Below are 72,089 nucleotides of genomic sequence, written 5' to 3' on the forward strand. Positions count from 1 at the left end.
GTTGCCTCTTACTCTAACAAAAAAAAAATTATTTATTTGCAAAAAAATAAAATAAAAAGTTTTACGCAGAATTTTGATTCAGATTAACATTGATTTTAATTGTACTTCCTAAAATTTATTTATTATTATTAATTTTGTTTTTCTTCCTAGCACTTATATTGTTTTTGGAGTTCGAAAATACAAAATGACCACTGAATAGTTACCGGTTGAATAACGACCGCTACATTACTCAAAGTTGTGCAAGGAACATTATCAACCACAACACTTCCAAGATAAAACAACTCAGTTTACAATTGCGTTGCAGAAATAGAAAACCATTGAAGAATTACACCCTCAAGTCGAGGGTAGAAGAGAAGAAAAAGTATAGATCAATCAGATTTTTATTTTTTGTTGTATCGAATGAACTGGGGAATCTCTATTTATAGATAGATTTTGCAACTAATTTGTGAGAAACTTGAGGAACACAAACTTGTGGAGCCAGTAGAATGTGCGTGGATATGATCACAAGGAAATGGAAAATTAGCTGAAAAAGTTGGAGCAGATAAACACGGGAAAAAAAATGCGTGCATTAAGAAACACGTTTTCACATAATGTTAAAATGAATTATTCAATTTAACATTTTGGGTATTAAATATATTTTCTCCATAACAAACTACAAACAAAAGTGACCAATTTTTGAATCAAATACATCAATTTTGTTTGACCTACTTTTGCTTATATTTTGACAAAGAGGAACTAGCATAGGTAACTTGGAGAAAGTGAGTGACATAGAAGAGCCTTTGTATCCGGGATGCACAAACTTCTCACGGTTGGCTGTGGTGTTGAGATCCTTCAACTTGAAGGCAAGAGGTATTCGAATTTATGTATTTTTATATTGTAAAAGCATATTATTGTTGATCTTGTCCCTATCGTTGGATTTCATTTGAAGTTTGAGCCTAATATGCAATACCATCTATATCTTAAAATATGTTTTGTTGATTCCTTATTTTCATGTTAGATTGCTTTCTCTTCATAACAATGAACATGCTCATTTTTTTTTTTTGGTAGATTACGTGCTCATTTATTTAATCTAGATCATATGAAAGGGGTGATGTTAAATGCCAACATGTTTAATAGTCATGCCCCATTCTTTCATATAATGCTAAATTTATAAAATGAAAATATAAGTAGAGTCTAAAACATGTTTTCTTAATTGTACAGGTTCAAGTAATGATTACTGCAATTGATTCAGTTGATGCTTTGGGCCATAGTGAGGTTATTGGCAAGGAGGAAAAATAGAAGGCCGGTGATAAGACTTTGCAAACTCTAGGTTCTAAAGCTAGTGAATTGATTTCTTCTAGTAAGCTTGTCCATGTCATGTTAATAGCTTATTTTGTTAGATGAACAATATTTCTCTTATTTTTTATGTTTACATAACGAGACATTGTGGTCCAGAATTATTTTGTAATTTGACATGTACTAGTAAGCACACATTAAGTTTTAGTAAATTAATATTATTGTTTTATACCTTCATTGATCATATGATATTTCATATTATATCCAGTACCATAACCGTGTATAAAAAAAATTAAAATATAGAGAGAATTTAAATGGGGTGAACCGATTTAAATTCAAAGATTTTTGACTCTTGTTAGCCTTTTTTAAATGGTATCAACCGATTTAAATTAAAAGATTTTAGATGGGTTCAACCGATTTAAATTAAACGATTTTAAATCGGGTAAAGGGGGCAGACTTAAAATCAAATACACTTTTTAAATCGGCCACCTATAAATCGGATGTTCACCCGATTTAAAAAGTCATATTCACCTGATTTAGAAAGTGTTTTCTACACTAGTGTCTTCAAAAATGCAAAAAATGGAGGAAAAATATTTGATCTACTGTATGAGTTATGCATGTTTAAAATGTCATAAAAAGTTTTTTCAGTAAAAAAGAATTAAAAACTAGATTTCTAGATCTATATTTTTGTTATTTATTTTATTTTTGGTACAAAATATTTTGCTACTTATATCTTGAGTTGTGTTTAAAAAATTCATATTTAATTTATCCTATGTTAAAAAAAATCTAAATATTTGTGGAGGAACATTTTACATTTTTTATAATGCATTTTACAATGTTTTAAACAAACTTCCAAAATTATTCAAAAATTGAAAAATAGGAGGATATTTTTTTATAATGCATTTTACAATGTTTTAAACAAACTTCCAAAATTATTCAAAAATTGAAAAATAGGAGGATATTTTATATGTTAATTAAGGCAACACTTTTTCCTTATAAACCATGGAAGTAAAAATAAGTTATCAATTTAGACATTGTTATGAATATTATAAGTGGATGTCCATATAGCAATTGGGTTATTGGGTCATACTGTTTACTTATTGGGCTATATTCTACTTGCCCACCAAGTCATTGTATTTCTCTATAAATAGAGCTCATATGTAACCTAATTGTACACCACAAGAGAATAATAGAATCATCTCTCTTCTCTTTCTTTCTCCTTCTCTATTTCTCTTTACTTTATTCTTGTTCCTATTTCTTTAGTTTCATAACACGTTATCAGCACGAGACTCTAACCAGCTGAGGTATGTAATTCTTTTTAATCTATTTATATGAAAATAAGTTTTAATTTTTGTATCGATAATTATAGACTATATTATTACAATTTCATCAATTGGAATCAGTTTCTTATAGATACATTAAACCACTATTATGTGAATTGTATTATATTACTGTGTTTATTTATTCCATATGCATTCCTGAAGTATTGCATAAGGATTGATCTCATATTATAAAATTAAAGAGATCTATTATGTAGTTCCTGAAGAACTCAATATTATTCTATATGAATTCCTGAAGAATTCAAAAGTGTAGTTCCTGAAGAACTCAATATTTTTGTGAATTCTGGATGAATTCATCAAAAGAGTTACATCTCTACAGGATGATTTAGAAAATTAATCTTATTTTTTAAATTTGTTGTATAGTTCCTGAAGAACTTAAACAACTCGATTTTTTCTCAATGAATTCCTGAAGAATTCAGTAGTGATACATCCACGAAGTATCATACAAATAACAGATTAAATCTGTTATATAGTTCTTGAAAAACTTAAAAATCAACTAATTTTATTCTCCATGAATTCCTGAAGAATTCAACAGTGATGCATCAGATTTGATGGTGTGTAATTTTTTTCTCCAGATTTCCATGTTTTATTGATTTATGATTCAGTTGAAATTATCCCTTGATTTAATTATTATTTTATCTTTTGGTTTAATTTTAAAACAAATCTCTATTAGATTGAGTTTGTTTCCTTTAATTGTGGATTGTTTCCAAAAATTTTGCTAAAACCAGTTTTGTTGGGTTTAAAATAAACCAACTTGTTTTTATTTGGATCTAAGTTAAAAAAAAAATATATTATTAAAATTGATTTGAAACATATCTTTACGTTTGAGTTTGTTTCAAATATAATATTAAATTAAAAATCTAATTTCTCTTCCTAAATTTAAGGATTCAAATTGTATCAATTATTTTTTTTGAAGATTTGATCCAAAATTATTTTCATAAAATTATTGTTACATTGGGAAATAAATTACTGAAGGCTCCGGAAGAGCTAATTTATTGTTACATGGAGGAATAAAGTTACACATTGAGACTGCATTCTCATAAAATTTTAATGTTAAATATCTCTATATTACGAGATATACTCTCGAGAAAACATGTGTAGTGAAAAAAAAATTATTTTTATCTTTGATTTATACTACACTTATCTTAGTGCGATGGAAGCATATATTATTGTAAACCTGAAGTTTACATATTATATTATTTGTGCAATGGAAGCACATAATATCGTAAACCAGAAGTTTACATATTATATTCAATTTATTGTTGGCAAGACCGGTTGGGTTATCCCGGATCTATTATGATGCATAAACTAGTTGAAAAAAAATAAAATTATTATGGATATATATTGAAGAGCCAGAAGATTCTTCAATTTGAGTGATTTTTGTGTTACTAGTTCCTAAGGGAAGCTGACAATTTAAAGGAATGATGTCTCACTTATATAAGGTGTTATTTAAATTAATACACTGATCATGAGAATCACTTGGATATTATATGATTTGAATCGATGCATCAACTAAATGATCACATGTATATTCACAACCAGAAGTTTGTGAGATTATTATGACAACAAATTTGACTAAGAGTTTATTTTCTGAAATTTTTCAGAAATCATTTGATAAGTATCATTTTTCAATTGAAATTGATATTAAACAAGCATATGCTAATCAAATGGACAGGAAGATCCATTCTTTAGACGTCTAAAGTTAATTGTATGATTGATACTTATCAGACCATATCTTATAAACTCTATTTTGGTTATGAGATCATGCCTTATAAACTCAATTTTGGGAATCAATAATCCTGTATATTGAGATATTGATATGCATCAAGCCAACACATTACTATATGTAAGTTCTCCCCTTAATTTATCATTGGTTTAAGGTTAACAACCTGATATTTCTCATCTAAGAGAATTTTTGGATGTGTTGTGTATGTCACAATTGCTCCAATATAATGCATTATGATAAATATTGAAAGAATATTGGGAAAATATATTTGATATAAATCTCCATCTATTATAAATTATATTGAGCCAACTTATTTACAGCCTAGTAGGCTGATTATCAATTGATGGATTAGTTTTCCCAATATTAGGGGGAGGTAATAAGCAGCTGCAAATGTGAACCTGAAGTTCAAATAAATTATTTGAAAGGAAATATTATTGTCTCGTCTTAATCCTCAAGATATAACTCATTTGCAAAGGTAAACAAATCTAATATCAGCTGCTAATGCTCCAAACGAAATAGATGTCCATATCGGATAATTTAATATTGCAAATGAGTTTCAATCGTGCCTGAAGCATGATAGATCAATCGGTTCCAAATATAAAAAGCCTTGAATAAGAAAAGGAGCTTAAAGGAAAGATAACCCAAACAAGGATATAGAAACTCTAAAAAGAGTTTTATGACATAATTGATTTTATCAGTTCCAGAAGAACTGAGCAGGTACCTGAAACTTATGAAATATTAATAAATTATGTCATGAATAAAAGATCTCAGTGGAATGAGATGAAACCGAAATGAAGTCAACGTTGACGTGTTTTTGCATATAATATAGCGCTATATGTGATTAGTAATAATGAGGATCATATGTTAAAGTCGACTAAAGATTATAGATAAAGAAAATATCTACAGAAAGGAAAGAGACAATTCCAGTGAAATCAAACTTGCTTCGTAAAGCATAATTTTTTTTGGACTTGTTATCCACACACTTGAAGGTGTGAAGATAAATGGATATATATGATTTTTCGCTCGAAAAGGAAATTAGAACGGTAAAATACTTATACATAGAGTTTGATGTGTTCACTGGAAGTGAATCAATAAATGTCTACCATTTAATTTTAAAAGACATATTCACCTGAAGTGAATTCAAGAACTTTTTCATACTTGATCAAGTTCAGTAGCACATGAAAGGCTCAAATTATATGAAAGATGTGCTACAATATATTTGTATGGCTCACTTGATAGTGGTGATTATATGAAACTCCCTGAAGGATTTCATCTGCGTAAGACACACAATCAAAACTATTGATGAGGTGACATCATTTGTCCATTTTAAGGATTTATAAATGAATTTGTTATAATCGATTTTATGATAATGGTATAAATATTATTAGAACTCCTGAAGAGATTCTAAAATTTGTTATATAAATGTTGATATGGACAAATTTAATTAATTATATACTTGAATGATTGAGATGTCACTTGCGTAAGTAAACACCATGTCCTCAACAAAATTATGAACAACTTGAATTGGTCAAGTGAGGACACTAATGTATTTCACTTATTATATATATCGTGGTATTTTGTTTTTGTGAATATTAGTAAATGCAGATAATCAAGGAAGTGGAGAATGTTCTTTATTAAGGATTATGATTTTACACATACAAGAAACTTGCGGTTTTCTAATTTTTAAAGGAGGTTCTTTCAACAACTCAATATGAAGATATCTCAAGAGCTGCTAATTTAGAGAAGAATATGGAGATAAATCAGATCTTTCTACAAAGTCATCATCAAGTAAAGCTTTTGAGTAACAAGCATAAAAGATTATTTGTCTTTCTTCGTCTCAAATATAATTTTCTTTATGAGGGGGAGAGATAAATGTGTTCTGCACTCTTTTTCCCTTAACTATGATTTTATCCCACTGGGTTTTCCTGGTAAGGTTTTTAACGAGGCAGATTATCACACAAAAGGATGTTGTACTCTTTTTCCTTCACTAGAATTTTTTCCCACCGGGTTTTTCTCTAGTAAGGTTTTAATGAGGCATATCCTGGATGTACATCCAAGGGGGAGTGTTATGAATATTATAAGTGGATGTCCATATAGCAATTGGGTTATTGGGTCATACTGTTTACTTATTGGGTTATATTCTACTTGCCCACCAAGTCATTGTATTTCTCTATAAATAGAGCTCATATGTAACCTAATTGTACACCACAAGAGAATAATAGAATCATCTCTTTGATAACTTAATTAAAATAAAATATTGATAACTTAATTAAAATAAAATAAAAAGTTAAACTAAACTATTGACAACAAAGATGAAAGATGATGTTATCAATGTTCAGCATTAACTCAAAGAGTGTAAGACACTCTGAAGTTTTTAAATAATATCATACTATACCTTCCCGTCGATGTGGGACTATAGAGTCTTTTCTTGCTCTTTAAGATTTGTATGTATGTATGTATGTATTAGAGGAGGGGTATAGTATTTTGCTAGCTTGGCAAAAGAAATTGCAGCCTTTTGATGTCAAGTGCTGGTAATACAACTTCCACTTCTTAAAACCATAACCAATCGTCTTCCTTGTTCGGATGTCCTTAAAAACACAAGAGTTTGGCAAAAAAATAACAACATATGATAATGATGTTGTGATTTCAGAAATAGATAAAAGGTTATGATTTAAAGATGTGACAACTAGAACAGAGTCAAAATTTAAAGTTTCAGTGAGAGATAGAGACTCTTCACCACAAACTGAGGCATCACTACTGATGGTCGAAATTAGGGAAGTGTACCAAATCGTTTACCAAAAAATAAAGAGAAAGTAGAATATCGTATCCATGGGGATTGTCATTCCAATTAAGCAATTCACGTTACTTATTTGGGAATAATTAAACTAAATAAAAGATAATTAAGGGTTTAGAATTTTGCAATTTAATCTATTTGCAGCAGAGCAAAGTTTACCTGTTTTTATTACAGAATATTAGCGACGGTTAGGATTCTTCGAATCCCCTCTATTTATTTGTTGGAATTAAGTAACAGTCAAGTCTTATTCAGATTTTAAAGTTTTCTATTCAAGTGATGAGTTCATGGGGTTTTACTACCTATCAGATGTTGAGTTGCACCTGTTGATCACACGGGTAGGTACGTGTGAGGTTTTACTCTCTCAAAGATATGTGTTCATTCCCCTTCAACTGTTAGTTGCAACCATTACATCGGAGTTCCCACAGGTTTCAATGTTTAGGGCTGTCAATCCTATAGAGAGATACACTTACGCTCGGAGGTTTACACGTAGGCTCTTACTTTCTCTAAGGTATTTGCAACAATGATGAATAATATGGTTCTTAAATTCAAAGTATCCTAAAGGTTCCATCACCTATTGAATCTTAGATAAACATAACACTTTCTCTCGGTAATTCTACAAACGGACAGGCCTATCAACATTTACCTTACCAAGGTGCGAGGAGAATGAAGTTACTATTTTGTCATTGGTAAATTATATTCTTAGAATCACGAAAGAAATGGACTTTAGAAGCTTGATAGCTTGGAAATGAGAGAACAAATTTTGAAAGACCAAATTGAAAAAATATGTAAGAAGTTTACAAAGTGCTCTCTATATATTATATAAAACTCATTGAAAGTTAACCAACTAATTAACTATCAACAAACTCTAACTACCAAACTGAATGATTACTCTTAAGCATGCAAAATGAGTTGCTACTACAAAATATGCTTGCTTACGAAAGGGGTAGCAGAATTGTACCTCAAGGATGAAACATTATAATTATTTCAAATGAGAGAGAAAGGTTTAGAATTTTGTATTGAAGATAATAGAAAGATGATGATACTATTGCGATATATATAATAATTATTTCAAATTTTCAGAATAGAAAGAACATTCTAGCAAATTTAAAGTCCTGGCTTATGGCTGGTTATGAAATTGTGTGATTGAGTCATTGTTATGAATTGGACTGAAGAAACTTCTTTGGCCCGTATTCACATTATCTTATTATTCAACATTTTTTTTATTTAGTTAATCAAATTTTTTTATGTCTAAATTGGTGCCTTTTGATTTGTATTTTCACAGTTTATAAGAAGGCAAGATTGTTTTCTTAATATTATTATATTAGAGAGAATTGCAATCAAACATGGTTTATGAAACCTCCAATGTGTACTGAATTCGGATTCCCTACACCAAGAAATTTTTGGATTCACACATTCATGATATCAATGGATTCACGGTTAAGATCATTCGGTCTAAAACATGCAGATTTTAATATTTTTGTAATTCAAAACATCATGCTTAAATCTAGACAGTTTGATCTTGATAAAACGATCGCCGATGTCTTTATTTTTTTTAAATACAGTTGCAGATGTCTTGAATGAAGAGAATCCCCAATTGTAAGGAATCTGAGTTTGTTGCATAGATATTAAAAATTTCGATTCCATGGTCCATATTGTTCATGGGCTTTTCCTAAACTCTGGTTAAAATAGATCTTGGTTGGTTAAGTTATCTTTTATCCAATGTGGAACTTTAGAATTTGTGTTGGACTTTACAAAAGCGGCTTACGAGATGAGAGTTCCCCCCACTTATAAACACATGGTCATAACATCTTTTATCCAATGTCTGACTCTTTAACAATCACTTCAGCATGTACATAATTTTAGTTCACATAATTGCGATACCTTGAACAAAAATGTTGCAGTGATAAAAGATTGATAATATACATTGCAAAGACAAAAATATGAACATGTTGTAAACAAGATGGACATTGCAGGATAGAAAATTCACCCAAGTGATATTGCATATCTGAATATTATTTGAGTACATGATTTCAATCAGGCAAGGCCTTATATAACTTTTTTTTGAACAAGCATAAGGCCTTATATAACTGACTTGGGCCCTTATGGAACTTTTGACAACGCACTTGACCGTGTCCCTCTAATATACCATTGTCCTATAGAAATATAGTTGAATTCAATAATTAAAAGAAGCGAATTTTAGTTATACTAGATTTGTATTTTAATCCCTAAAGCATAACTGGACTAATTTTTATAGAACACGTACTATTAATATAGCTATGCTTTAAGGATAATGAGCTGCTGCTGAATTATTATTTTATGATTCTTTTTCTTAAGCTTAAAGAATCAAGAAAAGGCACACTAAACAAAGTCCCACATCGACAGAAGAAAGTAGTATGATAGGGTTTATAAACATCAGAGTGCCAATATAGCTCACCATCATTCAAAGAGTGACAACATAGCTCACCATCATTCAAAATTGAAGTCTTTGGTAATTTACTTCAGGATTTTCAATATGGATTTTCAATATTCAAAAAACAAACAGATCCATATTCAAAAAACAAACACAAACAGATCCATCAAAAAACAAACAGATCCAGCAATTAATCGCTTTTTACGGTTATCATGTTTTACCATTTTGCTCACCATCATTCAAAATTGAAGTCTTTGGTAATTTACTTCAGGATTTTCAATATCCAAAAAATGTTTTGGATATTGATTGATGGTCAAGTGTGGTATAAAAATCAGAAAATTAATAAAAGAAGCTATGTGAAAAATTTGACAGTTTCTATTTTGTTCACGTAGCGAGCTAGTATCGCCCAACCAAATGGGTGAAGTGATTCTTGCCCAGCAACTTGAGGTTTCTTCAAGGGGAGGAAATACGTTGGTGTTCAAATAGTCGCTAAATCGCTTTACTTCGTTGGGCGAAATGTAGCCTACCCAACGAGCATAATTTTCTCCCTGAAAATCTTTGGAAATGCTTGCCTTCACATTGCCTAGCAAAGGTTCTTTCCTAGATATTATTGAAGCTCTTTGACTTGGCTCGCTTGAGCTCGCCTAGCAAACGTACTTGTGTCAAGAGTCTTTGTTCCACTTTAATCATGTCTCAAACCTACAAAATATGAATGGAAACTAGATAGTATTAGCATTTTGGCATATAACTATAATTATTTGTATATTTACAATAAATTAGGGGTTTTCATATAGATTACTTGTGAAACAAGTTAATTAGTACTCATGAAAATAACTTGATTTTGACACTTATCGGATTTTAATGGAACTTCGCTTTTAAAAGGAAAAAAAAAATAGATTTTCTTTGCATTTTATCATTTTTCTTTTGTAGTGATGGCTACTCTTAATTACTGGTTTCGTTAATATAAAACCTGACATGAATGATTATAATCTTGGTCTTAATTGCTATGTGACATTATTTGTTAACTATATGTTGGTGTTATTCTCTTTGTTTTTTCCTCTTTTAAAGCATTTTTTATTTCATAACTTAGTGATTGTATTTGTTTCAAATTAGATTATAGGGAAAAAATTACATCCACCTCCCTCAAGGTTTATTAAAACGACATTGACACCCCCTCTAGTTTCAAAACTAACATTAATCTCCCTTAAGTTTTAAACAAATAGACAAACACCCCCTTCTCTATTAACACCGTTAATTCTTCCATTAACTTTTTCTTAAAGAATCTCCTATTAACATTGCAGGGATAAACTTTCATTGTTGAATCGAGTCAATCCACTAATATCATCAACCAAACATTCAAGAAACCTTACATGATTAGAATAGTAATGGGTTTGTAACATTTTGGCATTCTCTCTCAAAACTGAAACATAAGTGTATTCCTAAGTCTTAACTCATTTTTGCTCCGTCACACGTCGTTGCTCTCTTCATTCCCATGGATGTTTATGTTGGAACAAAATATGTTTAACAATGAACCTTAAAGAGTTTTGATGATAACAAGGTATTAAAAATTGTAAATTGGACTAGCTAATATTTGTTCAAGTGTACAGGACCACAGTTAAAAAGTTACATCATTAATTGGTTCTGAATGAGCAAATAAAGAGCAAAAGAAAATGAAGCTTAGGTGATTCTGAAGGCAATACGCTCCTGAAGTCAAGCTGCTCCTGAAGAAATAGCGCTTCTGAAGAATAGTGCTCCTGAAGACAAGAGGTCCGAAGCCACATTATCAGAAGCTGCATCATCAGAAGCTGAAGAAGCTGCACCATCAGAAGCTGCAGTAGTTGCTTCATCAGAAGCTGCATCATCAGAAGCTGCCTCATCAGAAGTCATTTCACCAGAAGCTGAAGATCAACTAGATTTGCAAAAGATTCAAAGATTGAAGAATCTACATTGCAAAAGCTGTCTATTGGATTCGAAAACACAACAGAAAATTAGTGGAACATTGCAACGGTCATTTCAAAGGTGTTTGAAGGCATGTGCTTGCAATTTGGACGAAAGCGTTGACATTGTACTTTGTACGAATTGTACAACCACGTTCTCCACTACTCTGTTTTGTGTCCACGCTACAAGACAAGAAAACAGCCCCAGAATACGGCTTCGCCTGCATAGATGTTCCTTTGGATAAGGAATGGATTTCAAATTTGTTCTTCATAGGACAACAACCAAATCAGGCAAAATATCATTGGTGAAAGATCAAGCTTCAACAACGACTCTTTGGTGCGCTGGCAATTTCACAACGTCTCTTTCACACCTCTATATAAAGGAGTGAAGACTTAGAGTTTTGGTAATGCAAGAACGCTGAACGAAAGACTCACAACATTTTTACAAGTGCCAAACCTCTGCTGAAATTGTTCTGCATTCACTTAGAATTTCTGTGTCTTAAAGTCATATCTTAGAAATTCTTAAGTCCATTGAGTCTGTATCTGATTTGTATTGTGAGCACCTCTGATTGTATATCAAGTGTTCAACCTTAAACAATTTTCTGTGTAATTTTGTTTAGTTAGGAAGTCTCTTGCAATTGTGCTTGAGCAAGAAGTCTCTTGATTGTGTTCTTGAGCAAAGGAATTCTCTAGCTTGTGTGCTTGAGCAAAGGAAGTCTCTTGCTTGTGTGCTTGAGCAATTGTAATCAGATATTACTCTTAGTGAAATCTCCTTGGAAGTGCAAGGGGGACTGGACTACTTCCGGATTGTGGAAGGAACCAGTATAATTGCTTTGTGTCGTTCTTCTTCTCTCTATCTGTTTTATTCCGCTGCATTTAGATTCTGATCATCACTTCAGAAGCTGTCTCACTTAGCTTCTGATCAGTGTGTTCAGTTGTTTAGGAGAAACGAAGAATTTTTAAAAACACAATTCAACCCCCCTTCTTGTGTTTTTCTCACCTTCAATTGGTATCTAGAGCCTTGGTCTGTTGTGTAACACTTAACCGTGCAACAGTCAAAGATCTGAGAAAAACATGTCTACTCCTCCTCCTACTGGTTCTGGTGATACTAGCTATAAAAATGTCTCACATGATTATAGTGATAGTAAGAAAACCAATGTTGGAAAAGTTCCAAAGTTCAATGGAGATGCTGAAGAGTTCTCTTGGTGGAAGACCAACTTTTACAGTTACATCATGAGCCTAGATGAAGAATTATGGGATATTCTGGAAGATGGTGTTGGTGATTTAGTCCTTGATGAAGAAGGAGCTGCTGTGGATAGAAAGAAACATACTCCAGAACTGATGAAACTCTACAAGAAGCATCATATTATCAGAGGAGCTCTTGTCACTGCCATACCCAAAGCAGAGTACATGAAGATGAGTGACAAATCCACTGCTAAAGCTATGTTTGCTTCTCTCTGTTCAAATTATGAAGGGAGCAAGAAGGTCAAAGAAGCAAAGGCTCTCCTGCTGGTACATCAGTATGAGTTATTCAAGATGAAGGATGATGAAACTATTGAGGAGATGTACTCAAGGTTTCAAACCTTAGTTTCTGGGCTACAGATTCTAAAGAAGAGCTATGTTGCTTCTGATCATGTAAGCAAGATACTCAGAAGCCTACCTGCCAGATGGAGACCAAAAGTGACTGCCATTGAGGAAGCTAACGATTTAAACACTTTAAGTGTCGAAGATCTTGTTAGTTCTCTCAAAGTTCATGAGTTAAGTCTTAATGAACATGAGTCTACTAAGAAGAGTAAATCAATAGCTCTTCCATCCAAAGGCAAGTCATCAAAAGCTCTCAAAGTGGTTGAATCTGAAGAGGAAGAACAGTCAAGTTCAGATTCTGAACCAGATGCTGCTGAAATGGCCATGCTCTCAAACATGCTTCAATATCTGGCCAAGAAGAACAGAAAGTTTCTCGCCAAAAGGGGTAACTCCAGAAGCTCAAGGAAAGAAGATCAGAAGGGATGCTTCAACTGTAAGAAGCCGGGACACTTCATTGCTGAATGCCCTGATCTTCAAAGAGAAAAGTCAAAGGACAAGTCAAAGAGGTCTACATTCAAACCAAGCAAATTCAAGAAGCAGATTAAGCAGAGTTTAATGGCAACCTGGGATGATTTGGGTAGTGAATCTGGATCTGATAAAGAGGAAGCTGATGAAGATGCAAAGGTAGCTGTTGGGTTGGTAGCAACAGCAACTTCAGAAGCTGGATCAGATTCAGACTCAGAAGATGAAAACGAGGTATATTCCAAAATTCCCAGAAATGAACTTGTTGAGTCACTTAAAGAACTTCTTACACATTTTGAAGTAAGAACCAATGAGTTGAAGGATTTAAAAGAAAAATATGTTGATTTGGTACAACAGCAAAAATCAACTCTATTGGATCTGAAAGCTTCTGAACAAGGACTTAGGGGCTTTGACTTCATGTGTAAAACATATGAATATCAGCTCAGGTTCTTATGTCAGAAGCTACAAGAAAAGTGTAATGAAAAACCTTTAAGTAATCATGAAATTGCTCTTGAAGATTTTATTATATCTGGCATTGACAGAAGCAGAGTAGCTTCTATGATTTATAGCATTTACAAGAACAATGGCAGAGGAATTGGTTTTCCAGAAGTAAAACTTGAAAAAACCAATCTAAAATCTTGTTGTGAATGCATCAAGGAAGGTCTGAAAACCTTCTTTGTACCAGAAGGGGCTGAGTTGGAAACTGTTGTTCAATCAGAACCTGAAGCTTCTAGTTCTAAGGCTAAGATTACTTCAAAGCCAAAGAACTCTAAGTCAAAGGCTATGATCAAATCTGATTCCAAGATTTCAAAGGTTAGGATCCTGAAAAGATCAGAACCTATTCCTCAGAGTCTGGTGAAACCAAAATCTGGGGTTCTGAAGTCTAAATTTCAGAAGAAGTCAGTTACTGCTTCTGAAGTACCAAAACCTAAGGTGATGGTTAATCAGAAGCAACCCAACTTACAGCACAAGGTACAAGAAGTGAAGAGTAAAGCCTTAAGTACTAACCTTCCAGGACCCATAGGACAATGGGTACCTAAATCTAAAAATGTCAATGATGCAGGTATGTCTAAGAGCAGTGCCAAAACAAAGATCATGGTACCTAGACAGCGGTTGCTCAAGACACATGACAGGAGACAAGTCCATGTTCCTCAGCCTAACAATGAAAGAGGTAGGAAATGTGAAGTTTGGAGGAAACCAGACAGGCAAGATCATAGGTACAGGAACTATTGGTAACTCCTCTACCTCAATTAATAATGTATGGTTGGTAGATGGTCTTGAACATAACCTTTTAAGCATTAGTCAATTTTGTGATAATGGTTATGATGTGCTTTTTGAAAAACCCAACTGTACAGTAATCAACAAGGAAGACAAATCCATTGTGTTCAAGGGAAAGAGAGTTGACAATCTCTATAAAATCAATTTTTCTGAACTAGCTGATCAGAAGGTGATTTGCCTACTATCAGTGAATGATAAGAAATGGATGTGGCACAGAAGGTTGGGACATGCTAACTGGAGGTTAATCTCTAAGCTTAGTAAGTTACAACTTGTGAAAGGGCTACCAGACATTGACTATCATTCAGATGCACTCTGTGGTGCATGTCAGAGAGGGAAAATTGTGAAATCATCTTTTAAAACCAAAGACATTGTTTCAACCTCAAGACCCTTAGAATTACTCCATATTGATTTATTTGGACCAGTGAGTACTGCATCCTTATATGGAAATAAATATGGATTAGTCATTGTTGATGATTACAGCAGATGGACTTGGGTGAAATTCATAAAGAGTAAAGATGTTGCGTGTGATGTATTCAGTAGCTTCTGCACTCAAATTCAATCTGAAAAAGAATCAAAAATTCTGAAAGTCAGAAGTGATCATGGTGGAGAATTTGAAAATGAGCCATTTGAAGCTTTTTGTGAAAAACATGGAATTTTTCATGAATTCTCTTCTCCTAGAACACCACAACAAAATGGGGTTGTAGAGAGAAAGAATAGAACTTTACAAGAAATGGCCAGAACCATGATTCATGAAAACAATTTACCAAAAATATATTTCAGATCAAGTACTAAAATATATTAGATTGCCTACCCAAATATTTTAGATTGTGTTCCAAAATATTCTAGATTGCGTTCCAAAATATTTTAGCAAAACTTGGGGACTAAGAAAACACTTTCTAAAAAACTTGGGGACTAAGAAAACACTTTCTAATAATGATTAAATTAATTATTTAAAATGGCCAGAACCATGATTCATGAAAACAATTTACCAAAAATATATTTCAGATCAAGTACTAAAATATATTAGATTGCCTACCCAAATATTTTAGATTGTGTTCCAAAATATTCTAGATTGCGTTCCAAAATATTTTAGCAAAACTTGGGGACTAAGAAAACACTTTCTAAAAAACTTGGGGACTAAGAAAACACTTTCTAATAATGATTAAATTAATTATTTAATTTATCATTTCCAAATAATAAAATATATAATATATATTTTTTCTCTAGTGCTTACTTCGTTCACATAATTATGTACCCCCAATAATTAGAGGTACACCCCCACTATATAAACACTACTAATGTGTGTGTTCCATCCGATGTGGGACTTCCACTTTTTTCAATTCACACAACACTAGTTCTACCCAACATGGGACATTTGTGTTTAGTCTTTTTAACTCAATTTCCACACATGTTCCAACAATGTCTAACAAGACCATTTTTAATTGACTCGTCATTAAAAGGGTTTTAAAGGCATTCATCGATGTCTCTGTCAATTAATGTCCCTATTCCTATCTTCCTTGTATGTGCAATAAAATTGCAACCGGAAAATATAGAACATCTAATGCTACTTTGAGGGAAAGTTGCATGCTATTGATTGCATAAAACAATGATAAAACACAGTTTATAAATGTAGTATGACGTATAAGACCCTGATATGGTTTAACGATGATGACTTTTGGATTATTATAAACACAATAGGGGAAAGAGTGGAAGTAAAGAAAATATCAATCATCGAATCAAACTAAAAAGAAGATAATAGTTAATGTATAACATATAACATAACAGAAGGATCCAAAATTAGTTAAAACCAGTAATTGTTGCATGAGGGTCAAAGAGCTTTGGCATGGACATTGTAAATAGACCAAAAGTTCAGATCAAGAGTATTACTTTTCCCACTCTATAGGATTCTCGTGTGCCCTGCGTTTTTTTCAAAAATGCCCTTCTGCAGTCCGGATTTTAAAATCCGGATTCATGTTTACTATTTCGGATTTTATAATCCGGACAAAACGATGGAATTTTGGATTTTGAGGGGCGGAGTCCCGTAAGAAGTCCCTTCTATAGGAATCATGGTCCTTGAATATTTTCTGATTTTCTGGGGAAGTTTCAGAGCAATCTGATCAAGTTGCCCGAAAACCCAATTTTTGACTAAAAACAGGTAACAATGACCCAAAACAGAATGTTAAGAGTTAGGAAGATTAATATTGTCCCCAAAATGGCTATACATGTTACAAACATGTTTAGGATTTGTGCTGATACAGTTTGGATTATATAATTCGAACTGTTTTACCTTGAAAAGGGTGTGCAGGGGGTTTCTGGATTATGTATACCGAAAACATCATGTAACGCGCCTTATTTTTGAAGTTTCCAGATTACAAAATCAGAAAAAATCCGTAACTCCATTTTTCACCCTATAACAAAGGAAAACACCATTCTGAATTATGAAATTTGGAAACCTCAAGGGCATTTTTAGAAAAAACGCAGGGCGCGCGAGAATCCTATAAGGTGGGAAAAGTAATATTCTCAGATCAATGACAAGGGCCGCTCTGACAATTTAGAGGCCTAGTTGTAATCTTGAAAATTTTCGTTAAAAATAATTGGAAAAAAAACATCAAACACCACTTATAGTGATAAATAATTAAGTTGTAGTTATATATATGAGCATTGATTGAAACATGACTTTTAATTATAGTATCTTTATATTGGTTTGTCGTTGCCTATGTTTCAGATGGTTTAAATAGTTTGTTAAGATCCAATGACGCATAAAATAAAAGAGGCTATTATGAAACAACAATGAGTAGGTTATGAAACAATCACACATACACACCTAGCAAGACACTAACACGAATACATTAGTGGTCGCCGCATTTTTTGATGTCCATTTGTGAGAGGTTTCCTTGGTATTTTCCCTGGCAAAATTGTCAGGGATTTTATGTCTCTGTCAAAATCCCTGGCAAATAGTCATTTTTCTTGTAGTGATTGACATGGCGAAAATTTAAACAAAATCACATGTGTCGATATTCTGTTAGTGTTCGACACGTCTTTCATAAGAAGTGAGGTGAGTAGGTCAACATACACTTCTATTTCTATTTGTATTGTGGTTTGAAAAAAATCATAGAACAAATGGAATTAAAATATTAACTCATATTACAGTTGAAACTTTCTATTACAATATTGGTAACATATTTGACCATTTATCTTATTTAAGAAAAAATAATTTCATAAGTAGGCACTTATAATGTCTCATAACAGTGATAAACTTAGTGTGTGTTTGGTTCTGCGGCAACAAGAATTGATTTTGATAGAATTGATTTTGACAGAATTGATTTTGACTAAAAGTGAGTTGAATGTAATTGATTTATGTTTGGATATATTTACATAGAAGTGATTTTTACCAATTCAATTTGTTTGGATAGTTTGAATCAAAATAGCTTTTGAAAGTATAATTACCAAATTAGACATCATTTATATTATATATAAATAAATGTAAATTTGACAGAATTGCTTTTAAAAAAAATTTAAACATATCGAAAAGTTTTTAACACAAAAAAAAATGGAAAAGTTATAATATTTTTTTTAAAAAAATAAGTTATAATCTTTTTTTCTTTTTCCAACTTGCACCTATTTTTGGAATATCGAGAAACAAAATACATTATGTATAAATCTATGCTTTTTCAATAACATCAACAAAGAGCAGCAAGAAAACCCATATTGCTGGCAGCTTGGCACCAAAATAAAAGAGGTTCGGCGGAATCTACTTGAAAGAAAACAGAGAAGATGAAGAGCAGATTCAGAAAAACAAAGATAGAATAGAAACTGAAACGGTCTTTCCATAAGGAGAAAAAAAAAAGTTGGATCTGTGGTAAAAGCGAGATGGAGGAGAGGGCAAAGTAGGAAGAAGAAAAGTTTTTTAACTACCAACCAACAATAAACGTAGAATTGATTTGGAGAAGCTAGGATTTGGAGCTTCTCCTAGAATTGCTTTCGGGAGACTGAATTGATTTGAGAAATGATAGCCAAACATGTTGCAAAAGGCTGAAATCACGGTGGAAGCCTGAAAACGTGCTTTTAGAGGTTGCAAACGGGCAACCAAACAGGCACTTATTGGATATATAGGTTTTTCTTTGGGGTTATTTGTCACAACTGAAACAATATCACTAGAAAAAAAACAAAATCATTCGGTTTGAAATTAAGAGTCCAATGATCGTATTGATATCTCACTGCCAAATGCCTTTGTTGGAACACTATTAGATCTTTCATCAAGTCTAAGAATAATAGATAGATATGTGATATGTATATGTGACAAAGTAGGCATATTAAGTTTATCTTAGGTGTTCACATTCAATTCTTATTTTGCATAAATAGACAAATGCAAAGACAAATTCAAGACAACAAATCTTGCCTTAACATCCTTGCCTTCAATGCCCTTCACGGTTTAAATTATGACATGGTATTTAATCATTCACCAAATCCCCAAAACAAATGCCTTCATGTTTCAAAGTCCAACCTCATTCATAGTAATCACTCTATCTTTCTTCCAGCGAAAAAGTTCAGTATATCAAATACTTAGTTTATAAAGGAATCAAACCATTATTATATGTCAAGACTCAAGACGTTGGACAAATGCTTGCTGAATTTTTCTTTTACGTTGATTCTTGTAAACCTTAACAAACCAAGAAAAGGAGCACTTAATAAAGTCCCACATCGACAAAAAATATTCTATGATAAACTGATATTGTATATAAATAACTAAGCAACTCTCACGTTATCTCTTACCTTGAAGTGGTGTGAATGGGCTCTTGCTGTATGCAGGGCTCAGGAAAGTCCCCGGGCGTAATCTGCAGAAATGCAGGCCTGGAAACAGGTTAATCATCAAGTTGGGAATTGGGCTGAGTCACGAATGTGGAGCCATATAACAATTCTCACACATGATAATTGGCCGAATGTTTACAGTCATTCACACGGCCTTCGTGACTAACTGAACGGAGCCATAAAACGAAATTTTTGCTTTATATATTAGAAGATGAGTTATATATTTTTTTAGTGTTCTTGCAGCCCAACTTCAACATATATCGTGTTCCAATTGTGTGCATAATAAAGGGAAGGTAATGGAGAAGACCAGTTGGACATAATAGATAGTTTGGATATATTTTTGCGCATAAAATTGTGCTAGCAAATTATCATAAGTGATCACTACGATTGAACTATTAGCACCTAATTACCAAATGCAGTTTGAGGATAAGATATCATACCTTATTATTAATGAAATTAAATAATAATCAAAATAGATGATATTTGAACTAGAATCCAACATTTTTTTAGCAAACACGTTTGGACCTGTGTTCATTGCTACAAAATGCAAACATTTTTGCGTAACTAGAAGCAATTTGCATAATTAATGATACACATTCTATAAAATTGACATAAACGTTCAACTTATAAGAGTCATTGGATAAATGCTTGCTTACAATATGATTTTGAGTTGCTCCTGAATTGTTTCCTTATGTTTCTTCTTCTAAAGCTTAAAGAAGTAAGAAAAGGGCAACAACTAAAAGTAGTCCCACATCGAATGAAAAAAGTAGCAGACAATGTCCTATATACTTTCAAGTTTCTAAATACCATAGGATGATCAATGGGTTGTTTGAATCGGTCATTTGCTTCGGGTTGTACTATTGTATCCCAAAATTATTCTTATTCGTACGAACATAGCCATTATATGTATTTTTTTATCACGTTATCTAATTAATTGTGTATTTTTGCACATTTTCTTCCTATTATACCTCATTTTAATCCACCGATAAATTTCTATTTTTTTTGTACAAACTTTATCATTCCAATAAATATGTTATGATCTTTTACTCGTTACAAACAATTGTCGGTTATTATCTTTTTCTCTTACAGATTCTAATTTTCTGACGCTCTCTCTCTCTCTCTCTCTCTCTCTCTCTCTCTCTCTCTCTCTCTCTCTCTCTCTCTCTCTCTCTCTCTCTCTCTCTCTCTCTCACTCATACCAAACAATTGTTAATTTTCTAAATTTTGTGCACATTATTTTAATTATTTTAAGTCGATCAAAATAAAAATTATTTCAACTTCTTCATCTTCATTGTCATCTTGTTCTTGTTCTTATTCTTGTATCTTGTCAAATAAGTCTTCAACTATTCCTCCCTCTTCACCTTTCATCAGTAGTTCCAATGATTTTTCCACTCTTTCTTCCTTTTGAACATTCATGGAGTCTTTTATTTTTCTTATCTCAAATATGTTATTTTACTTTGCACATAAATTTTTTAACAATTGCTACTCATCTTATTTATAGAACTTTAACTTTTCTTGGAACCATAGTTTGTAATAAAATTTTGTTTAAATTTGAAGATGACGAAATAAACTTTGTTTAAAAAAAAACAAACTTTAGTTTTTCAAATAGATAACATTAATTAGTTTTATTGAAAAAAGAGAAGAGTAATTTTTCTGAGGTTTTTTTTTTTTTTTAGAAGAGTAATTGATAAAAGGTATAATTGACAAATCATACCTTTAAAATGCCAAAAGACGCTTAAATAGGAACAAAAAATTCACCCTAAAAAAAACAATTAAAAAGAACGGAGGGAGTGGTGTTTTATATGTTCAAGTTTCAAACAAATCTAAATACGGTTTATTAATCATCCATTGTGTCACAAATTCCGATTCCTTTCATTGGTGGAATTATTCTTTAACACATTAGTGGCTATTTGATATCAATGTCTACTCGATCAAGGTTAGACGGTACCAAAATATGTAGATTTTAATTTATTTTTTTTTATAATTCAAAAAACGATCTTGAATACAGATTGTTCGATCTCGACGAAACGACTATCAATGTGATGAAAGTAGCGAATCCCTGATTACGATTAGGGTGATCTTATTTATGCGAAGATACTTTTATATTCATTTTTGTGTCTCAAGTACAAGTAGCTAGGGTGATCTTGTTTATACTATAGTATCCAAAACTAGTTAAAACAGGTAATAGTAGCATGAAGCTCAAAGAGCTCTGGCAGTAGGGGAAGATTCGATAGTGTAGTTCAACACAATTCGCCATTGACATAGACAAAACTGACGAAGATACACAAACTTTGAGAGAAGAGTGTGAATCAGTGGAAATTTTGGTAGAGATCGTCATAGAGATCCATTTTTGAATAATTGCTTCCTTACAATGTGAATATAACTTATACAAAGTACAAGTTTAAATGCAAAAACACAGATAACACAACAAATTATAAATCATATTTAACGTGATTTCCTTTGAAGAAGTTATCCCCATGGGTTGTATAGGTTGACATTACTACCAGTTAGAAATACAAACAGTGAGAATACAAAACATTCATATTTGAGACTCTCATAACCCCTGAAAACTAATGTAAAGAAAATATCATTTATATGATGCATTCACACACTACAAGAAAACTGTGTTTTAGCGTCGGCCATAAACCCACTCTAAGAGGGCAAAAACCGACGCTAACAGTGATTTAGCGTCGGATTAGCGTCGGTGTCGGGGGCAGGCTAAAAAACTCGAAGCTACTGTTTAGAGTCGGCTCTTTGGACACCGAGGCTAATATAGCGTCGGTGAAGCCGAGTTTAATCCGACTCTACAATGAGTCGAGGCTATTAATTTCAACAGCTGAAAAGCCAAACAAAGCATGTAGAGTCAGCGCAACCGACGCTAAATTATTCAGTTAGAGTCGGATAGGCAAACTCTAAATTCAACCTTTAATTAGTCAACAATGTTTTGTACAGTCATCCTGGGCCGACGCTAGATGAAATTTTTTTTTTATAAAAAAATATTTTTCTATATACCCTACTTTTCTTAATTAAACTAACGGGATAAGTTTTGTCATTGATATTGTAGATAATATGAGGAACAAGAATCACAGACACATGTGATTATCTATACTCTACACAATATTTTACCTCATCAGTGCTCCTATAAACATACCATAACCCTTCGTCTTTAACACAAGAATCATATAGACTAACCAACATCTCCAAACAAGCCAATCAATACTATATAAATCCATGAGGATTCACATAGGATAGACAAAATCTGAAATTTTCAACCAAACATCAATCACAACATCATAAAACCTAACAAATTTTAAAGAGAAAGATAATAATTAAAAACTAAAATTGAATAAAAACCACATGTAGCAAATTACGATACGTGGATAAAATACATGTGAAGATGGATCCTTCATATAACATAAAAATATGTGGTAGGAACACCACAAAACATGCGTTAAAAATGATCAAGTCGGGGAAAAGCGAGTAAATCAAGCAAAACTGGTAATAAAGACTTGGATGGTTGTGATCACAACTAATCACATTATTGATTTTACTAATTTAATCAGTCACTTTCACAATCAAGTATTAATTCTTAATCTTATAATAACATGCTAAACATATAGTGGCATTTTTGTGAACATCAAGAACAAAAGGAGCAACATCAAAAAATAAAGCATTCTATTAAGATGCTAGGTCAAATCTTTGTGAGAAGAATGTTTTAATGGGGGAAAGAGAATTGCCAATTCTTGATTTTAACATTCAAAGAGCCGTATCATAAGTTTCACAACACCTGAAGTCTCATCAAGTTTGCAGAAGCTGCAGGATTATCCAAACTTCGATGTGGCTCAAACAGCTCTGACACCAAGGAATTCCAATAGTCCAAACAGACCTATTATTTTCAATTTAAACCTGATATAGTATCAATCTGACTATTTAGAACAGGAGACAGTGGCACACAAAAGAAGTATGCATGTACCTTAAAAACCTCAGTATCATCAACTTATGAAATGTTGATAAGATATTCAAGGCCCAAAAGCAAAGTTGTTATATTCTCATGTGGATTCCAGGATGTGGATGTCAACCTGCATTAATAGAAGGCTATCAGAATATTGTTGCCAGAGAGCAGAACATTCAACAAGCAACCCAATATTGCAGGATCTAATATTAAATGAGCCACAAGTATGATATTGTTTATGCAGCTTTAAGGCAGCAGCTTTAGCAATGTCACATTCTAACATAGTTCAATCATGTCATTGGATAATAATACCTTCGTAACAAAAATGAAAGACAATTTTAAAAACGAGGTGAAGAACGACGCCAAGATCTGTATAAATTCCTAAACAGAGGAAAAACCATGGTAAGACAAATACCTAACGACTAATTACGCAAACTAAGACTGTGTACACCTACCCTACCAAGACCCTACCCCACCTGGTGGAAGCCTTGTGCAAGTGCCGCCATTTTTTACTGATAATTCATAGATTTGAAAATGATTTTCCTATGTAAATTGCCTAAAATTATTATTTTTTCCAAAAATGATCGAGCAATTGTGGTTTGTTAATCGAAGTATTTATGTCAATCGCCCCAATCTAACTTCAAAGCGATAAAAACAATTACCAAATCACAACAAAAGCCATACTAATACAAACTACGATATATGAGGCTTTTAAGAATGCAACCTTATAAATCTATTAATGTACAACAAGTAATTAAAACACAATCTTTTAGACACCCAACTTAAAAGAAATATAAGTGAAATGGAAAGCGGGAAAGAATACATAGACATTGAGCTATCAACAGCTACCTGTTCAATGATTGTTTAAGCTCTTTTATCTTCTGCTTTGTTCCACCTGTTCAATCATGCTTCTAGCACATTAACCTCACTCACGGATCATTCTCGACTCAATCTGTATAGTCCTTCACCAAAGCATTCTTTGGTTAATATTATTGTTCCAATCACATTAATAAACTTTTTACTTTTCTAGTTTAGAAGTATCTTAAACAAGCTTGTAGTTGTAGCTGCAGGTGTAATCATTAAAGATAATCAAAATTATGATAAAAACTAACTAACACTCATACGAGCCGTGTCGGATAACTCAGACAAATATCTAAAACAATTTTTTTTTCTCTGTTGCTTCCGCACACCATAGATACAAGAGCTACATATGTTTTGAGAAATGTTGATCAATTACGGGTTATAGACATTATAGTTGATTATATCACTTTTAGCTTTTTTGATAGTAGATGAATATATAAAGGTCAAATACTATGATATCTTGTTGTAGAACTTTTTCTAATGACATAAATTGCTCAAGTTATATGTTTAGATATGTATTTTAATTTTCATTTTAGACCATCTTTAAATAAATTAACATATATGTAACGGTGTCGGTGTCCTATATTTTTTACATTAGCGGTGTCGACGTGTCCGTGTCAGTGTCGTGTCAGGTGTCCGTATCGGAGTCCATGCTTCATAGATATTGACAACTAATCAACATAAGGATATTTATAAATAAAAAAAAATTGATACAAATAATTTGGTCAAATAGGTAACTATAAGATCCACCTGCACAAAGCCAAAACCTTTGCAATGTCCAATGTCATCGAGGCATCTGGACTACCACTTGACCAAATGCTTCAAACACCTAAACAAGCAAACGTGAAAAAAGAGTAATGCAATTAATTAAAAGCAAAGATGGAAAAGTACCGTCATTCCATACTTTCAAATGATTAAAAGGAGCATAAAAGCACTCTGTCCAGGAACTTATCTCATTCTACTCTCCGCAATGCATCATATGATAAGGAACCATTTCTGACTACGCCTCGTCCTAAATCTTGTGCTGCTGCATTCAAAAGCATTCAATGAAAAAATATTAACAAAGTGTGGATAAACTGTCTCATTTGGCAAGCTAGGAAGCAACTATTTCTAACCACACTTTGAGTATGAAACATTTTCAACTAAAATGAAAAAAAACAATTATTGAGGACAACGGTTCGTGTCGTACATGTATCATAGGAGTGTCGGACACCGTGACACGCCTAGTCTTAGAGGTGTCCGTGCATCATTTGAGATACCTACATCTTCAAATGTATTTTACATCAATAAAAGGCATTTTACAAAATATTAGTTTAACAGAATGAAGGCATAAATACATAGTAAAAACTAATTAATATCCATTGACTCTGTACGTGATATTTTACCATTCCTAGTGAGTCAGAAAAATATGATCTATTATTTATGGTTCTATTTGAGGCAGCGTGCTAATTATTTAGAGCATGTGTGGCAATGTTGAAAAAATAGGTTTGATAACTACATATTTTCTTTCGTTTTATTTGATTTGTCAAAAAAGACATGCTGAAAAATCAATGCTCTTAATTAATTACATATGTATTTTATTTCGTTTTTTTTTCTTCTGACAATTTCAGCTATTATTATTTTTTCCTAAAGCAATGATAGCTATTAGTAATAAACCATCACTAAACCTTAGCCAAGTTATCTTAAATCAGATGAATGAGGTACACCCTACTCCTTCGCACAAAAAAGTCAGAATTTCGACAATGGCTATCAGAAAAGGAATTGATTATTTACCGGCTAATGAAACAAGCAACTTAAACTTGTATTTTAACACTTAAACATGGGTTAAAACATAATAAAATTTAAGTCTACAACAAAGTGGTTATGTCCAAGCCAGCTTTGTCTAAGCTAACTAGATACCGAGTTATATCAATTTCCACTAAAATTACTAGCTACTGTGTCTCAAAGCTAACCTAAAATAACAAAGCAATGTTAAAAACAAATTAAACCAAAAGACACCAGCTTAGATGAAATTAACCCAATAATAAGAGAGCACAAAGAAAGAAAAGCTTCAAAACCAAAGTGTAAAAAATGTTTAATTGTCACTACACCATTTATTGTCTCTGGCAACACTTTTTTAGGGGACGTGTAAAAATTGTCCCCTAAAAGTAGTTTTGGGGACGATTTATGATTGATGCTAAACGAAAATTTGCAACCCCTAAAAACTGTCCCCTAATGTACTTCTGGGGACGTTTTTGGAGTGTTACTTTACTATTTCATTGGCAATAATTGATAATTGTCCCCTTAAATACTTCAGGGAACAATTTTAGATTGTCACTTTAGTTTTAAGGCAAACAACATCAAATTTTGGCCAAATATCTTGTTTGGTCCTTTAAGTTTTACAAAAACAATATGTTAATCCTTTTAAATTTGAAATAGGTCCTTATTACCCTTTTAATGACTCATTTTCAAACTTAATTATTTTAAAATTTTAAAATACGTGCATTAAATTAGCAACTTAAATGACATATTTAAAACTTAAAAAAACTTAAAGGACTTATTTGACACTTTAAAAAACTCATAGTACTTATTTAAAAAAAAACTAATATGTTTGTGAAAGTTAAAAAAAAAAAAAAAGAGTGTTTTGCCACAAAATTTTGGGGGCGGCAATTTTCCCTCCACTACCACAAAACAAATACACGCACCTACCAAACATTATTAAAAAAATTAAAAGAAAGAAGGTTAGCTAGCACACATAATATAATATAATAATATATTATTATAATTATCATTAGTTTATACTTTCATTGTCTTTCCCAAATTCATTCAACCCTTGTTATCGTAACAACTCCAAATCCCATGAAATCGGTCCAAACACCCCCTTCAAATCGTGACCTCTAATCTCAAATTCCTTCAATGGTTCTTCAATTCATCAACAGAGCCATGGTGACCACAAATCGATAGCCTAAATCCCTTCAAATCCAAAACCCTTGTGACCTCAATCGAACAACCAAGCTGTACGTTTAACTTCTGTAGTGATTTGCAGAATCACCCAAATCTTCAACCCCCAAATCGCTCATCTCAAACAACAATAGATCCATGTAATTTTTCCTCTCTTCTTCATCCTCTATTTTAGTTTCCTTGATGAAAAAACAGTTTTTTATTGTACTTTTTATTATGAAAAATTTAGTCTTTACAAAGATTGATTTGTAAATCTTGATAATTTTTCAATGGGTACCTTTTAACTTCATTCTATTCAATTTTTTATTGTATTTTTTACTATGAAAAATTTAATCTTTATAGACATTGATTCATAAATTTGATATTTTTTCAATCGGTTCTGTTTAATTTCATTATCTTCATGGATTATGTGTTTAGTTTATGTTGAGTTCAGTTTGTGGTTTAAAAAAAAAAGATTTAATTGAAATGGGTCAACATAATCGTTTTGTCCATTCATGATTTTAAGTAAAATACTATTGACTAGCAGCACCCTTTTTCACAAGTAATATAGCTGAAGTTTATTAACATCTTTGAACATATGGATGCATTGATGATTCTGATGATTCTAGTACTGATTAGGTAGTGTTTACAGTGTCTTTTAAGTGGCGGGGTTAGTGGTAGCTGGACTGATTTTTGGAAGCTTTTTTTTGGACATTTAAACTGGGTTGTTGTGGTCTTGGTGTTGTTTGGTTTAGTTAGCCTAACATCATTGTTCCTTTTGTGTTGTATTTGTTTCCTAGTGGCTTCTGCTTATATGTAGCCCAACCCATTGTAATTTTGTTCCTTTTGTGTTGTATTTGTTTCCTAGTGGCTTCTACTTATATGTAGCCCAACCCATTGTAATTTTGTTTTGTTTCAAGCAGCGCAACTGTTACGTCTTGTGCGGGTTGTTTTGCCTAATAGATTTGACAACTCAAAAAAAAGATTCCTTTTTTAACATCGATTGTATTGTATAATTATGTAATTTTTTCCCCTTTGTAGTTCATCAATTTTTTTTTAATGATTGTAGTTCATCATTGGTTGACATAATGGACAATGTAAGAAGTGTGAAAGCTGGTGGTTCGCATAGGCCTACTAGTCAAAGTCCTGCTGAAGGATTTGATTTACCTTTTCAAGCTAGATCAAGCGTTGAGTTGAAAAAGATGTTTCAACATCAAATTAAGCAAGAAAAAATTGAAAAGTTGCATGAGAGGCTGCAGGGAAACAATAGAGAAATGCCTCAAGGGATTGTAGAAGTTGTAGACGGTAATTTTTTCTTGTCTCATGATTATGATTTTATAAAATTACATATGTAACATCTATGTTTTGGATTTACTTCATATATATTTGTTCCTAATATTTTTTTATGAATTTTCACAAAATTTAGAAACACCAAAAAAAAGGAACTCAGCAAAAGCAAGTTCAAAAGGACGAATTTCTTGAGGACAACTTAAGTGATGAATTTCAGGAGGATGACCTAGATGATGAATTTCAAGAGGATGACCTACATGATGAATTTCAAGAGGATGACATCGGTGATGAATTTGAAGTGGACGATATGGGTGATGAATTACAAGATAAACTTGAATGATCGAGTTGGATGGTGCTTTATTTTGGATGGTAGTTAAACCACATTTTGGATTGTAGTTCAACCACTAAACTTGTCCGAACTATAGTTTTGTTATTTTGCTAGGCTTATACTTCTAAGCATTAAACTTATCAAGTAATGTTTGACATTTTGATTACTATTATGTCTTGAATTAATGTTTGAACTATTTTATTATATTACATCTTTTGTGGTTGTATTGCTAAATTCAATCTTAATTGAGTTATAATTGACAATTTTAATATTGTCTTTAAGCTATAGTTACATTTCTAAAATAATTGGAAAATTCTAAAATTTTACGGGGACACTCTAAAAATGTTGTCTGTAAGCTATGGGGACGTTTTTTGGTTTTCTTAAAGATTCACATTTAAGGCAACGTTTATTAATTGTAGCAACCTATGGTAACATTTAAAAACGTCCCCTCAGAATCCCCAAAAAATCGTCCCCTATTCCTAGGGCTTAGGCGACGTTTTGTAAAAGTGTGCCCAAAGATCATGAAAAAACGTCCCCATAGACTATAGGCGACGCTCGTATAGGAGACCCCTGAAAAACGTCCCCTATACCTTTAGGGGACGCTTTTCATAGTTCTGGCAACATTTTTCGATTGTTGTTATAAAGGATAAATGGTGTAGTGTGTCATTGTTTCTATTTCATTTTTTCCAAATATTAGTTACAACAGATCTAATTTAAAAAAATAATAATAATCTGTATACTACTAAAAAAACTCATTAACTCATAAACTCATAAAATACCAAAGTGCTTTGAATTGAAGTTCCTATAGGTGCAAAACGTCTTGTTCCAATTGAAAGTTATCAAATTAAACTTATCAAATCCCAAATTACCAATTGAACACTAAATACTAAAATCCCAATTGATAATTTCAGAAAACCCTAAATTAACAAATCTCTAAAACCAAGATTCAAGATCCATTACCTTGCTTTCTAGCTTTACTATTCTTGAGGAAGATTCACACAGAACTGCAGAAGGGAGAGGAAAAAGATTCGCGCAGAATGAAGATGAGATGTGAGAGATAGAGATTGATGGAGTGTGGTGGACTGTGGTCGTGGACTGGTGGCACAGCCGCCGGTGATGTGCTTGTGTTGATTGATGGATTTCGGTGAGAGAGGAGAGAAATTAGGTTAGAGTTGTCACGGTGGAACCTCTCGTTTTGTGATCTGAGGGTGCCAAGAACAAGATAAGATGGAAACTGAGGGAAATTGTGTTTGAGTTGCATATCACTAATAATTATTAAAACATTTATTAAGAATAAAAATATTGTGTTGAGTTATATTATTTTTTTGTGTTGTAATGAAGAGTTATATATTACTATGCACATAATAAATTCGAATTAAAAGTTTGTCGTAGTGGTAAAGGAGTGTAAAGATCCATCAAGTCTATGGTTCGATCCCCTGATATACCTTTTTTTTTCTTAAACATTAAAATAAACTATAACTTAGAGTCGGATAGGCCGATGTTAGGTTTTTCTTAAACATTAAAATAAACTTTAACTTAGAGTCGGATAGGCCGATGTTAGGTATAAAATAAAAGGTCAGAAAAATGAGTGTTTGCGTTTTCGAAGTTTAGCGTCGGATAAGCCGAGGCTATATTTTCCAGGGAAAAAAGAAAAACAAACAAGGATGTTAGCGTAAGTCAAACCGACTCTAGGCCGACGCTAATAGCGTCGGTGTCGGGGGCCGACGCTAATTTTCAACTCTAAAACTCAATTTTCTTGTAGTGACACATCTGTGACATCGGTAATTGGTCAATCAAGATCCGGCGATACCAAAATCAGTAGATTTTAATTTGTTTTACAAATAAATAAAAAAGGTTGAATATAGATTTTTCGATCTGGAAATCTTGTAGTTGCATAGATATTAAAAACCTGGGCGCCAATAGTCCAAATTGCTCATAGACTTTAAGTGAGACAATATTTTGAGCTTATTAATTGTTTATAAGATCAAAACAATTTTCTTCTAGTTTATATTGATTTTTGATGAGTTACTTCATTTGGCTTATAATTTATTATGATTTTTTTTATCATTTCATATTTATAAGTTAATTCAACCACTAGTTTTACCAATGATAGAGAGAAAAAGAAAATATGATACTTGAGCTGGATATTGAGTTTTCTGAAGAAATAAAGAAAAGGTGATCGATGGTTTGAAGGTGGAACTGAGTTACACTTTTTTTGACGAAGTCTAAACTGTATGGCATTTGTCATTTGTAGAAGTTTGCTTTGCCTATTTAATGTATATCCTTTTAAAATTGGCGTATTAATTGGCTGAACTACTTGTGTTTCCTGCAATTGAATTGGAAAGATTTTTGAATGATGTCTGAAGTTATTTTATAGGGAATGACATGTGACCGGTCCATGGTCTGCTACGACAATACTAAAATTATTGCAGAGGTTATGTGGAAAAGAATGTGTATCTTTTCTTCAACGTTATAAGTTCACCATTACTAAGTTTTCATTCCTAAAATCATTGGAGAGGGCTTAGTGAATGTGGTCCATATGGCTAAATATTTTTCTGCTCTAAAACATTACTTTGAGATTTTGCAAACTTCAGTATTTGTCTATAATCTCATTTTTTGTCTGTCAAACAGTTGAATAATTTTTGTCTTTGTAGGTTTGTAATTTTCCTGTTTTGTATTCTTGAATCTTGACTATGAAATTCGTCAGAGTACAAATGGTATAGTTAATGATATCAATTGGAGAACTCAATATTGTTTAGTGTCAATGTTATAGGTTGAAGTCTATATAGGAAGGATCACTTTTTGTTATACCTGGGTGAACATTAACCGATTTTGCTAATTAACTTTGACATGTTTGTCATTATTACTCATTAGCTTCGGATCCGGATTGACTGCAGTCATATAGTCAAGTAGTCCAGGCAGTCGGCGAAAATCAACCGTTCAATTCATCCGATGGTCTTGATTCAGCACCTTCCTTCTCTCACTACAACATTTTTCAATTTAGGCAACGCCACAAAACTGCGGCGATAAGCCTCAAAACCGTTGCCTATACGAACACGCCACGGTTAATGGTGCGTCGTATATACGGCCGTTGCCTATTGGTATAGGTTACGGTTAGAATTTTTTTTCTTCTACCCCTATCGCCAAAAAAAATGATATGTCTGCCCCTAGTCGAAAACAATTGATCAAAATGCCCCTATTCTTCATTTTGGATGGCGAGCAGAACCAATTTTCAACAATCCCTGCAAGTTTGCAGGCTTTTTTTTTGAACAAACTGTATGTTCTCCATTTCAAATGGAGAGCAAGGATTTTTATTTTATTTTTTTTCCTGTTCTTCTTTTCAAATGGCGAGCAAGCCATTTTTAGTTTTTTTTTGTGTTATATTTTTAAAATGGCAACCAAGCCATTGATTTTTTTAGGTGTGTTTGTTTCAAGGATCAAATTTACAATTGCAGGAATAACATTTTCCGGAACATTATGCCTAGAAATCTTAATCATATTAAAAGGTTAAGAATGACATTTAGTCACTTTAGTCCTTGAATGCAGAGAAATTGCAAAACAGTCCCTGAATGTAGACTCTGTTTATCAATTTCAGGGACAAAGGTGACTAACGGAGTCTACATTCAGGGACTAAATTGACTAACGGATTCTGCATTCAGGGACTAAATTGACTAACATAGTCTACATTCAGGGACTATTTTGTAATTTATCTGCATTCAGGGACTTAAGTGACGACTCATTTCCTATTCAGGGGCTAAAGTGGCTAATTCCCCTAGATAAAACAAAAAGAGTGTACCTAGAAAACAAAAACAAAAAGTTGTACCCAAAAAAAAAAAATCAATGGCTTGGTTGCCATTTTAAAAATATAACACAAAAAAAAAAAAAAACTAAAAATGGCTTGCTCGCCATTTGAAAAGAAGAACAGGAAAAAAATAAATAAAAATCCTTGCTCTCCATTTGAAATGGAGAACATGCAGTTTGTTCAGAAAATAAGCCTGCAAACTTGCAGGGATTGTTGAAAATTGGTTCTGCTCGCCATCCAAAATGAAGAATAGGGGCATTTTGATCAATTGTTTTCAACTAGAGGCAGACATATCACTTTTTTTGTTAATAGGGGTAGAAGAAAAAAAAATTCTTACGGTTAATTCACTTTAAACCACAAAATGCTATAACCGTCGCTAAAATGTATGAAGTGGCCACGGATTCGCTCATCCTTTTAGACCACGGTTTTATTTAGGCCACGGCTTTATGTGACAGTTTTAGGCAACGGTTATTACAAAGGCTACGCTGAAAAACCGTGGCAAAAAGGAAACTTCACCAAAAAAAAAAATAATTTTGGCGTATCCCCCATATATCCTGGGGTGGTGCTTCATTTTCCAAAATATAAGTGGCCTACTGATTATGCACATGCATCTAATATAAGAAACTTCTAAATGTCTATTGAAGTGGTTACATCTTAAATCAAAATTATCATCAACACACTTCAACTCATAGTAGACTTTTGAGACTTAAACAACATTCAAGACTTTCAACATGCTAATGAGCCTAGCTTCTTTGAAGTGTTGAATGAATTCTTTCTTGAATAAATAAAGAATACATAATGAGGAAAAATAAATAAAGACTTACAATCATGATAGTTACAATTAAATTAAGCTACAATACACTCCTTTTCCAATTAAACTCGTCATATATTCTCCGAGTCTCCAAACCGTATCTTTTTGCGAATCTCCGCATCTTTGTCTACAACACAATTCTTAAACACTTTATGTTAAACTATAAGCAAATTTAGTCTAAAATGAGAAAATATAGTAGACTTTCAAAGAATATTACTAGAGTCCATAAAACAAACCAAATTACAAAAACAAAAATATACATAATAAAAATACCTTATTTTAGCAAAATTTGTTGGTCCAACACAGTGCATAAACTTTTACTTGCTCCTATTGTTCTTAAAAAGAAGACTCAAACAACAACTAAATTTAATATATATCCTCTTAGGCTTTAATAGGAAGCTTAAAATTATCAATTTAACAAGAACAACATGTCTAATTTAGTGTCTCTTTCAAAAATTCGAAAATACAAATAAAACTTCCTTGAAATTCAATTTAGAGAAGAGAAAGAAGATGAAACTCACCAAAAGGATATAAAATGTTAGTGGGTCTCATTTTCCGGTGCGGTAGAGACTTTCTCCGGTGCGGGTGGTCGCCGGTGAAAATGCTCCAATCATGAAATAAGTTTAGGGCTTTTGTTACGAAAATCACAGGGAAGAAGATGGTGCGTTTAGTTTTTTAAATGGTGGCTCATGGTGGCCGGAAAGTAAGAGAGAAGGTGGTGGTTGGGGTTTTAAAAACCTCACCAATCTGAAAATAAATTTGTGGTTCTTTGCAGAGGAAGAAAGGAGGAATTTAATGGTGGTTTTATTTTTGTGTGGTGGGGTGAAAGTTGGTCAAAAACTTAGAGAGAAGATGGCTAAGGGTGGTAGCTATGAATGAGAGAAAGAATAAACTTTCTCTGTGTTGTTTTCACGTGATAGAAGAAGAAAGAGAAAAAAGGATGGCTTTTCACTTGTCTATGTTTTCACTTGTTTCTTAATTCACTTAAAGCAATAACAATAATAATAATAATAATAATAATAATAATAATAATAATAATAATAATAATAATAATAATAATAATAATAATAATAACAACAACAACAATAATAATAATGTCCCGTGAGTGTAGCTCAGTTGGTAGCTATCAGGGATAATTTGTGCAGGGCCTGAGTTCGAATCCCAGATTCCCCACTTCTCCACACAATATATGTGTGAATATAACCACTAGGCTACCTGACAAAAAAAATAAAAATAATAATAATAACCGATAGAAAGATGGGAACTATCGTGTCCGTCTGTCCGTTTTTTTTACCGCGCTGACGTGTGTGTATGTTATTATGTTTGTTTGTATAATTTAGATTTCAACTTTTTAATTTTGAAATATTAATGGAAATTATTCGTACATCGATTTATCTACAAATTATTGTCAAATCATGTAACAAAATTATTAATCAACTCGGCGTATTTTGGTTTGTCTGTATATACAATAAAAATAAAATAACGATCATTTTATTATTGATTATATTTATAGTGACCTATATTCGATCTAATTTGTTACTATTTTTTTAAGCATAAAGAAAAAAAACTCGACATATACTCGTATCGTGTTTGTTACATAATATATTATGTGTGGCAACAAAATAATACTTCTAAATATTAATAATAATAATAATAATGTATAAAAAAAACATGTTTTAAATCTTTTGAGCAGACTTTTTTCTTTCCATAATTGCCCTTAACTGTTAGTACAAATAACACATATAACAAATAAATGAGAGTAAATTCAAATATTAAAATAAAAGTGTAACCCACATGATATGAGTATATATATGTCTAATATTTTTCCCTTGACGTAATAAAAAGAGCAGAAAAACGGGCACGCGAGTGCCTGTCTTTTCGCTAATAATAATAATTCCTTCATAATAATAATAATAATAATAATAATAATAATAATAATAATAATAATAAATTTAATCAAAATTAAAATTTCACACCAAAAAAGAAATTAAATCAAAATTTTATAGAAATAATTGTTCGTAATTTATATTCATTATCGCGATAAAAAAAGCAGACCGACGGATAAAGAATGTCCATATGAAGGCTAGTAGTATAGATAAAGGGGAGACATAATTTTACTATGACTTCTTCACTTTCAATTATACTCTTAAATGAATTTGCCTATAAAATTGATAAATTGTTTGTCATTGAAAAATAAAAGAATTTAATTTATATTTTATATCTTTTTTTTTGGTACAAAATATTTTATATCTTTTAATCCAATAAAAAGAACATACGCGCATTTGAGTGCTCATATAAACGCTAATTACTTATGAATATTGTATTGTAACTTGTCCTTTTCATCATCCCAATTATAGTTTAAAGCAATTTTTCAATAAAAAAATTGTTTTTTTTAACAAAAATATAAAAATATTGTTAATGCCTTTAAAAAAAGATAAGAATTTATATAATATTTACTATGTTGTTGGTGTTACTAAAATAGGTATACATTCTTTCATAACTTGAGAGTAACAAACATTAATATCTATAATATTAATTAAAATCAAAATTATATTATATAATAATAAAAGGAATAAGAAGAGGGTATGGGCCACGGTTAGTTAAATGTGGCCTAATATATTGCAAAACTGTGGCTAGAAATGCTTTAGGCCATGCTTTTTTTAGAATGGCTATTGAACAAGAACAGACCGCGGTTTCGGATTACGGTTTAGCTAACTACGGCTGAAAAGCGTTGCCTAAAAAGTAAAGGCAACGGCTGACCTAATCCAACGATATACATCCGTGGCTTAATCATGATAGGCAACGGTTTTCAGCTTGATATGACCGAATTATACAAGCTTTTCCACATGTAAAAAACCGTGGCTTATATACCTTTAGACAACGGTTATTCACCCGTGGACTTAATTTCCGTTGCCTAAAGTCAAAAATGGTGTAGTGTCTTCTCCTTCCATCGCTTGCACAATTTTTTCCTAAACTCTACACAATATGCCCACTTGAGCTGTTCCTTGACTATTCAGAAAATAATGGATTTGAATCCAATAAATGTAATTTATGGAAAGAAGAGAGTGAGTGTCTCAAATGGCTAGATTCAGTACAGAAACCAAATAATGGAATTTTGGTGGAGTTATAGTCATGATGTCAATATTGTTATAGTCATGAAGTTATATATATACTGTAATGCTTCAAAAAATTAGTAGAAATCAAAAGGCATATTTGCATATGTTGCCATAAAGTATTGTTTCACTAACTGCAGTGGATTGGTAGAACTCGTCTCGATGAAATGAATTGAAATTATTAATTGAATTGGCAGTCACCATCCTTTAAACAAATTGGCCATAATTTTATGAGATTTCATGAGTAATACAGATCCATAAAAGGCTCCAATTATGCAGAAGAGTTTGGAATTTTTTTTAATACTCCATCGTTTCCTAATAGTGGAAAAGATTGAAGAAGGTAAATCTGCACAGTAGATTATATCATGTGGCAGTGTTTTGTTCGACTGCGTGATTGTGTCATTTATGTGACTGCAATGAATCTCAATCCCATTAGCTTCCACAATTGCTCTAACTCCCTTCAGTTGATGGTGAGATTGAAACCCTTGGATTAGGTCGTAAACGACACGTCCTTGTCATTACTCAGATACGTCCTTGTCATTACTCAGATTTTTCTCTTTTATGAAGTCGTAAACTATATGTCCTTTTAATTTGTGGAAGTTTTCTTTGCCTTGCCTATATGTACTTGTCTGTAGGTGTTTCCTGCACCAACTTATGCAATTGAGTTGGAAAGATTGTTGAATGAAGTTTGAAGTTTGTCGTTTGGTTACCTGTTTATGTAATGGATTTCGGATAAAAGGAGAAAATAAATAATATGGATTTTGAATGTGATTGATGATAACTTCATATAATTGACCTACTTTATGTGACATACTCAAGATGAAATCCAATGTGCTTTATAAATTGCAACATAAACAATAAGTAATGTGTTGGCAGCCCAACTTCAACACATATCGTGTTGTAATGGTATCAATTAGAGGGGAAGATAAAACTCTACTAGCCAAATATTTTAAATGATCACAACGACTAAATCATTAACTGAAATTTCTGTCTATTTACTAATATCACTAATATCTTTTTTGTCTATTTACTGCATTTCATTGCTATAACGGTCCCAAACAATGAGTTAGGCATGCTGAGGAAGAAAAAAAGCCACTAAAAAAAGTCCCACATCAACCAAAAGATGCAGTATGATATTGTTTATAAACTACAAAGTGCTTTGTATAATTTGAAGTTTTGTTGAACTGGATTAACATAATTATTGTTAAGGCAGTTAGCAGTTACTTTTTTGGTTGATTTTTTGTCTTTTCAAAATTACCCTTAGCTTTCAATATTAATAAAACATATAACAAATAAATAAAAGTAAATTCGAAGTGTAACAAATACGATATATGCATATATATGTCTAGATTTCTTTCCTTTGTTCTTTAAAGAGTGAAACAAACTAGATGAATATATCTATACTTACTTTTCCATTATCTCAGTTATACCCTTAAACAGCGTTTTCTATAATAAAAATTGTTGGTTCTCGTTAAAAAAATAATAAGAATTTAGATTATATTTTTTTATTATATTGTTGATGTCATTGAAATAGATACTCATAGATAGTTAATTTGATTTGTTATAATTTGAAAGCAAAAAACGTTTATGTTTTTACTTTGGCCACTACTACAAAATATACATTTAACATCAAGGGGGTTTAAGTTTTCACATCAGTATGAAAAAAATCTGAAGGGAAAGATACACACTGTGTGTTTTTACATCAGTTGACATAAACATCTGAGGGGAATTCCTAATAGCATATAACATTTACATCAGTGGATAATTGAAATGAGGGGAAAAACACGCGGTGGCATTTTCGCAATTTTAATGAACTTTGTATTTTACATCAGTGAAGAGAAACACCTGAGGGAAAAACAATTTGCCACTATTTTCCTTTTGCCTCACTCACAAAACACACAAATCTCAGATCTGTTTTTTTCCTCTCCCCTCGAACACTCACTCACCGTTTCACCATCGTTTAACAGCTCGTTTTCCCTATCGCCTCTCACTCGCCGTCGTTTTCCATCTCACCTCTCAGACTCACCGTCTTTTCACCCCTCACCATTTTAACAGTGTCGTTGATTTCCTTCTTTCACAGAACTCTCGCCATCGTCGTTCTCGGCATCAACGGAAGTTAAACCCTGGTAAGATTTATCAGATTTTCTAGGTTTTGATTTTTCTCTCTTTAGTACACTAGTGCAGAAAAGGGATTTAAAACCTGTTTTTTAGAGATTTAAGACCTGTTTTTAACTGGGGTTATATCACCGGGTGTTGTATGTATTACATACCACACCTGTTTTTAAGCGGGTGTAAAAACTACTTATTGTACCCTTTATTTGTATAAAAAGGGTGTGATATATGTATTTTTAAAACCTATTTTATTACAAAACGGGTGTCGAAGTGGACATATAACACCATTTTTATTACAAAAAACAGGTGTTGAAAATATAGTACCGCATTAAAAAAAAATCAACCTGCAGGCACGTTGTCACCTACAGGCAGGGCATTAGGCTATTCCACTCCACAATGCATTTTTTTTTATTTGCAGTGAATAGAATACAATAGTTCTTCATAAACCAATATACATACAAGAAAGGGTATTAAGATTGTAAATGAAGCTAATTTTTCTTAAATAACAATTGAGTTCATTTGGAAATAGTTCCCAATATTACGATAACATTCTTCAGAATAAAAACACTAAAAAGGTCTTACTTATTCATGACAGTACTTGATCAATATTGTTTTCACATGATTACACACAAAAATAGTCCAAATTCCTTCATTAGTCTTTATATTTCAGCAGGTCTCACTGATAATTGGAAATTGAATTACATAAGAGAATATACCATCTCAATATTTTTGTCTCTTGCATGTTAAGAATAAACAAATATCACCATAAAAAAATTGCATCTGAAAACATGAAAAAAATAATGTCCATGCAAGCAATGATACTGACTATCTTTATTGGGGACTTGTCGTAGAGCTTCATGCACCATTTGTTGAACTGATTTCCCTTCTGCAGGGTATTAAGGAATATGTTAATGTCCAATAGAGTGCACATGATGGACAAGGGTAGGAGCAGACATACATTGCCAATTATTAAGCAATGAACAAAGTAATTATATGAACATTGTATTTAGGATAATAAAAAATTAACTAACTTACGCATAAAATCTCATTGAATAAGCCACAAGAGCTTAGCCTCCAACACAATATCATGGCCCTATAAAAGCCATCAATTGAAAAAGAAATTAAATTAACAACAAAAAAAGTTTATTAAAAAATTGATTAGATGAATGAAGACAGTACTAAGGCATGTGGACTACCTGCACTCTATTCTGACATACAGAGGTTGTATGTATAGATATATACTAGATTTGCAAAACTAAACAAACAAGTTAGTAATCACAATTTACCCAAAATATTGTTGCAATGCAAAATAAAAAATGAAGAAAGAGAGAGACAAAGGAATTAGAAAAAATAAATGATATCAACTAGCAAAAGTTCATCAAAATGCAAACCTTTCATAAAATTCTTCAGTGAGCTCAACCGCCAATGAGAATCTAGAGATGTCAGCTTCAATTATTTAGATACACAAAGAAAGACATAAAGTGATAAAAGTAGAACCCACATGTGGTTAATATCAAACTAACACCATTGATTCAATACATCACAAGCTTATGCAGTTTTAGCTCAAGGGAATCATAAACATTTGCAGTTTTTTAGTTAACGTTTCACAATTTCTAATCCCTCACTCTTAAAAAGATTCTGAATCTCATATTTAAGCTCAATTTACATGCAAGGTAGCATATCCTGAAGACCAATATATATATATATATATATATATATATATATATATATATATATTATATTTGTTGTCAGTCTCATTTTGAGTGCTTAAGTAAGACTGATGTGCACATACAAAATTAATCACAAGCTTTGAAGGAAACAAAATAAGAGAATTAAAAAGAGAAATAGAGAAAAAACTGAGACATGTGATGGAAAAAAGACAACGAAAATCAGACTGAAACAAACATATACCTGCAGATTTTTAAAAACTCAATAATTGGAATCAAATTATAAGAGAAAATGAGACAATGAAAACTGAATTGTGATTTACCTCTGTCACCTTATTTCAGTTGAATTACCAAGCGAGAAAGTGGTTGATGACAGTCGCAAACAACTCGTCCAATCTTCCTATCTTGCATTCTTCGCCTCAGGTTCTGTCTCCATTATGTTGCCTCTATTATCCATTATTCTTACTCCTTCTTCCTCCCATCTTCACATCACCATGCCTTGCTTCATTTTCACAGTTCCTCCTTGATTGCATGTCTTGTAAAAGAATACATAAATGGAAAAATCAATTCCACTTAATCATGAATAGGAAGGAAAAATTATTTTACGGAGAACACAAATGTAACAGAAGACATAACATCCATGAATTTACCGTTGTTTTCGTTTGCAGGAGTCTGCTTGTGGCCTCTTTCTGATGGTCCTACGTCCTCTCTTTATGAGAAAGATTTCAAAAATAATCAAATTTTAATTCTCTTTCACTCACATAATCACAAGACCTATGTACAAATGGAGTAAAATTTAAGCATTAGAAAATATAATCAACCATTAAAATTTTCTCAACCATAAGGGCTTTCCTTAAGTTAAAAATTAAATACTTAATCTGGTTGAGTTCAGAGGCTTCCATAAGCTAGAAACTAATCAAACTGGATCATCACATAAAAATCAATCATGTGTTTCACCCAACAACTTATATTTAACAACTTCACTCTTCCATAAACCAATAAATTGCAATACTAAACATCTATCTAGACTGATAGGAGAGAAGTCCAACTTTCACCCAAAAGATAATAAAACACCTGCACCATAAGTATCTTGGTTCCAAATAATGTAGAAATAAAGAATATTTTTCTTAGAGTATGGAAATTAGAAAACACCGAAAGACATGTATTAGTTTGAATGTCACCAATCTACTATATAGATTTTATAACAAGTAGGTATCTAGAGTTTATTCTAATTCAACTTCATATTCTACCTAGTCATAAATCAGCAATTCTTAAATATCTATATTCTATACATTATCCAAAAGCTAATTTAAAAGTTTAATTACTCATATCAAAGGGTTTGAATAATCATAAGGGTGATGATGTGTCAAGAATGGAGAGTAGTGAAGCTACAAGTTATACTACAACACATCATCATAATAAGATGATATAAATTTCACTTATCAAATTTGTTACCTAGGTATATATCTGATCATAAATATCCAAGAGAAACAAACTTTCACTTATTAAAAATGAGTATTGTATTCTCCACCATGAGTAAAGTATCTTAAGACAAACAACTGTGATTAAATTGACATTCATACATGAAATGAATATTTGATTTATTATTATAAATCTCATAAAACTGCCAATCTTTCTAGTTTTGATCATCATCAATAATAAAGGTGACAATGCATAAATTAAAAGATAAAATTCTAAATCTAAATAAATAGAACTGCTTGGTAGCTCTCTCATTGTCAAGAGACTGTTAGTCAAGCTTATTTTCAAATATATATAGTTTTGTTCTCAAAGACACCATTCTTAAAACTGCTTCACAAGTGCACAATAGAATGACCATTACCAAGGAAAAACATATAAAGTAAAAAAAAAAAAAAAAACAGATTCATGGATCAAATAAAACGTGTAACCACCGAATTAAAACTAAACTAAATCCTGGAAAACAAAAGATATAACAAACAAGCACATTCATGGATAACAAGAAGATTGAATACAACCACATTAAAAACAGAAAAATATTGAATGACTTGAATACCTTCACTTTGATTGAATGATGAGCTAAATATCATAGAGACTGGAGAGCGAGAGAGTTTGATTGAGGAGAAGTAGAATTCGATTGAAGGGTTTGATGAGGAATTGGATATTCAATTTAAGGGTTTAATTGAGGAAGGGGAGAATTTGATTGAAGGGTATGACGACAAGCGAGAGAAGAACTGGAGAGGCAAAACTAGAAATTGATTGAAAAGGTTGTACGTTGGATTTGAGAATGGGTTTTAAGTTAGATTGGAGATCCATTGAAGGTATTAAAGATCGATTGAATCTTGGTGAGATTTGGGAATTGGGTTTTCCTTTTTATTTTATTTTTAAGGGATGTGAAGTGAATGAGTTTGTTATTTTTTTATTTTTTTATTTTGTAACAAAGAGTTTGTTATTAGTTATTTGTTACAAGGGAAAAAAGATATGCTACACTTTAATTCACTTGTTTATTTTTATGGTGTTGACTTGAGACATTAGAGTGTATTTATTTAAAGGTCTCAGGTTCGATTCACTCTGGTGGCAATTTCAATCCATTAATTAGATTTTTTCAATAAAAAAAGCCAATATCAAACCTTTTTCTTAAAAATCAGGTTTGGAATGATATTTACAAGTTTGCCACCTTTTATTATTTCACACCTTTTTTCTTAAAATAAGGTATAAAATAAATTTAACAAGTTTGCCACCCCATTTTTTATATATTTAACATCTGTTTTTTCTTAAAATCAGGTTTGGAAGGTTATCACTAAAACTGAAATTTTCAATATATTTACAAAATTGCCACCTTAATTCTATTTCACACCTCTTTTTAATAAAATAGGTATAATATTAATAATCCTTTGGTCAAATTTGCACTAGTGGTAAGGTTTTGATTCAAATCAAGACCTAGAAAAACCATTCTCAGCACACCATCTATTTGCTTCAGATCTGAACTACACATGGATTATATTTGTGTTCTACGATCTAAGTTTTGGTTACTGGAATTAATGATATTGAACTATAATTTTTTTGAATTACTTTTTATGTGTTTATTAGATTCAGTTTAGTTTCTTTTTATTCAATTTATTTAGCGTAACCATATAGTGATTTTCATGTTTTTTGCGCTTTTCATAGATTAATGTTTTTTTTTCCTTCTCAATCTGATGGGGTTGTTAATTATTTATTTGTGTTTATGAAATATTAATACTAATGAATAAAGTGTGTTTAATTATGTTTTGATAGTTATTTGTCATCATTCTAATACAGTTCAAGCAAATGGTGGGTCAATTGGGTTAAAAAGAGACAAGTCCAATAGAATGACTATGTCTTGGCTCAAGTCTGTGGAATTAATAAGTGAAATGGCAAGGCACATCTTCGTGACAGTGCTATAGTCTAAGTAGTTAATTATTTCTCTTATTGAATTAGTAAATGATAATTAGTAGTGGTAATTGATTTTCAAATTACTTATTGTAAGTTGTAACTATAGCTTTACCATTATCTTATTAGATAACTATGCTTGTGTGTAAAATCCAACTCCTACTTATTCATGGGAAGTGATTGAAATGGATATATGAATTTAGATCAAACGAAACTTCTCTTCCTTTATTCTTAGTAGCAACCACTGCTCGAAAGTGGATATCTATCTATGCAAAATTCTTAATCCATTCTCTGTACAATATCTTGTGCATCACATTCTTGGTTCTTCTTTTAATACATCTGTAATTCTTTTGGTTCTTACATAGGTTGGACAACTGAGCCTGGAGATACTAGATGTAGTTATGTATTTAACACAATCTTCAAAGTCCAGATATAAATATTTAAGTCAACAATAAGATATAAAAAGTGTGTTGGTGTATTTTGGTTGAAGGCAAACAGGTTAGTTTAGTTGTGGCTTCCTGACATTCATATGTTCCGGTCTTGCTCTGATGTTCTAGCTCCGCTGCAGTGTTGTGACATTTTGGGTTGTGTTTGATGTTGTGTCTTGGCTGCTTGTCATTCGAGCCCTTAGTAGTGTTGGTTTTATTTTGTTGATGTCTTGGGTATTGGGTGGTTTGTTAATGGACAACATTAATGGGTCTAAGGGTTATTAGAATGCATAATGTTGGTCATTATTTGGAGGTTTTCGTTGTAATCCATCTTTAGTTATTAATTATGTATTTATGCTTATGAAATTATTATTTGCGTAGTGTCATATTCGTGAGTCATGAACCATTGTTTCATATTAGTGTGGGTATTGGACACCAAGGCAACCATTACTTGTACCACTTACTAGAGCATGTTTGGTTTTCAGTACATCTCGTGTTCCTCCAACTTCACTTGATGGTGTAGTAGACTATTCTCATTGCTGAATTATGTGTTTCATTTAAATACGGATCTTGAAAAGTTGTGGAACCGTCCACCTCAATCAGGGTTCAAGGCAAAGGTGTGTTCGTGAGTGTGACTCTGTTGTTAATTAATACTTTGTCTTTGAGTCATCACCCACTTGGCTCGATATTTTTTTTCTAGTAACTTTTACTTACGGATATGTGGATTTATAGGTGAGGGCCCCTAGACTTAAAGTCAGAAGAATAGGAGTTTTTGGCACAAGATCCGCACATCATCCATGCCCCATTGGAATCACAGTTGCAAAGGTAAGGACACATCATCCATGCCCCAGATCACCCCTGAACTGTTAAATTTAGATAACAGCTAACTGTGAAGTTTGCATTGAAAAAATTGATAAATTAAGTGTCTCAATTATAGAGTTCGAAAATAGGGACTGAAATGAACATGACCTAATATAGGATTGATGATTAATTATTTGTTTGAAACTTAGGTTAGTAAACCATTAGATATGTATCCCATTGGTCTTTACTAGGTCTTTACTAGTATTGCAGATGATGATTCATGAATGCTAATATATCATATGTCACATAAATGTAGAAGAATAAGTGGTATATATAATGGGGGCTCCTCATTAGAAGTAATAAGGAATATGAAGTCTATGACAATCTTGTAAAGATCCAACTCTACTATATATAATGTATCAGTCTACCAAGTAGTAAGCAATCTTGTCTTTTTTTTTTTTGCGAAGTCTTGTCCTTTTTTCTTGGAAATCTAATTCAGAAAGAATTTTATCGTCAATTAATTTGATATAGCATTTTTTTTAGCTGAATTTGATTTAATTTACGTGTTTTGATTAACTTCAACTCTGCTATGTTTTGTTTTCATTTGCCAAAAGAATTTTCAAAAGCCAATATGAGAATTTAACATCTGTAGAGAGATTAGAATTTCAGAAGCCAGTCTGCTATGTTTTTATCTGAATCTGTTTCCTTTGATGATTATGGAGAGTATAATTGTTGTTAATGATTATGATATTCATGATTTAGTGGTTTGTGTTAATGTCTTGTATTGTATTGGTTCATCTGTGAAATACCACTTTTTCAAAGCTCTTCACTGCAAATTTTTGATAACTGTAATTTAGAACAGGCTTAAAATAGAGTCCTGTTTCACTTAAACATTTGTAATGATAACGAGGTGTTATTTTCAAATCTGTGATAGTCTTTATCCCATCCTTCGTAGTAATTATTTGTGATCTATTTTTTATTTTACATGATACCTAAAGTCCTACATATAATGTGAAGTATCCATCTGTTTTAAGTTCATCCATAGTGGTGACTCTTTTATGATTCCTTCAAATTTTCATGATTTGTAGATAGCTTCACTACCACTTATAATGATAATACAAGTTCCTTTTAACATTTGTGTGTCAAATGTGTGTAGTAGTACTATACTGATTTTATTGTAAAATGTTTAGAGTTAAAAATTGTACTAGAACTGTGCTTCTGTGTGAATGTATGACTGTTTCATTATGCATATAGGGGACGGACTACTCCAACGAGGATATTTTCCCGGAAGTTTCGCAATAGCTATCTGAGGATTGAGGTTTTCCTCATGCAAGATTTAGCTTTGATTTTTTTAGTGACTTTTGATAAATTATTTGGATGCTTATTTCTATTCTTTGCCCAATGGAATATGCATTAGAAAATGCTTCGTCTTCCAACTACGAGGACCTTGAGTCAGCTGAAAAGTGGTTCGCAGATTGCTTGAAGGATACTGAAATGCAATTATATCCCGATAATCCGTACGATTCTAAAAACCACTACAAATATAATTGTGGCATATATATATTTATATAAAATAATCTTATAATTATGCTCTTTCAGGAACTTTTTTGGCGCAGATGATGTTCATGTTGATACTACTGGTATGAGACATTGTCTTCTGTCCACTGTTGTCTTCTAATGTTTATTTCCTTTTTTTTTCTTCATAATTTTCACCGCTGTACGTCGAACTTAATTGAACATCATTTGCTACTGTAAAGATCTGCAATTTAACACCACCATTTGAACAGAATGTGGCTCAGCTTCAAATCTCTTCAACACCCAGAAAAATTGTCTTCAAAGGTTTGACCTTTTTTATCCTTTTGTCGTTTATTTTTCACTTGATATTGAATAAAGTGGAGACAAGCCTCCAAACGCATACTTCCAATACCACTTAACTAGAATTAAAACAAGTAATATTTGTCTTCGTGGAGGCATGGATAAGGAGGTTTGACTCGATGGAAAGTAGTCTAAAAGTTCGAGCTAGAGGGAGACAGATATGTATAGGTCAAACTTGTAAAAGAGATTTATAGTATATGGTCTTTCTTTGACTTTAATAATACTTGACAGGAGACTAGATAACCTTTAGTGAGAAAAGGCTTAGTTATATTGTCTTTTTTTCTTGTTTTAGAACGAGATGTCTACATAATTTCTCATGATTGAAAGATCCTTCGTAGACTTGACATGATCATAAAACTGAATTCTATTGTTTTCATACTTTACTAAACTGATGCTTTTGTTCCTAAAGCTGGGGTCTTTAATCAATCAATTAATGTAATAAAATGCTAAAGTTCCTTATGCCAGAAGTTTTAGTAGATAGCAGTTAATGGCATGAAATCTCTGACTCGCATTTACATGTGTAGGTCGAAAATCTATTATGAAAACACCCAACAGGGTTATCTTCTTCTGTGGCCTATCCATTTGCCTTCATTAAACCCTGTGGTGACCGTGGAGATGTCACTCTGAAGGAAATAAATAAGCGAATTTATGGTGTTTTTGATTGCAGTGAAAGAGAGTATCGATGAGGGCATGGAATTGTGTCATATGCTGATAGTACATTTTTAAACCAGTCTGCCATTCTTTCCACCTTCTTCGTCTCCACTTCAATCCACTAGCATCAGAAGATCGCTGCCGTGCGCGTATGAGAGAAGACCGGTTCTGTCAATATCTTGGCCCAAAATGCTAAAAATCTGTTATGGGTGAAGGAGTTTCATCCAAATCTGTTAATGTTATTTCAGTCCTTGACCTCAACTCCAACCCGGTATGTTTTCTCTTTGGCAAAATGGTACGAATCAACTTTTTTTGGTTATATATGGCTTTTTAGTTTTTGAAAAAATCAATATAACATGAGAATTTGATTGTTTAGCATTTAAAAATGACAGTTAGTTTTCAAAGTTGCTGGAATTTGATTTTGTTTATTTTAAAAAAATCAGCTGAATTTCATTGACATATCATATATTGCATTGCTAGATTTGCTCAGTAAAGATTGTAGCATATTATATATACGTAAAGATTTTAGCATGGCAAGATTTGCTCAGGTATACCAATTCCCAGAACTATTGCATTGCTATTCATATTTGGTCTGTACCGACTGTAACATCTTCCGTCTTTTTCTGGGTGCACACATGAAAGCACAGCAGATCATGCTTACAGGAATATTTTTTTGAACTTGCAGGTTATACTGATCCTGATCCATCTAAATCACATTTTACCCGCTTGCATGAATGGGATTTTCGCTCAGGGCTTGATCGATACATATGGATAATTGGAATGATATATGCTTATTATCATCCAACTGTGAGTTTCTCATTTTATATATTTGAAGAAGCCAAGACAAATCTAATATTCATCTCCATCCTCTCTGTTATTGAGTGATGATTTTGAAGTGGCATACTATGGCCTGGTTGGGATGATCTTCTAGCTTATAGGCGTTTTTCAATTTTGAAGTGATAATTGTATGTCTTTGTAATTGTGCGACTTCTCCATCTGAATGTGATCTTTTGCAAGCTCATAAATTATCGTTGTCTTATGTTTTGCATTTCTGGTATTTTTTTCATACAGATCTTGGCCTTGCTTCTCACGTGACTTACAGATTTATGATGTAATTTGCATAAGTTTGAAAGTATACTTGTGAGGGTTATAAATTAAATTTTGTATCTGTTAGCTTTTTAGCTTCCTTTTTGGCATTAAAATATCATTTTTTTTTTCATATTTCTAATATAAATAAAAGAAAAGAACGTGGTCTCAAGCTGATTTTATAAGCAGTATTAATAAAGCATAATTTTTTTAAAAAAAAAAGTGTAGATTTCACATCGGTGGGATAGAAGACTGATGATAAATATAATTATTTTACTTCAGTGTCTCTCATAAAACTGATGTGAAAACCCTGATCTTAAATTTTAAAAAGAACGTATCACATCAGTGGGAAAAAAGCCTGATGTGGAAATATTGCTATTACATCAGTCCGTACCTGATGTGAAATGACGTGCACATTCCACATCATATCACTTTACATCGGTTGCCACCTGATGTGAAAAGTAGTTTCCAACTGATGTGAAAACTGATTTCTGTAGTAGTGGGCTTAAATATGCAAAATGTCCATGTAAGTTCGCGTGTTTTTGCAATTTGTCCCTGTATCTTTTTTTTCCTTCAAAACCATCTTTGTAAGTTGTTAACCGTTTGCAATTACTTCCTCCCGTTAACTCCCGTTACAAAAACGTTGTGGTGGCAAACAGAGACACATGTGGTGAAGGGTGAGTTGGCAAAAGCAGGCTTATGTGTCAAGAGAGATGATGAGTTGCTTGAAAGGAGGGACCAAAACCAAAAACACAAAATTACATAATGATGTAATTTAAAAAATGTAAATTTTGTTCATTCCTCTCCCTCTATTTTTTCTTCTTCATCTCTAACCCCAATTTCTTCATCTCCAACCCCAATTAAAATTCTACCATCTTAAGCATTAGCATATTTTAGTCTAAAAGTACCAGGCATCACTCACATGTTAAACCACAATAGGAAGAAAAATAAACTCATTTTCCCCATTTAGTGTTAAACCCATTTTTCTCTCTGCAATTTTGCGTTTTTTATTTTGGTCCCTCCTTTCTAGCCACTAATCATTTCTCAATATTTTGCCAACTCACACTTTGCCACGTGTGTGTCTCCGTCTGCGACCACAACGTTTTTGTAACGGGAGGAATGAATTGCAAACGGTTAGGAACTTTCAAGGATGTTTTTGAAACAAAAAAAATAATACATGGACGATTTGCAAAAACACGCGAAATTACATGGACATTTTGCATATTTAAGCCTTTTACTTTTAATCCAAATCAAAATATCATAAAAAAAAACACCGTTCATAATTTTCAAACGCAAGTGCAATAAAAATATATTATATTATGTACCATAATATATTTCAGGTCAAGTACTAAAACATATTAGATTGCCTACCCAAATATTTCAGATTGTGTTCCAAAATATTATAGATTGTGTTCCAAAATATTTTAGCAAAACTTGAGGACATAGAAAACACTTTCTAATATTTATTAAATAAATTAATATATTTCAGGTCAAGTACTAAAACATATTATATTGCCAACCCAAATATTTCAGATTGTGTTCCAAAATATTATAGATTGTGTTCCAAAATATTTTAGCAAAACTTGGGGACATAGAAAACACTTTCTAATATTTAAATAAATTAATTATTTAATTTATCATTTCCAAATAATATCCAAATAATAAAATATATATCAATATAATTTATCATTTCCAAATAATAAAATATATATCAATATATATTTTTTCTCTAGTGCTTACTTCGTTCGCATAATTATGTACCCGTATTAGAGGTACATCCCCACTATATAAACACTACTAATATGCGTGTTCCATCCGATGTGGGACTTTCACTTTTTTCAATTCACACAACACTAGTTCTACCAACATGGGAATTTGTGTTTAGTCTTTTTACTCAATTTCCACACATGTTTCAACAGTTTGTCATTACCCATTGGCTTCCACAGTTGTTTCATTCCCCTTAAGTTGATACGAGGTTTGTAGGTGTTACTAAGTTACACTTTTCTTATCAATTGTTTCTCAATTTATACAGATTTTTATCTTTTATGAAGTCAAAAAATTTGTGTAATTTTTATTCGTGGAAATTTGCATTGTCTATTTAATGTATATCCTTTTAAAATTGCAGTATAGGTGTTTCCTACACCAACTTATGCAATTGAATTGGAAAAATTGTTTAATATAGGGGAAAATTTATAGTTGTGTTAATTATTTATGCAATAGATTTTGGATAGAAGGTGAAGAGAAATAATAAGTATTTTGAATATGATTGACAATAACTTCATAAAGCTTTTATTATTATCACTCTCCAAAAACTTTGTCCATAATAACTTTTGATTATTTAATCCAGTCTAGAAATATACTGGAAGAAGAAAAACATTGAAGCCATGAAATTATATAATAACAACAGGTGAATCTAATTACTTGCTATTTGAACTAGAAACCAACATTCTTTTACCAAACACATTTCGACCTGCCCAGTCCCTAGTGTCTTCATTGCTACGAAATGTAAACATTCAAAGAGAAGTATAATTTTCTTTAACAAAAGAAGGTCGCTTTAGTAGAATTTGTACTCTAAAATTCATTGAAGAGAAGAAGTATAATTTTCTTTAATAAAAAATTGAAATTTTTTTCAAGTCCCTTGGAGAAAAATAACAGTTTTATGAAATGTAGTACTACTTCATTACCTTTTGCAACGACACTACAAAGTATTTGAATAGTAGAACAAATATAGACTTTTGAGATTAAAACTTTTTTGGATACATAGTTGGTAGCTTGTAGTCCACGTTTGGTGAAACCATTAAGGATATTTGTTGGAACATGTGTCGAAATTGAGTAAAAAAGACTAAACACAAATTCCCATGTTGGGTAGAACTAGTGTTGTGTGAATTGAAAAAAGTGGAAGTCCCACATCGGATGGAACACACACATTAGTAGTGTTTATATAGTGGGGGTGTACCTCTAATTAATGGGGGTACATAAGCACTAGAGAAAAAATATATATTGATATATATATTTTTATTATTTGGAAATGATAAATTAAATAATTAATTTAATCATTATTAGAAAGTGCTTTCTTAGTCCCCAAGTTTTACTAAAATATTTTGGTACATAATATAATATATTTTTGTACTAAATTTAATATATTTTAGTACTCAATTAAGATATTTTTGTACTAGATCTAATATGTGAATTACTTAATCACAAAGTAATATGTTACTTGTTCTCAAAGTTTCTCATATTACTTGTTCCCAAAGTTTCTCACTTATTAGTTGTGAGTTTTCCCTATAAATAGAGAACTCACATAGTGCATTCCACACACCGAAAAGAATTTCATTGAGTTGTCGGGAATTCTTTTCTTCTCTTCTCCCTCCGACTTGTGTTAACACGTTTCTTCTGCTTCTACTCCTTTCTGTCCCTTTCGGTTTCAAATAGAGCGTTTACGTACCGTATCGAGTGGCTTCGATCAATCGATTGAACCATATTTTAAGAGTGTTCTTAAGACCATAGTCCCTTCTTCGGTTTAATGTCCCTTCGGAATTAAGAGTGGTCTTAAGTTCATAGTCCCTTCAGAATATAGAGTACTATTAAAATCATAGTCCCTTTTCGTAATACTAATGTCCCGTCGGAATTAAGAATGATCTTAACAGTATATAAATTATTTCAATAATTTTCTATTTAATGAGAAATGGTAGTATCACCATATTTGAGTGGTCGTAGTGCCATATTGATGTTTTGGAGAAGTTAAAGTTAGAATGGTGGTAACACCATATTTGAGTGGTCTCAGCACCATAATAGAATGGTAATAATACCATATTAATTTGAGTGGTTTCAATATTAAAGAGTGGTCTTAGAACCATATTTGAGGGTGTAATTCTCGAACGATTTTCTACAGTGCAGTAGTTAATCGAACAGTTGTAGCTGGGCTTGTTTTATCCTGGAGGCGGCGTGGTTGATAGTCTACCTTGCACAACTTTGGGTAGTGCCACGAAACGTCTTAAAGAGAGCGACCTAGTCGTGACTCAACCTAGTAACAACTTCGGTAGATACAGAATTTGGAAATCCAAATTTAACAGTTTGGAAATCCAAAATCAACAATTTTAAGACGTTTCGATATGCTATGTCTACCGAAGAAGTTACTTATTGAGGTTCAATTGTCCCTAAATACAATAAGGATAAATCAAGCTATAGAAATACATCATTCGACTGAAACAACGAAGTGCTTGTTGTAAACAACAACACTATGAAATTCACATATCCTTTTTTTTATATAGTTTGGAGTTAATTGTGGGTAGCTATAACTGTCCCTGGACACATAGACACGGTATAATCCCAAAATTCCCCAAAAGTATCTTATGACGCTGCTACTGTTTGCTATAAGGGAATGATAATTGGGCAATATCATTTGAAATAAGCATACGATTTTAATTTTGGTGATTTTGGTTCATACGTGTTGCTTTAAGTTTTGTCATCACACTTGAAGTAAAAATTGAAACTATGGAGATATTGCAGCCACTTCACTTGAAAATCAGTATTGATAAAATTATGATATTGAGAGTTCAAGGATTCAAGATAAGTGCAGCACCATTATTAGAATATTGGGTACCAGTAATGAACCATAGACCCATCGAGCCACAAAAACTCCAAACTTGTAAATGTGCAATAAAGGAAAATAAATGGAATTGTGAAATTCTACTTTATGTCTAAGAAAGAATCTGTATTTCAGATTTCTATCGAATAAGACTGAGTTGACTCAGACTTAAAGAAAGACTTGTGTACAATGCATTCGTGTCCAAAAAGATTGTACCTTTGATGATATGTTCAAAATTAAACTCTCCTTCTATTTTATTAGTTGTGTGATTTTAATATTTGACATATCAAAATTTATTGTGTGAACAAGCGTTTAATTTTAAACTTGAGTAACTTGGACTTAATTCCAACGTTATATGATTAGACAATTTTATTTATTGCAGTCAAGAAATATGAACCAAAAGTTCATATAAATCAGAATTTAGAGAATATGAATCTCTAAACATAATAAATTATGATATGTGTGAATTTGATGACACATAAATTAGAAATGATAAAATGATGTTTTTATCATATTTATTGATGACTGTGAATTTTGGAAAATAAAATTGATATGCTTGAATGTTCAATTTTTATAACGAAAATTGAAATTTATAGAGTACCCAAGTATAAGAACAAAAATTCTAATTAAGAAATTTTTGAAGAAAAGACAATCCAACTTGTCTTATTTTTGAACTTGGGATTGTCCGGACTATATTTGGCTTCAGGACCCCAAGAGAGTTAAACTCACTAGTAGAGCCTATGAATGTGTATTCATTAGGTATGTTATAAATAACGAAGCATATAGGTTTTAGGACCTAAATGTTAAAGTGATCATAGAATTTAAAAGATGTCGAATTCTATGTAAATATTTACCCCTTTAACTAAAGAATAGTGGGGGCACTAGTGGGGGCTCTAATGGGAGCACGACATTAGTGGGGGCAAAATAAATTCCCTTCTAAAAATTAAGAACTAGTGGGGGCACTATATCTAATCACATTCATGTAATTAGAAATAGTTATGAAAACATCATACGAGATGTTATAGAACCTCAAGGAGGTAAGAAAGCTAAAAATGCTAAAGAGTATGAACTTGGTTTATACATTGGAAGAAGATTCATTAAGCCTTAAAGAAGTTATATCCTCATTGGATGCTGAATTATGGCAAAAAGCAATAAACGATGAAATGAATCTTCTAGAGTCTAACAAAACATGACACTTGGTTGACTTGTCTCATAGTTGCAAAATCAATCGGTTGTATTTGGATTTTGGAAAAAGGAACTAAAACCTGATGGTACGGTTGATGAATACAAGACTCTCCTTGTAGTCAAAGGTTTTAGACAGAGAAAAATATAGACTTCTTCGACATTCATTCACCAGTCACGAAAATCATATTCATAAGAGTACTAGTCCCTTTAGCCGCCGTTCATAACTCGATAGTACTCCAAATGGATGTGAAAGCTGCCTCTTTTTATGGTGAACTAGAAGAAGAAATCTATATGAAACAACCTGAAAGTTTTGCGATTCATGGACAAGAAAACAAGGTATGTAAGTTAGATAATTCTTTGTATGGTCTAAAATAAACTCTTAAGGAATGACATGAAAAATTTGGCATTCTAATGCTATCGAATGAGTATAAAGTGAATGAAAGTGACAAATAATATTTGCACGATCATATGTCTCTATAAAGACGACTTGCTCATATTTGATTTAAAGATTCATGTTATGAATTATGTAAAATCATTGTTTATCAATAACATTGATAAGAAAGACCTAGACAAAGTTGAAGTAATTCTTGGTTTCAAGATTACTAGATCAGAAAAGAGAACTTTTTTGATAAATCTCACAAAGTTGAGAAAATGTAATTATTTCTCCGTAAACTTGCAATCATATATTATGATCAAGTGTAAGAACACTTGAGATGGAGTTAGAAAAACAAATGTGAGAATCATTGGCAATACTTAGGTATGCCACTGAATGTATTAGACCCGACATTGCCGATGTCGTAAAACTCTTGTGCAAGTTTACTAGTAGACGGATGAGAAGCATTGCCATGCTATAGAAAGAGTCATGAGGTGCCTTAAGAAAACTATGACTCTAAGATTACTTCCCTAGGAGTAACCTATTGTACTTAAATGGTACAAGATATAAAATAGAACATCTTTTAGATGAATATTTAGCGACTAGTGTTTGCATATTGAGCATCACTAGAGGAGTTGTTTGTTAAAACAAATGATATTGACTCAGTCCACTATGGAATGAATCTGAGATGAGAACACTAGAGAAAACTAGTGGAGAAGCTAGTTGACAAGATGCTTGCTAGTTGAGATCCCTTAGTGGATAAAACCGTTTCCAGAAGTGTTAAATCATTGTGATAGTCTGCAGCTATTACAAAAATTGAGAATCGTTAGAGACGATAATTAAGGCATGAACACATAAAGGATTAGAGAGCTAGCTACTCTCAAAAGGAATGGTTAAAGTAGATCATGTACGTACTGATAAAGAATTAGTCAATCCTTTGACGAAAGGAATTACTAAAAAGAAAGTCCTAAACACATCCAATAGGATGGGACTAATGCCCAAAGATCACAAGTGATGGTAACCCAACCTACATGACTGGAGATCCCAAGAAATAGGTTCAATGGGTAATAACAAGTCACAAGTGATAGAACATGCTATGATAAAAGTAAGAAAGCATGATTCCTGCAGCGATAGAAGGATGAGATAATAGAAACTCTTAATGAGATCTATACTCTATTTGGAGTGGAGTACATAGCTACAGGAGTACTCTTGATAGACTCACCTATATGAATGTGGAACTAAGGGCCGGTTCCTATGGGATTCGGGGCAGAATACCTAGAGCGTTCGTTAAAACCGGGATACACGTGCAAGGCCATAAACGCACGGGCTTTTAGAATACACCTTATGAAAAGGTTTGTGTGTGGGTTCTATGTCTGAGATAGAGTTCAATGCTGTAAGTAACTCTTGTTAATCAGAATTTTACTCGCTATGCAAAGGTTCAAGTTGTAAGCGACACCTTTGTTTACTAGCAAATCTTATGGAGACGTTTTTGGCGTTATTTATGAAACCATTTTTTAAATTCAAGTGGGGGATTGTTGGAACATGTGTCGAAATTGAGTAAAAAAGACTAAACACAAATTCCCATGTTGGGTAGAACTAGTGTTGTGTGAATTGAAAAAAGTGGAAGTCCCACATCGGATGGAACACACACATTAGTAGTGTTTATATAGTGGGGGTGTACCTCTAATTAATGGGGGTACATAAGCACTAGAGAAAAAATATATATTGATATATATATTTTTATTATTTGGAAATGATAAATTAAATAATTAATTTAATCATTATTAGAAAGTGCTTTCTTAGTCCCCAAGTTTTACTAAAATATTTTGGTACATAATATAATATATTTTTGTACTAAATTTAATATATTTTAGTACTCAATTAAGATATTTTTGTACTAGATCTAATATGTGAATTACTTAATCACAAAGTAATATGTTACTTGTTCTCAAAGTTTCTCATATTACTTGTTCCCAAAGTTTCTCACTTATTAGTTGTGAGTTTTCCCTATAAATAGAGAACTCACATAGTGCATTCCACACACCGAAAAGAATTTCATTGAGTTGTCGGGAATTCTTTTCTTCTCTTCTCCCTCCGACTTGTGTTAACACGTTTCTTCTGCTTCTACTCCTTTCTGTCCCTTTCGGTTTCAAATAGAGCGGTTACGTACCGTATCGAGTGGCTTCGATCAATCGATTGAACCATATTTTAAGAGTGTTCTTAAGACCATAGTCCCTTCTTCGGTTTAATGTCCCTTCGGAATTAAGAGTGGTCTTAAGTTCATAGTCCCTTCAGAATATAGAGTACTATTAAAATCATAGTCCCTTTTCGTAATACTAATGTCCCGTCGGAATTAAGAATGATCTTAACAGTATATAAATTATTTCAATAATTTTCTATTTAATGAGAAATGGTAGTATCACCATATTTGAGTGGTCGTAGTGCCATATTGATGTTTTGGAGAAGTTAAAGTTAGAATGGTGGTAACACCATATTTGAGTGGTCTCAGCACCATAATAGAATGGTAATAATACCATATTAATTTGAGTGGTTTCAATATTAAAGAGTGGTCTTAGAACCATATTTGAGGGTGTAATTCTCGAACGATTTTCTACAGTGCAGTAGTTAATCGAACAGTTGTAGCTGGGCTTGTTTTATCCTGGAGGCGGCGTGGTTGATAGTCTACCTTGCACAACTTTGGGTAGTGCCACGAAACGTCTTAAAGAGAGCGACCTGGTCGTGACTCAACCTAGTAACAACTTCGGTAGATACAGAATTTGGAAATCCAAATTTAACAGTTTGGAAATCCAAAATCAACAATATTTATCAATTATATAAGCATCCACATTCACATAATTCATTTTCTCACCGGTAGAGTGCATCAATCCTGCAGAATTGGATAACCTCAGTTGCTTTTTATAAATCGCTGCAGTTAGCAGAGACCTAACTTTGAGACATCAGACAGATGAGTCTTTAGCGGAAGTGATAGAGATTCCATAAAATTTTATAAAGAAAATATTTGAAACTTAGCCATAAAGCCATTGTTTTCAATACAGATGGTTGTGAGGATGGATCATAGTCACCAGGTTCGTAGTTCGCTTCGGTACGTGGTACGGGTTCGGGTACGCGGTACGGAACTCTTGAAGAATTGGGTTCGAAGGGGGTATACATAGTCGGTACGTTATTTAGGTTCGCGGTACGTTTTAAAATACATGAGTAAAAATATCAAGTCTTTAAAAAAAAAAAAGTTAAAATATTAATACATCATATTCATTCAAAATCTGAGCATTATATAATTAATGTATATTTCCTAAAAAAAATAATTACTGTGTATTTCTTTTTTTAAGGAATAATAAAAATGTATTGTTGACAGCTATTTACAAAGTAATTTAATTATTGTTATTTAAAGAAAAACCATTAAATTAGTTGGGATACCCACCATGCATCGTTTATCAAAAAGAGTAATCACTGATGTCAAGATTTTGATACAATAGTAATACTAGTCACTAAAAAAACTCCTATTACCGAGAAAGAAGAAAAAAGCATAAAAAAAAAAAAACCTAATTTCACTTTACCAAATAACGAGCCCCTCTCTCTCTCTCTCTAACCTTTCGTCTTCAATTCCAGAAATGCCTCCATCTTCATCAACGCACTCCTTTCTTCTTCTTCTTCTTCTTCACTGAAATTGCTTCTTTTATATCTATCTTCAGTCATATGTTGAAAATCGAAACTGAAAAAGCGGAAATCCCGACATCTTTTCACGGTTCCTCTTCTGTTTCACCGGTACGTTTATTTCTGCGAATTGTTATACGAATTTCGACGAACCGGTTCGCAAAAGTACCGCAAACCGGTTCGCGCGAACCAATTCGCGGTTCTCCTCTAGGGTGGCGAATTATGTGACTATGGGATGGATATCCTTATGTTTCTGCTTGTTCAAATTATCAAGAAAAAGAGAATAACAACTTCTTCTCTATCTTCCTCCCTCAATTTAAGCACATATTTGTCCTGAATTGTTTTCTCTTTTCCTCTCTACATCAATGGATTCAGCAACCAAAATGACTTCCTACTGAAGAATCTAGCTTTGGCGAATAGTGTCACATGTCTAACAAAACCAATTTTAGTTTACTCGTCGTTAAAAGGGTTTTAAAGGCATTCATCGATGGCTCTGTCAATGTCCCTAAACCTAGCTTCCTTGTATGTGCAATAAAATTGCAACCAGAAAAGATAGAACATCTAATGCTACCTTGAGAGAAAGTTGCATGCTACTGATTGCATAAAACAATGATAAAACATAGTTTATAAATGTAGCATGATGTATAATAAGACCCTGATATGGTTTAATGATGACTTTTGGATTATTATAAACAGCATAGGGGAAAGAGTGGAAGCAAAGAAAATATCAATCATCAAATCAAACTAAAGCGAAGATAATAGTTATTGTATAACATATAACATAACAGCATGATCCAAAATTAGTTATAACCAGTAATAGTTGCATGAAGCTCAAAGAGCTGTGGCATTGACATTGTAAATAAACTAAAAGTTCAGCTCAATGACTAGGGCCGTTTCCGAAAATTTAGAGGCCCAGTTATAATCTTGAAAATTTTCGTTAAAAAGAATTGAAAAAAAAAATCAAACATCACTTATAGTGATAAATAATTAAATTGTAGTTATATATATGAGCATTGGTTCAAACATGACTTTGTCGTTGCCTATGTTTGAGATGGTTTAAATAGTTTGTTACACATTTGTTTGATAAAAGAGAAGAGGCTATTATGAAACCATGAGTATTGATCTCACTGCCAAATGCATTTGTTGGAACACTATTTTATCTTTAATCAAATTTATGAATAATTGACAGAGGCTAAACTGCTTTTCTTATGTAGACAATCTTCTAATGTGATATGTATAGGTGACAAAGTAGGCATATTAAGTTTATCTTAGGTGATCACATTGAATTCTTATTTTGCATAAATAGACAAATGTAAAGACAAATCCAAGACAATAAATCTTACCTTGCCTAGCTAGATCAATTAACTTAATTAATAACGCATGTTTACAAATAGTTTCATATCATCATTATGAGCTATTGCTGAATTATTTTGTATGTATTTTCTTTTAAAGCTTAAAAGAAACAAGAAATTGGCAAATACAAGTAGTCCCACATTGACAGCAAATACTAGTATGACAGTATCTATAAGCTTCAAATTGCCTTTATATTTTAATTGGATCAATGAAATCCTATAATTAAGTTGTTTCTTTGATGTATTATTTACAGAATTTCCGGTATCCGATTTTCATCCTTAACTCCGGTATCCGATTTTCATCCTTAACTCAAAAATTTTATGTCTAAATTCTTTTATCTTCAAAGTTGGAATTTCAGTTATCAATTTTTCATCAACTCAAAATTTTTATGTCTAAATTCTTTTATTTTCAAAGTTTTTTCTCAAAAAAAAAAAACTTTTATTTTCATAGTTTACAATACATTTTTTTTACACAACAAACTCACGGTTATTCATTCATAATAATCAATGTATTAAATATTGGACATGTTATCGACTCGATGATGTCATAAATTCAAATTTGTTATGTCAAATTTTTTTTCATAGTTTATAATACCATTTTTTTTTACACAAGCAAACTTATCAATATTTAAAATATTGGACATGTTATCGACTCGATGATGTCATAAGTTTACTAGTTGAACCATTGGATCATTCGTCAAACCACACGACTAAATCACATAAAACTGAATGGTGTGGTCGTATGGCTCGGTCTCTAAAAAAATCGAAGGACGAATTATTTAGAAGAACCTGAGTTCGATTCTTGCGTGAAACATTATTGGTTAGGTTTTACTTACCTCCCGACCGAACGCTTGATTAGGGCCCCTTTCCTCTAGAAGCCGGAGGGTTAACAGAAATAAAGTTCAGAACTTTAACACAAATTTATAAACATGACTACTGAAAATATAGTTTAGATTTCGCAAAAAAATAAATATATATTTATATTTTTTTTGAAGAATTATATATGTGTGTGTGTGTATATATATTTGAGTCTAATGAAAATTGTATTTGGAAAATCATATATATATATATATATATATATATATATATATATATATATATCATAAAATGTATTTTTTTAAGGCTAAACTATATTTTATGATTTTTTTAGGAAAAAGTGATGCATAGGGTATCACTAAAATTCATTAGAAAAAGAAATATATACAAAAAGAAAAGGGGATTTAGGGCAAGACATTTTGAGAAATGCAAAACCCTATTGTTATGTATGCCTATTCTATTTTAGTGTAATCCTGAGTAATGTGTTCAAGAGAAGGAAACCAAACAAATGAAGAGTGAGCTAATCTCAAATTAGCTAACCTATCCGCACAAGTGTTCTCTTATCTGAAAATATAAGTTGCCAAAAAAATCCATGTTTCTAACTGGTGCTAAACAATTAATTTACCTATTTCTAAGACTCAAAGGTACCATATATTTGGATTTGAAAGCAAGCAATACAAATTTACAATCTGTTTCAAGCCAGAAATTGTTCCATCCTTTGGAAGAAGCTAGCTTTATTGCAATCATAGCAGCAGTAAATTCAGGATCAAAAGGAGACTCAGTGAGAATGTTTTGAGCAAAGCAACCTTGATTAACACTATTTAGAAGATTGGAAGGATTCCTTACCACAACACCATGAGTTTTAGCTTTCATCCAATTCCATAGAGGAGGATGCCACATGAACCCCTATGGGACGGTGAATTTGAATATTGAAAGCTTTAAGAATGAAAAATTCCCTCTTATCACTAGAAGCAGCTAGCTTAGTCTTGTTACTAGATATAGATACATGTTAGATTGCTGATCTGCAACTGATTTTTTCATCTTTGAACCTTGATTGATTTTCTAGCAAACCAGGTGACACTGAAAATATTGATAATGAAAGCTTTGATCACCACGATACATTGGGGGACCAATATTTATGACTGAAGAGCCAAATGTCATCTATTGATGAGAATTGGAGTGTTGTGTTTAAGATGGTGGCTAACCAAGACCACAATTTAGGGGTTATTTGTCACAACTGAAAAAACAATATCACTAAAAAAAAAAAATATTCATTCGGCTTGAAATTAAGAGCCCAATGATCGTATTGATCTCACTGCCAAATGCATTTGTTGGAACACTATTTGATAGAGGTTAAACTGCAGTTCTTATGTAGACAATCTTCTAATGTGATATGTATATTAAGTTTATCTTAGGTGCTTACATTGAATTCTTCTCATGCAAAGACAAATCCAGGACAATAAATCTTATACCTTGCCATCCTTGCCTTCAATAAATCATTCACCAAATCCCAAAGATTTAATTTCTATATAAACTTACCTTAAAGCTAGATTAATTAGTCGCCAAAAAAAGTAATATTTGGTGCTATAAACCACCGGATCTTTGTGATGAAAAATAGTTCAGCATATCAAATACACCATTCATAAAGAAAGCAAAACAATAATTTTTTTTTTTTTAAGAAGAGAAAGCAAAACAATATTAATGAGGAATCAGGGAAAAACATTTAGGAATTACCTTGAACGTTATACACTCATGCTGTCATGCAATCTATACCATGCATCATTTATGAGTTTGACCTTGTATAAGAAAGAATCACACAGAAGCAACATGACTATGTAGGAATTACCTTGAACAATAATGAAGATTGGATCCAATTGATGATGTCTAAAGAGATTAATTACTATGCAGGTAAGTTATTTTACACATGCATCCAATGATGTGTTGACACATCATACAAATATTTTTAAAACTTACATGTTGGTGCCGTTTAGAAACAAAAATTCCTTTGAGAAAGTGTTAAGTTATAGTTGTGCCCGCCATCGTTGATAATAAATAAAATCTATGTTCAGTTCTCTCATCAATTACTTATGTCCTACAAATTATTTAGACTAATCAAATTGGTTCCAATTAGTGCCTGTAATTACGTCAACATATCAATGAGGTTGGTTCCGAAAATTAGCCCACTATACCTTCCATCCTATAGAGCCGATGCAAATTTGCTTTTGAATTTGGTGTTGTTTGATTAAACTATCGAGAATGTAAATTCATATAGATCATATATATGGTATTTGAAGAAACTATTGAAAAAAACTTTCATGTTGATAAACTTAAAGCAGGATGCAACAAGCTTTTGTTGTTTAGTTTTTTGGTTTTTAAATCTTTCTTCTATTTGGTTATAAAATTTTATGGAAATTAAGGTTTTTATATGTTAATGATGGTTTTGAGTAGTTGGATTATGGACGTCCAAGGACTCAACCCCGGAGACACAAGAAGAGTGAAATACATTTGGTATGAACGTCCAACGTTGGACGACGGGAGAATAACGTTCAGTCCGCTAGAATTAAAGAACGACGATGACGTGAGGAGCTTGTTCTCGATTTTTTGGCAGCACAACATTGGTTCCGCCAGAAGATCGTGATTAGGTAGGAATGCACCTTCCAACTATAACAATTGTCTTACCTCTGAAATTGGATAAATTCAAACTTGCTAAACAACATCTCTCAAGCATTCACCCGGAAGTTCTATTGTTCCTTTCAAAAGATTAAATTCTTGTTAGTTTGTTGAAGATGTTGGTATTGAAGTGTCAAAAGATTAAGAGAACACAACATGTATTATGCAGAATCAGCTATATAAGTTATGATATCGAATTCCTTCATATAAGATGAGTGTCACGGAATGCACCTCATTCTTTATGTGATGAAAGCTAAAAAAGAAAATTTGTCATACCAAGGCTAAGGGTAAGATTTCATTTAAATCTCGAGCTAAGAAAATTGCTCCTCCGTTACTTGATTTGAAGAGAGTGATGCGCTAAGAGAATTGCCAAAAAGTATAAATAACGTACTTTCATGAAAATTCTTTTTAATAAAGGATTAAAACTAGGTACGTAAACTAAAGAATTAAAGAAAATATATAGTAGATAAACACAATATTTATATTGGTTCACTATCAACCAAATAACTAGTTCAGTGATGAGACTATGTCAGATTAGTTTATTTTGTTCATTTTCATATCTTTTTGAGCAAGTTAGAGAGTTTTTGCATTGATTACATGCTAGTGTAAGATTAGTCTGTGAGGTTAGGGGAGTAATTATTTAATCTGTGAGGTTTGTTGGTGAATATGATGGAAGATGTTATATGATGAACTTGTTTCTTCATTACTTTAATTTCACAGTGGTAGCTTCAGCAAAGTTACGTAGGATTTAACTGGATTTTTTGTCATTGTTGAGGGATTTTTCGTAGTTGAGAATGTTAGGAAGGCTATATAAGGATTGGTGAAAACTACTTTGACAAATTTCATAATAGGAAGGATATATTTTTGTTATACTTTCCATTATATGCTTGACAATGAAATTCGTCAAAGTAGAAATGATAATGTTGGTGATTTATGTTGGTGATTTAACTTGGAGAACTGAATACTTACATGTTTAATGTGCTTACTGTTTATAGTGTCAATTCTAAAAATCTTGGTATGTAATTTTATTAAATAAAGAAAGAACAACGTTTTGTGGTACAATTTTTCTAATTAACGTAGTACACGTTTGTCATTACTCAAATATGCAAAATTGTCAAGTCATTTGAGTAAGACAACAACTTTGCAAATCTTACTCAACTCGCAACAATTCTATGTTTGAGATTCTAGATTTTTGGGGTGAAAACTTTGGACCTATGACCTGTAGATTACGTTTGAGTCTTTTCATTGATGTTTTAAATCTATGTAGATCGATTTTAATGAGTTGACTCTAAGAATTTGTGAAAACAGAAAACATTTTAAATCAAATATGCAGACAGAAACCTTAAAAGTGTAATCAGAAATGTTGGCTAAAATACAACACAGTCTTCCCAAAGCATTCTCTCCTACATACTGTTCTTTAATTCTATATATACTACGGTACTAATTTTTTTTATCGGAAAAGCCAATACTAATGAGTGTTACAACTATTGAAGAAGTGGCATAACAAAATAACACCTTATTTTTCTCTTCTTATTGTTCTAAATATGAACAAGGGGTTGTAGAAAGAGCTTGTTGAGTGGTGGTTGGTTTATTTGATGCTTCAGCTGATTGTGTTCAGTTGCACACATAGAATTTTGATTTGGAGTACTCTATCTTCTTTACTTTGCTAATTCTTTTTAAAGTGAATTATGCATGAATAATTGATCTGTTTTTATTTCAAGAGACGAGTCCTTATAATGACCAGGAACAAAATCTCGAGGTTTCAACTCGAAGATAGTATATTATACTGAAATCCTTGCGGATGTTGTTCAAAAAAAAGTTAGCGTACTAAAGAAACACCACATCGAATAAAGAACATAATATTACAGGTTTATAATCATAAAAGGCATCACTTGTGATAATTGTTTAAAGTACCGTTAATTAATGATTCAAAAAATTTGTTACATTCGTTAACGTGACAGTAAACAAACAATTTTTTTTCGGTGTCTTTAGTTAGTTTTAAGATTTTTTGGTCAAAAATTGTCCCAGTCAAGAATCGAACTCGAGTTAAACAAAGATTATTTTCTTAGTGAAACACTAGCGTGACAATCATAATACAATGAGACTTTTACCAACCTTAACAAAGATTAAGTAACATAAAAATAAGAGTTCCATCATTTCATGGGAAAAGAGTCGACGATATAAATTTGGAGTGGGAAACAAAAATTTAACAATTTTTTCAATGTCACACTCTAATGTTCTAAAAGTGTAGGTTGCAGATCTTGAATTCAAAGATTATGCATTGGGTTGGTGGAATCAAACCTTCAAGGAAAGAAGGAGGCATAGACAGCGACTCATTGAATGTTGGGAAGAAGTGAAGAGAATAATGAGGAGGCGCTATGCACCTTCTTATAATCTTAGAGAAATACAACGAAAGGTGGAAACGATAGAAAATAAAAATAACATTCCTGCTTAATATTGCTTAGTGTCAATTCTCAAATCAATGTACTATCTTGTGTGAAACATTCATTGTTTTTCATTACCTACTTGCCATTTGGTGAATTGCTTTTGAGGATTTTGATTGATATTTTCAAATCAATGAAGATCAGTTTCAATGAGGTGGCTCTTAAGGCGGTCTCTCTAAGTTTTAACCCATTGGTAGTGGAAAATACTTCCATGACATAGCTTGTGTGCCATTGGTGCCATTGGGGAAATCCTGGTCATTGATGTGTGTGGGGATGTGTGTGTGATGTGTGTGTGTGTGGTGGAGATGCAAGCTATGGCACCAAAGTAGAGTCCCAACCAATCTCTTTAAACTACCAGTTACGACAGATTTAACAGAAAGCATTTCAAACCTACCACTGGGGTATTTTGGTTTTGTAGTTAGAGTATGTTGGTCAAAGAATCTGAGAAAAACATGAAGCATTTAAAAATCTGAGATAAATGTAATCAAAGAGAAAACATGTGGACTGTGGTGGAACATTAATGCTGATTTGAGTGAGTTTGCATACGGTTTCAGTGTTTTTACTGTCTTTGATCTGTAAAATAATTGAACTATTAAAACGATTGCTTAATGTTTATTCTTTCACTTGATCAATTTCTATTAGGTGGAATCATGATGCAACATGTGTGTTTTTGAGAGCTTTGGAATTTTATCTACACTACGTAACATAGTATTTTTAATCCAAAGAGCCAAAAAAATCAATAAATAAAAACTATTTACGTTAACCAACAATTAATATCAATCCTCATTTCTTTTTTTTTTTGAGAGCAGATAACTTATATCATTTCATTAAGAATCAAATCAGCAATACATGTTGGAATATCATCAAAGATCTGGAAGCCAGTACTAGATGAGGCTACCCTAGCTAAAGTATGAGCAACCTCATTTGCTTGCCTCCTAATAAACTCGACATGAGAGTTTGCTATGTGAGTGTTACAGAAATGTCTACTACTATCCATAATAGACCCAAACTCGGTGACATCTCCCCGGCCCTTGTTGAAATAATCCGCAACCCTTTTAGAGTCAACCTCAAAATCAACATTTGTTAGTTGAAGTTCATGAATCCACCGAATCGCATGATATAAACCCAGTGCTTCCCCAACATCTACAGAACAAGCTGGTGTGAAAGACATAGTTTTAGAGCGAATATGATTCCCATCAGAGTCACGAATGCACATTCCAAGCCCAATTCTATTAGAATTGTGTGGGAAAGATGCATCAATATTGCATTTATATCTTCCGCTACTCGGTTTCCTCCATCTTAAATTAACATTCACATTACATTGAGAGGACCTCAGATTAAGAATTTGCTTGCTATTAGCACTCCTCCATCCTTCTAGCAAATGTCTCGCTCTTTCCAGAATAGTAACTGTCGAGTCTGACACCTGTTACCAAAGTTTAAGATTCCTTGCTTTCCAAATACTCCAAATTAAAGACACTAGCTTTTCAACTTGTGCTGCAGTCAATCGATGCAGCAAGTTAAAAATAATATCAGGAGCATTATCGTGCTGTGATACGGATGGGGAAATCAGATGCCAAAGACTGGCTGTTTGCCAGACCTCAATCGCTGTCTGGCAATGAAACAGAATATGATAACTATCTTCATGGGGATCGTCACACCAGACACAATCAGAGGAGCAATTTACACCCCTACTTCGTAGCTTCACTCGAGTCGGAAAACAGTCTCTGCAAATCCTCCAAACCAAATTCTTGACTTTGGGAGGGACTTTCAAACGCCAGATGCCACTCCAAAACCCAGGCTTGCGCACGTGATCAATATTTATAACCTCTTCAATACAAATCCTATAAGCGCTTTTCACTGAATATTGCCCATTTCTCTCCGCTTTCCAGATCATCTTATCAGTCTGTACTTGGTTATGTAGAGGAGTATTTAGGATACTTTGTGCCGTGTCATTTGCAAACAAATGCCGGATCAACGGTTCATTCCAGGCTTTTACTTCTTGATCAATAAGATGTCCTACCGAAAAAGGTTGAAGAGCCAACATATCATCCCCCACTGGTGGAATAGTGAGACCTGAACCGATCCATGGTTCGCTGATGATGGGGATATTAAAACCTGTACCAATTTTCCATCTTGCTCCTTGTCTAACCACCACTTTTGCTTCAAAGATACTTCTCCAAACAAAACTTGGGTTATGCCCCAATTTTGCATCTAGATAAGAACAATTAGGATAGTACATGGCTTTAAAAATCCTTGAAACGAGACTATCTGAGTTAACTTGTAACTTCCACCCTTGTTTACCAAGCATTGCCACATTGAAAGCTGCTAGATCTTTAAATCCCATGCCTCCACTATTTTTGTGGACGGATAATTTTTCCCAGGATAGCCAGTTCAACCCTCTATTGCTCGAACCACCATGACCCCACCAAAAAGCATTCATCATTTTTTCTATTTCATCCAGGAGTGAGTTCGGTAACCTGAAAATGCTCATAACATAGGAAGGAATAACTTGTAGGACCGATTTAATCATGACTTCCCTACCTGCTTTGGATAAACATTTGCTACTCCAACTGCTAATCTTTTGCCAAACTCTATCCTTAATGAAGCTGAAGGTTGCTTTTTTGCTACGTCCTACCATGGAAGGTAGGCCAAGATATTTCCCAGTCCCCAAAACTGCTCTGACTCCCAAAATTGTAGTTATAGATTGTCGAAGCGGTTCTTCAACATTCCTGCTATAGAAAATTTCAGACTTGGGAAGACTAATAGCTTGACCTGAGGCTTCCTCATATTGATTCAAAATTTGCTTCATTCTATTTGCCTGTTGCTCATTAGCTTGAAAAAACAAGAAGCAGTCATCGGCGAAGAGAAGGTGAGAAACTCTCGGAGCACTACGACAGACACGAACCCCTTGGATGTCCCCTCGACTTTCCGCGTTTCTGATTAGCGCTGATAATCCTTCAGCACAAAGGATAAAAAGGTAAGGTGACAGCGGATCACCTTGTCTTAGACCTCGACCTGGAATAATAGGCCCGACTATTTCTTTATTCAAAATGACAGAATAATCAACTGTTTCGACACACATCATAATCCACTGGATCCATTTTTCTGAAAAACCCAACTTCCTCATAACATCCTGGAGATAAGCCCAATCAATTCTGTCATATGCCTTGCTTATATCCAGCTTCAGCGCCACACTTTTATCTTTTCCTTTAGTCTTCGTCTTCATGTAATGCACCACTTCAATAGCCACTAATGCATTGTCTAGAATGGACCTATCGAGAACGAAAGCGGACTGAGAATCGGCAATACATTTGTGTAAAATTTTCTCCAGCCGATTAGCAAGAACCTTTGAAAGCAGCTTGTAAAGTACATTGCATAAAGCTATGGGTCTCCAGTCTTTCATAGTCTTCTGTTCGTTGCCCTTTGGAATAAGTGCTATGTTTGTGGAATTTAAAGAAGGAGGAAAGTGGCCTTCGTTCATCCACTGACAACATTCATTGAAAATATCCTCACTGCAAATAGACCAGAAATGTTGATAAAAACCTGGATTGAAACCATCAGGACCCGGACACTTATCAGGATGCATAGAAAACATAGCTTCTTTGAACTCCTCTCTACAAAAAGGGGCAGTTAACTGGGCATTATCGTCATGATCAATCACCTGGTTCAACATATTAATAACCGGAGAACGGACACTTTCATGGCCTGCAAATAACTCTTCAAAATAGTTCTTTGCAACAGAACGCATTCCAGCGTCATCCGTAGTACGAATTCCTTCTTCAGTTTCAAGAGACAGAATCTTGTTTACCTTTTTTCTAGAAGTTGCCGCTGCATGAAAGAATTTGGTGTTCAAGTCTCCATCTCTATACCAGTGAGTTTTCGCTCTTTGCCTCCAATACATGTCCTCTTGAAATAACAAGTGATTAAGTTTGTGCCGTAAATTATCAAAGTGAACTCCATCCTGGATTCCATGACTAGTACGACTTCTGCTGAGTTGTTTTCTACAATTTTCGATGTCAACCTGAAGCTTGTTGCAATGTGTTTTGCTCCAATGCTTTAGATCCTCTGCACAGTTTGAAAGCTTAATAGTAACATTACTGCCTGCACTACCTAGCCAACTATCACGAACAACATCAAGCACCCCTTCCTCCACTCTCCAGGCATTTTCAAATTTGAACGTCCTCTCAACTCTGTGGTTACGAGTAACTGGAGTTTTGTCTAACAAAATAGGAAAATGATCTGAAGATGGAGCAACGAAGTTCTCTAATTTTGCATTGGGAAATAATTGCAGCCAAGAATTGGATGCCAAAGCTCGATCTAACTTTTCCTCCACAGCACGTGGAGTACCCAAACTTTTAAACCAAGTAAAAGGGTACCCTTCCATATGGACATCAATAAGCCCAGCATCTTGAATGGCTTGACGGAATCCTCTGATAAGCCAGTTAGGTCTAGTAGCCCTCCCTTTCTTTTCATCGGCATGAAGGATATCATTGAAGTCCCCCATCAGACACCAAGGTAAGCTTATTTGTCTAGCAAGACTACGAATAAAGTTCCAAGAGTCTCTTCTTCTAGCAGTTTCTGGATATCCATAGAATCCCGTAAACATCCAAGCCGTATCACCACCCTCTTCAATTTTAGCACTAATATGATTATTCGAGTAATTAATAATACTACAATTAACCGTATTACGCCAAAACAAAGCAATGCCTCCGCCTCTACCAGTTCTAAAAGGAGCAAAACAAGAATCATAACCCAAAAGATAACGAAATTCCTCGATTTTATTATTTTCAACAGTAGTTTCAGACAAGAAAAGGATATCTGGTTTATAATACCGGACAAGGAATTTGATTTTAGGAATTACGCGCAGGTTTCCCAAGCCTCGGCATTTCCATGCTATGATACTCATTGTTCTCGGCGGGCCTGGTTACCAGGTCCCGCCGTTTTATCTTCGAAGACTGGATTGTTGTAGACAGCTCCAGCTTGCTGCCCTTCCTTGCCATGATCACCTTCCTCTACCATGTCCGTACGAGATCTTTTTTTGGGCCCATTTTCATCTGGGGACCCACCTGTCCGGCTAAGCCCACGAGCACTAGCCATAAACGAGCCAGCTTGTATTGGGCTGCGTCCTACAGCAGGCTTGCGCGCCATCCCATGAGCTTGGGAGACAACAGCAGCTTTGTCTTTCCTAGGCGGCTTGGCTCGGCTTGGGGGACAGCTTTTGTCCTTCGCTGGCCCACTTGCAGCACCGGTCCCAGCATTAAAAATAGGAGACACAATAGACTGCTCCTCATTCCCAGTTGTCAACAGATTCTGAAACTGGTCCACCTTTTGCACTTTTATAACAGTATGATTAGACTTGAAGACAACATTAATTGGTACAGCATTTTTGTCAAACATTTTCCTGTATTCCGCGCTGGTCATCTTATGATTGAACATTAATTGTTGTGCTGAATGTTGAGTAGTGGGGACCACCTGCTGGTTGGAAGAGTCAAAGGGGACAAGTTGGCCTTGCTGACCGCGCCTGTCTCCTGGTGGGCCCCTCCCGTTGAAATCAGCATCCTCCCTCCTAAGAGAGCTCCCACGCGCCTCTTTCTTGTTGCCACCAGCTGTAGATGATTGCGGGCTCACTTGCTTTTGGGCCTCCAATTCCACAAGCTTCCATAATGCTTCTGCACCTCCCCCATGTTCATACAAAAACTCATCCTTTTCATTCATCCCTTCTACTAAAGCTTTATTAACATGATCCGACTTTGTTAAATTCGGAGCAAAAACTTTGGCACTGGTTCTGACCTCCTCTTGATTGGTTCCTTCAGTAGGAATTTCCATGGGATCCACTTCGGTCCACCAACGTACCAGACCGGTCCCGTCGGACCGTTGACATTCCATATAATGGTAAAAAATTAACGACCTGGTTTCCGCATTGATTTTCACTTTAATGCGTCCATATAATCTGTGACTGGAAAAACCACAGCCATCAATTAACATTGATTGATAATTATTGGCATTAATTGATGTCCCCTCATCCCTCCGATCACCGGAATTGTTACTCCGGCCGCCTATGATCCATCTATTCGCCTCCTTGTTACTGCCACCCACTGAATTGTTCTCCGCCTTGAGGAAAGGACCCCATTTCTTCTTGCTGCTCTCGCCACCCTCTTCAAACTTGTCACTGCAGAAACTTTCAGAGTGACCTATTATGCCACAAACAAAACAAAACTTACCCAGCTTCTCATATTTGATAGCCAGTCGAATATTATCCCCTTCTTCCCTCTCAATGACCAGCTCTTGTTG

General features: G+C 32.9%; 6 long non-coding RNA genes across 11 annotated transcripts; 3 read left to right on the top strand and 3 right to left on the bottom strand.

Moving 5' to 3' along the window:
* The first annotated feature begins 714 nt into the window (after positions 1-714).
* LOC146916834 (uncharacterized) lies at positions 715-1,519 on the top strand. The gene is made up of 2 exons (XR_015014062.1): positions 715-849; positions 1,201-1,519. It is a non-coding gene; the product is annotated as an uncharacterized LOC146916834 (long non-coding RNA).
* Positions 1,520-23,111: 21,592 nt separating this feature from the next.
* LOC146916835 (uncharacterized) lies at positions 23,112-30,200 on the bottom strand. Of its 4 annotated transcripts, none has more exons than XR_015015325.1 (6): positions 29,926-30,200; positions 25,618-25,687; positions 25,179-25,455; positions 24,417-24,631; positions 23,589-23,694; positions 23,112-23,501 (listed from the first exon to the last, which is right to left on the bottom strand). It is a non-coding gene; the product is annotated as an uncharacterized LOC146916835 (long non-coding RNA). The 4 variants fall into 4 exon arrangements; XR_015015324.1 differs by having other exon boundaries at positions 25,618-25,693; XR_015015323.1 differs by lacking the exon at positions 25,618-25,687 and having other exon boundaries at positions 25,179-25,452.
* LOC146916836 (uncharacterized) lies at positions 27,236-28,913 on the top strand. Its single transcript, XR_015014063.1, has 3 exons — positions 27,236-27,508; positions 28,417-28,652; positions 28,774-28,913. It is a non-coding gene; the product is annotated as an uncharacterized LOC146916836 (long non-coding RNA).
* Positions 30,201-33,515: 3,315 nt separating the features above from the next.
* LOC146916837 (uncharacterized) lies at positions 33,516-34,511 on the bottom strand. 2 transcript variants are annotated; one of them, XR_015014064.1, is made up of 2 exons: positions 34,100-34,511; positions 33,516-33,705 (listed from the first exon to the last, which is right to left on the bottom strand). It is a non-coding gene; the product is annotated as an uncharacterized LOC146916837 (long non-coding RNA). The 2 variants fall into 2 exon arrangements; XR_015014065.1 differs by having other exon boundaries at positions 33,516-33,718.
* Positions 34,512-38,363: 3,852 nt separating this feature from the next.
* Positions 38,364-48,785, top strand: LOC146916838 (uncharacterized). Of its 2 annotated transcripts, none has more exons than XR_015015326.1 (5): positions 38,364-38,817; positions 44,223-44,902; positions 45,018-45,110; positions 47,486-47,883; positions 48,298-48,785. It is a non-coding gene; the product is annotated as an uncharacterized LOC146916838 (long non-coding RNA). The 2 variants fall into 2 exon arrangements; XR_015015327.1 differs by lacking the exons at positions 47,486-47,883; positions 48,298-48,785 and adding exons at positions 46,341-46,404; positions 46,504-46,613 and having other exon boundaries at positions 38,365-38,817.
* Positions 39,999-42,990, bottom strand: LOC146916839 (uncharacterized). Its single transcript, XR_015015328.1, has 4 exons — positions 41,121-42,990; positions 40,794-41,005; positions 40,195-40,236; positions 39,999-40,044 (listed from the first exon to the last, which is right to left on the bottom strand). It is a non-coding gene; the product is annotated as an uncharacterized LOC146916839 (long non-coding RNA).
* Positions 48,786-72,089: the final 23,304 nt, after the last annotated feature.

This window comes from Medicago sativa, chromosome 6 (genome assembly GCF_051527215.1).
Source record: "Medicago sativa cultivar Bolivia chromosome 6, Bolivia_mono, whole genome shotgun sequence".
Taxonomy (NCBI): Eukaryota; Viridiplantae; Streptophyta; class Magnoliopsida; order Fabales; family Fabaceae; genus Medicago; species Medicago sativa.